Raw genomic sequence first — 72089 nt, forward strand, 5'->3', positions numbered from 1 at the left:
ATATTCCTGGGGCTAGTTACAAGGTCTTGTCAGTTATGGACACCATAAATGGGTTTAATATTTGGTAGAGTAGTTTTCTAACTAACATTATTAAAATGTCTTTACATATTCTCAAGGTTTCAAAAGAGAAAAAGGAAGATCTCTAGATTTGATCTTGAACATATATATCTTGATATTTATTTCTTTACTGGTATTTGTGCAACATACTGGATTTGTTAGCCCTCTTTTCTGTCCTGGTGTGACAGTGCTGAGAACCTAGTGCACTTATACATGGAATTTAATTTGTACCTTCATTTTTAAATAATTTATTTTTTGGCTGTGTTGGGTCTTTGTTGCTTCCCACTGGCTTTCTCTAGTTGCGGCAAGTGGGGACTGCTCTCCGTTCCAGTGTGCGGGTTTCTCACTGCGGTGGCTTCTCTTGTTGTGGAGCACAGGCTCTAGGCCCGCAGGCTTCAGTAGTTGTGGCTCATGGGCCCTAGAGCACAGGCTCAGTGGTTGTGGTGCACGGGCTTAGTTGCTCCGCAGGATGTGGGATCTTCCCAGACCAGGGCTCGAACCTGTGTCCCCTGCATTGGCAGGCAGATTCTTAACCACTGGGCCACCAGGGGAGCCCCTTAAATATTTTTTGAAACTTTACTGGTAGCATGTGTTCCTTATAGAAAAAATATATATAATAAAAATAAGCAAAATAGAATATACTTGTACTTATAATGTACAAAGTATTATAACCCACAATACATAAAGGACCTCTAAGAATCAATAAGAAAATGATAAACAACCAGTGGAAAGATTGGCAAAGTAAACAGGAATTTCATACATAAGAAAGCTCAAATGGCCTATAAACATATGAAAAGATGCTTAATCTAATTAGTAATCAGAAAAATGCAAATTAGAATAATAAAGTGACATGGTTTCACACCTACCAGATTGGGAAAAAACTTGTTTTTTAATTGGACAATATAAATTACCAAGGGTATAGAACCAGAAAAACTCTAATGGGGTTATAAATTGATATAACCAAATTGAAAAGCTGATTGTCATTAATCAGCAAGCCTGAACATGCACACACGTCTTACAATCCAGCATTTCCTATTTCCCAAAGAAATGCCTACACATGTACACCACAAAACTTGTATGAGGATATCTAAAAGAGCATTGTTTGTAGTACAAAGAAAAAATGAGCAAGCATTAGAACAGAGAAGGAAACTTAGGTAAATTTATATGATGGGATATTACTAGCAGTGAAGATAAACACGCTACTGCTATATACATCAAATTAGATGAGTCTCAAATATGTAATATTAAGTGAAAGGAATAAGTCACTGATGAATATATATAGTATGATTTATCCTATAAAAATGTTTTTAAAAACAGGCAAACAAACAATATACATACATTGGGGGTTAAAATTATAAGGAGGTGGAAGGGGCTGATGAACATAAAATTCAGGAAAATGGTTACTTCTGGGTGGAGGAAAGAGGAGATGAGAGTGGAGAGGGGTACACAGAGGATTTCTATTTTACCGATAATGTTTTTTTATGCCTTAACCTTGGTGGTAGAAACATGGATACCCATTTTATGATTTCTAAACTATAAAATGTTTATATGTTGCTTTGTGTGCATGCTGTTTTTCATTTATATGTATAACATATAGCATAATATTAGTGTATATGTACCAAAAATGAAGAACTGGAGTAATAAGAAACAGTAGACAGACTTAAAGAGTCATTATTGGTAATCTAGATAAACAACATAGATCTGATACATCGATAAGAATGGGAATGGAAAGAAAAAATGCAAAAGACAATAGAAAGTATAAAGCTGTCAGCCCTGATCAATGGAATAAGAGAAGGGAGGCAATCAAAGATGTCCCCATGCTGTGAAGCCCAGCTGATGCTGGAACACAGCAGCATCAGAAAGGAAATGACTTAAAGCAGGCTGAAGTAGAATGGACCTTATTTGGGAGCAAGGTCAGAGGCAGAAAATAAGATTTAACAGTCATCTAGTTGTTATGAAAATTGACTATACAGTAGTGGATACATTGTCCCAGGAAAAGAATGTGAAATAACAGCATAGGTTATTAGGAATTTCCTTAACAGGGGAAAAGAAGAAAGTTAAGTAAAGGAAGTCTTGCCCTCCTCCAATTTATTCTTCACATTGATGCCAGAATAATATTTCTAAAGCACGAATTGATCATGTCACCTCCACTGGCCAAAACTCTTTATAGCTTCAGGATGATTTCCAAACTTGATAGCTTGCCAGAAAATGTTACTTACATTGTGATCATATATCCAGCCAGCTCCATCTCCTGTGACTGTCACCAAGACAGCTTATATTCCAACCTCACTGAAGGACTGGGTCCTTCTCCCACACCTGCACAACCTTGATGTGACTTTCTCTTCTCACTGGGTAAATTGGATCATCATAGCAGACCCGGTGTCTCCTCTTGCAAGCCTTCCCTTACTCCTCTCAGCTGATCAGGCTCCCCACTTTCCCACTTTGTAGAAACCTTTCCCTGGCTCTATGATGCATATGTCATACTCATTTTTAACCGTTTCACTTTTTGTCTCCTGCTTACAGACTGGACTTTCATTTCTGTATCTGCATTTCTTAGCTATAACTGCACTAAGTGGGCCTTTAATAAAGGCCCACTTGGTGCAGTTATGTGTGCTAAAGAATATAAATGTGTGCTAAATAAATGAATGGATGATCGGATAGGTCAATAATAAGTGAATCAGCCAAAGAAGGTGTCAGGAAAATGTATCAGGAGAGATTTTGGAAGGGGCATGAATGGGCAATAATATCATGTTACACCCAGGCTATGGGGAATGTGAATGGCAAAACACTTTATCTAACACTGCAGCAGTCAGTGGAGAGCTCTGAGAGTTATGGTTCAGCAAGTGGTTTGATGAGAAGCCAAGAGAAGGCTGGGGGTGGGGGCCGTGGTCAGGGCACTGAGGGTTAAGTGAAGCATGGAGTCTTTGTGTGTGATTAATTCTAGTTGTGAAGTCCAGTGACTAAAAAGGGAACAACAGCGAGGTCAAGGTCAAGCAAAGACTTTTAGTAGAGTATGTACACACACATGCCGGGGAGAAGCAGTGACGGAGACTGCACTAAGAAGGAGCCACTAAAGAGCAAAAGGGTCCTGGGGGCTGGAAGGTGGGTTTGCATCAGTGGCACCAGTAGGCATGGCTTCTGAAGAAAGGATGGGATTATGATTGCAGAAAGAAATTGAAGGTTAAGGGGAGAGGAAGAAGATGAAAGCCTTTTAAAAGTCAGAAGTCTGCTCAATATTATGTAACAACCTAAGTGGGAAAAGAATTTGAAAAGAATAGGTACATGTATATGTAAAAAGAAAAAAAAATTCAGAGGTGGGATTATCCCCAGAATGCTGAGGGTCTGGTTGGAAACATCTGCATTAGGAAAATTGCTTGAGTATAATTGGGGTAAGAGAAAGAGATTTAACTGAAAGGTGAAGGTCTGGCAAATGCAGTGTGCTTACAGTTGTCTGGGGTGTTTCACCACATTAGAGCAGCACTAGGGTCTGGAATGTATGTAAAAAGCTACTTCTCACAGCTAATGAAGATAAAACATCCAACCTTCCATTTACTGCCATTTCCAAAGCATCCAAAGCACCTCTGTAGTTCCTGTCTCCCAAACCTGCTGTGTAGAAAGTACTCAGCACTTAATCCAGACACCTTCCTTTGTCTAAATGTTTAAAATCCTCTTGGTTCACATCCCTTGACACAAACAATAGCACATTTGCCCCGTCCCTGCCCCCAATACACGCCAAACGTCATACACTGACTATTCTATTACTGTGGTAGTGATGGCTCAATATTTGAAATTACTCTTTATACGTATATTCATGTTTCTGAGTTTCTGTGTCTGTATGTTAAAATAGGTGGATGTCGAGCTCTAACCAGTGATTTTGATGGCAGCCATAAAATATTATTTATGAATATATTAAAACACTCTCTCCTCGATTTTCCACCTCCTGCCTTCATGGTTGAGATCTTGATAACTTACTTTTTGAAACTGCAATGGGTTGTCGTATTTAACATTGTTCAAAACAAACTCCTCTCCCAGATGTCTATAAAATCTTATTGTAGTTAATCCCCGGCATCAGACTGGCTATGTCTAAACACCGGTCCATCACTTTCCAGCTGTGTGAGTTTAAGCATGCCACTCTCTCTCTAAGCCTCAGTTTCCTTACCTGTAAGGTGAGGATTAGAGTAGACCTAGCTCATGAAGTTACTGAATAGAGTAAGTGAACCTGGTGCTGGCAGTAAGGGTATTCAACAAACATTTTATTCCTGGTAGAACAATTATAATGCTATTATGATTTAAAAGGCAAGCTTGCTCTTTATCCTGCATCACTTTTGCTATAGTTTTTTTTTTTTTTTTTTTTTTTTTTTTTTGCTGTACGCGGGCCTCTCTCTGTTGTGGCCTCTCCCATTGCGGAGCACAGGCTCCGGACGTGCAAGCTCAGCTGCCATGGCTCACGGGCCCAGCCGCTCCGCGGCACGTGGGATCTTCCCGGATCAGGGCACGAACCCATGTCCCCTGCATGGGAAGGCGGACTTTCAACCACTGCACCACCAGGGAAGCCCTGCAATAGGTTTTTAATAATAAATAACATATATCTCTCTCCCTCATCCCTTAATCTGGTGGAATAATTGGTCATGTTATTGTGAGGCCAAGACAATCAGTTTCTGATACGTTAAAAAAATCTGAAAAATGATGTTGGATATTTAAGAGTTTCATAGCTAGTGAAACTCACGTGAACCATCACATCCAAGGTATTCAGGAGTTAGCATTACAAAACTGAGGCTGCAGGAGTCTTTCTTTCAAATATGGTTAATAAGAACACATTGAAGGTATGAGCTGTACGGCCGCCTGGTTTGATGTCATTATTTTAGCGGTTGCCAAAGAAATGAAAGCTCTGTAATTTAGGGTGAGTGAGCTGGGAAAGAATAAGCAAACTAAAAATTGTTAGTTGATTTCAGGGAATGAAGTTGGTCCTCTGGAACCATTTCTCTTTAATATTAAGTGACTCTCAGTTGCTGCTCCAAAAATCGTGACAATGTCTTTGAATTTCGTTTCTGTAAAAAGACTGGGACTTATTAAACCCACCACAGCCCCAGCTTTCAGGACCATATTAGGCATTTGCGAGAGGCTTGCCCCACAGAACGTGATCTAAAGGCTGCCAAAATGAATGGCAAAGAGGCTGCGTCTCAGGATATCATTAGTGGATTACTTCTATCTATAGATTATGTTAAAAGGTTATTTAGCACAACTGTAATTTTAAGCCTATTTCATGTGCCTGGCATTGAGAAAGCAATAAAAATTTGAGTTGCCAACAAACTTTCTAGAGAGAGCACAACATTTACAAAAGTATCAACAGAAAGTCACCATTAAAATTCAAGTGCGCACAGAGATCAGAGAGCTACAGATCCTAAAATTTAGAGAACTGAGTATTTGTACGTTTTATAATAAAATTAGTTATCATACAAAACCATGACCGTGACATGTGAATGTTATCAAAACAACTGACCAGATGATTTTAAAAAGTAAGAAAAAAGTACATTGTCCGGTGTCATGGAAAACTATTTTCTGATTGAAATTCTGCTTACCTACCCAGTATTTTTAAACTAGCTAAGCTCATCATTACAAAATAGTTTAGAGATCTCAGAGCACTCTCCTCTATGCTCTGAAGAGATGGAGACAGTTTTTGTTTTTTATGCACTGAATAGGCTTTTGATTTAGTGCTACTATTATTGCACTGAAAAATAATACAGCTGTTTTTACTGTTGGAGCACTCTGAGGAAGAATTTTACCAAATGTATCAACGAACTGCCTTATCATTCAAGTATACCTTGGAAGACCCTCTTTTAGGCAACTATTGATTAATCATCAAATATTTATGGACTCCCACTCCGTGGCAAGCCCAGTGCTTGGCATTGACAGTTACAGACATGAATAACACAGGCATGGTTTCTGCTTCCTAGGGTTTGCACTCTGTTGTGGAAGATGGGCAACATGTAAATCATTACAAGACAGCTGAGAATCTTGCCAAGACTGAGTACAAAGCACTGTGGGAACACTTAGCAAGAGAATTAACTGATTTCCAGCAAATAAAAATAGACATTACATTTAGATGAGAAGTACCTCAAAACCCTTTTTATTGGAAGTTCTCTTCAGTACATTCATTGCACAGAAATACTTCAAAGCTGTACAATTTTTGTACCCTGCCACCTCCCCAAAATGATTCGAGGCAGCTAATTTTTCAGTTAGCAAATTAGCCTTCTATATCTGTAAAACAAACACCAGTACTTTCCTTTCTCTTACCAATAAACTTTAAACAAGATAAGTGACCCCAATCTTTGTTGCTAAAAGTAAACGTCAGAGTACTTTGAGCTAATACAAAAGAGCAATGAGTTCCTTCTAGAAGGCGCGGATCTCTGCACCTCCTTACATGTACCGCACTTTTGGTTAAAGGTCTGTCTTGACGTCTGCTGCAGCAATAAATATTTTTCCTTTACCACATGACAAGCATTTAATCGACAATCTGATAAATGCTACCAACAAAAAAGCTATCAGTTCTTTCCCTCAGCGTTCTATCATCAATTATCTTACCATTCAGAATAGCCACAAAATATTCAGATCACCATGTAATAAGAAGCTGTGGCTGTGTGCCACTGTGAGGTAGCATATGCTCAGCGGCAAATGCTCAGTGACCTAGGAAGTGTGCCTTCCTTTCCTAACACATGCCTTGGACAATCTTAACAGAAGTTCTGAAGTGGCAACCAAAACATACTTCCTTCCCGACAGATGATGCATCCTGTCATAATTTTTTTAGAAAAGTGATTTAATCGTTTCAATGAAATGTTTTTTGGAAACAAAGTCGAATTTTAGCAGTTTACATACTTTCTACCTGATTCTATGCTTCTTTCACTTACTTGCCCTGTGAATGACAGGATACAAGGGAGAGTATATGAAACGCTAAGCTCTAGTTCTATAAGAATATACATCTAAACGTAAATATAAAATCATTCATCCTCTGCGTATTTTTCCTTTCTCAAAAGGTTCAGGAAGGAGTCAGGGCCTTGATGATCTGATCTCCTAGTTTCCTTCAGGACTATTTTTATGTGAAATAAAAGTAAACAATTTGAGAAAAAAATGTACTTAACAGTCTTATAGAAAGAAGATTGGACTTTGTCACATTGGTTTGAAAAGTTAAAGCTAAGGGGAACTATAGGAATCATTTAGCCAAATCCTCTTGATTTATACAGGAAAAACTGGAACCAAAAGCTGTTAAAGAGATTGCCCCGGGATTCCCTGGTGGCGCAGTGGTTGGGAGTCCGCCTGCCGATGCAGGGGACACGGGTTCGTGCCCCGGTCCAGGAGGATCCCACATGCCGTGGAGCAGCTGGGCGCGTGAGCCATGGCTGCTGAGCCTGCGCGTCCAGAGCCTGTGCTCCGCAAAGGGAGAGGCCACAACGGCGAGAGGCCCGAGTACCGCAAAGAAGGAAAAAAAAAAAAAAAAAAAGAGATTGCCCCAAGCTACACGGCTGGTTGGGGACAGAACTGAGAGTAGGTTCCTGCCTTCTTGGCTCCTGGCTTAAATTTTACCAACAATGTTGGTACTTACGAACCTGTTTCCTATTTGTAAAGAAGATTAGTTGAAATTAACAAATGATAATGATGACTAAAATTAAAGAGGTAATGTGACAAACTAGAACAAACACTAATAGAAGGAGAGTCTGAAACCCTGAACTCGTATTTGGGTGCCATGGCCATCTCTGGCCTAAGATAACTCCTGCCCCTTTAATTGCCATGTCAGAAAAGTGAGACCCTCTCTCAAGTCTTTATCTAATTATACAGAAAAGAAAATGAAACCTTTAGGGAAAAAAAAGAACAAGTAAATTCAAGATACAATATAAGTAACAAAACCAAAGAGCAAGACTCAAAACTTACTAGTGTAGTTTAGGACTGAAGAATTCAGGCATTGGCATCACACATCTGAGTTCACATTTCACCTCTGCCACTTCACACTGTTTATTTAGTTCACCTCTCTGCCCCTCACTTTCCTCATCTGTCAAATAGATTTAATAATATTTACCTCATAAGGTTGCTGTTAGGACTGACCAAAGATTGTGTATATAGGACTGATTTATAACACTGGTATATAAACATGAATCAATTTAACTCTTTTCCATAATTATCTCACTCTAAATTGTGGCAGTTCCTTTGATGACATCATAGTCACATTCCTTAATTTTAAAGTCACTTTTGGTTACAGAATAAGATGTATTTGTATATCAGAATAGTATATATATCAGCATATAATAAACTGGGCTTGGAGTGGACCGTGTGAAAACAGGAGCAGAGATGTGCCTTTACACTCTTTCTTTCTTCCTTTCTTTCTCTCTTTCTCCCTTCCTTCCTTCCTTCCTCTTTCCTTCCTTCCTTTCCTCCTTTCCTCCTTCCTTCCTTCCTTTCTTTCTTTCCTTCTTTCTTTCTTCTACTTTTCATTCTCAAACCCATTCAGCCTCTAGAAACCAGTCATTTCCATAGTGTCTCTCTTCCCGCAAGAATGCGGTGCTGCTCAGGTGATTTGCCGTCTGTAGGTGTAAGGAGGCCGCGGCTCTGGCATCTCAGGGTTTCTCTGCCTGCTGCTGGAACACAGCAACAGGTCCTCTTTCACCTCTGCTGCTGCTTGTAAAGCCTGGGGGCCTGGTGCTCCAGGACTCCCTGAGAGCTGTGCAGAACGGGGAGGGAGACCCTCTGCATTTTGGTCTCTCCAAGCACCTTTGCTTCTGGCAACCCATACGGGCTTCTCGCCTTCAGAAATCTCTAAAATGGGAGTAGACACCTCCAGTCCTCAGGGGGTGTTAACCATTTCCAGCTTCTGTGAGCTTGATGTTTTAACAACTGCCCCACATGCACATGCCAGACATGTCTTGTTCTGGACAATCTGATAAAATGCTTGAGTCACTTTGCCTTGGCCTCCTGCCCCTCCCCCCCATCACTTCCCCTACTCCCCAAATCATGCTGTTCAAATACAAACCACGGGAAAGAGTCCATACCCCTCAAGCCCTTCTATTATCAGGCTCCTACACTTTGGGTGACTATACACCTGCCTTTACCACCCCAGGGACAGGTACTAGACAACTACGGACAGTCCTTATGCAACAGAGCCTGTAAAATTATTTAAACTAGCCAATCTAAGCCTGATTGCCTTGCCTCACCTGTTCTTTCCTGCATTAAACACAATAAAGCCTCTTTCCCACAGTTCCCCCTTCTCCCTTTGCCCCATGACTGACTCTGGTGCTTCCCCACGTGTCTCTCCTGGTGTAGCATCCCCCCTCCTTTTGGGAACCGTGAGTAACAAACTCCCTTTCTCATAGCAATCATCTGCTGAGCTGATGGCCTTAGTATACCTCAAATTTTCTATTAGTACACTATATTTTAAAACACAGGGAATGTCTGTCAAATATCCCTTTCATTTTCCCCATGTTGAAGGAGCTGGGTCTACGCGTCTTTCCTATTCTCACCACATTCACCTCTGGAGTGAACCTGGGAGGTCTGAAACTCAGAAAGCATTTAACCAGGAAATAAGGTACCAGGCTTTCCTTCTTAAGGGCACCTCCAGTCTTTAATAGTGATGACTCTTCACTTAGCTTTGGGTAGGAGAAACATGTCCCACTCCTTCCCATGGAAAGGCAATATCATAACCTCAATATAAATAGTAAAGCCTACACAAGATCACAAGGCTTTCAGATTCCACTGGGAAAAAAGTGGGTGGTTTTATAGATAATGTTCTAACCAGGTATTCTGACCAGCAATTCTGAATTCCACTCAAGCACATGTTGCCAGTTACCCCCACTCCAGGAGCAGGGAACATACCTTAATAATGGCCCAATTTTTTGACCTAGGCATAGTTCCATAATCCAGCATCATTTATCTATTGCTTTATAACAAACCTCCGAAAACTTATTGACTTAAGCCAACAATAATTCATTATTTTTCATAATTCTGTCCTTTGATAATCTGGGCAGTTCTTCGGCTGGTCTTGCTTATGCTCACTCATGCAGCTGAAGTCATCTGAGAGTGAGACTGGGCTGAAATGTTCAAGCTGGCCTCACTCACATACCTGGCAGTTGGTGCTGGCTGTTGGTTGAGGCACCGCAGATCGCTTCCATGAGACCTCTCATCCTTAGGTAGGTTTTATTGGATTTTTTTTACAGCATGACTTTCTAGGGTCTCAAGAGGATTAGAGCAGAGGTAAGAGGTCTCTTAAGGCCTATGCTGTAGCACTCATATCCTACTTCTGCCACGTGCTCTTGGTAAAAGCAAATCACAAGGCCAGCTCAGACTCAAGGGAGTGAAGAAATACACTCTCACCTTTTTATTGGAAGAGTGACAATGCCACTCTCAAAGGAGCATGGAAAAAGCACATCATGACTAATTGGGGACCATTATTATAATGACCTTAGACCTCTTCCCTGTTTCCCCTTCTTCTTGCATTGCAGACCCAATGCTAGAAGAAGAGAGAGCATCTTACAAACATGAGGATGAACACAGTATATACTAAGGATGACCTGGGCTCTTCATGACATCCTGGAGTAGCTTCACCAGTCTTGACTTACTACCACTGGACTTCTTGTTTTGTTTAAAAATAGTTCCATATCTGGTTAAGTCACTATGATGAGGTGTTCATATGCATAGCTTCAGTTAGGAAGGATTTTGCAGCAAACAAGGTTCCTGCCCTCAAGATGTGTACACGGATGTGAATATACTTAACCCTATTTATTCTAAATCACAGTTCTGGTACAAAAGCAAAAATCTCACTTATATTCTATTACATATATAAAGAAATTCTCCTTGTGCCTAGCTCAAAATAAATACTGAATAAATTACAGCTGTTGCTATCACAACTTTTACACAGTATTAGTTATTGTTGACCTAAAACAAATAGACTACCAGTTATTTCCCCACCACCACCAACAAAATTATTCAGGATCAGCAGAGAAATGCAATTCGAGTTCTGCAACCATGGTGAGCCATGCACAAGTCCCTGCATGGCAAAGGAAAGAGAACACTTTTATAGAGGGGAAAAGGAAGTGGGGAGGGCCATAGTAAACAAAGACTCCATGGCTTTTCATTAGCTGAGTCCTTCAGGAAAGCAGAGGAGTCTTTCTTCTTCCTGTTGGGCTCTGCTATACTCACAGGGCATGAAAGCTTCCCCCTCTAGTCTCCCAACTCTATTTGAGGGATCAAGATTTTTCTCTGAAAGCATCACTGATCAAGAGTCAGTTTTCCGGGCCTCCCTGGTGGCGCAAGTGGTTGAGAGTCCGCCTGCCGATGCAGGGGATACGGGTTCGTGCCCCGGTCTGGGAGGATCCCATATGCCGCGGAGCGGCTGGGCCCGTGAGCCATGGCCGCTGAGCCTGCGCGTCCGGAGCCTGTGCTCCGCAACGGGGGAGGCCACAACAGTGAGAGGCCCGCATACCGCAAAAAAAAAAAAAAAAAAGAGTCAGTTTTCCTGGTTTAAGTGGCTTGTGTCCTTCAATGCCAGGAAGGACCTTTCCTGGATGTAGTGTCTCAACTGGAGGGAAAGTGCACAGATCGGAAACCCGTTGAGGTCACATGTGAGTAACAAAGAGGGGTAGGAGGGAGAATTCACAGTCACTTTTTATCTAAATTCCATATGTTATCAAGATCATAGACACTGGAGAGTATCTGAAATGCCATGTCATCATCAAAGTTGTGGTGACAAATTTCCAGTAGGCCTGGTCTGGATGTCTTGGGAAAACTGTCTCATCAAATGATGTCTGCTTCAATTCCAGAAAATCTTTACAGTCAGATCACCCACAAGATGATGTGTGGCTCTACTCAGGGTTCAGTGCTTTCTTTAGGTGTGTCATGTGACTCTAACTGTTTATCTTCTGAGTTGGGAGGTGCAAGGGTTGGTTAGCAGTACCTGGTAAGGACATTTCCAGAAAGGTTGAATAGACTCTTTCTGGAGGTGTCTTTTCCAATAGATGAAATCCCCAGTGTGAAAGGTGTGATGCATAAAGTCTTCACCTCCCAAAAGTGCAGTGTGAAAATATTGCTCTGTCAAAACATGGTTATTTTTGATAGAAGCAATTAGGCCTTTGCAATATTGGAGTATCTCTCCTTTTATAAGCTGTGGATCGAAAGGGGCAGAAATCAAGTGCATTGGGTGTCCAATGACTATCTCAAAGGGTAAGAGTTTATGAGTTTCAAAAGAGATGGATCTGAGATTTAGAAGGACCAATTGCAATGCTTTTGGCCAAGGTATCTGGAAGGCCTCTACAAATTTTGCCAATTGAGTTTTAATAATGCTGTTACCATGTTGGACTAAACCAAAGGATTGAGGGTTGTAAGCACAATGAAAGTGCTGTAAAACCAGCCAAACAGGACAGGCTTGTCAAAGTACCTGACTAATAAAATGGGTTCCTTGATCACTATGTAGTTCAATAGGAGTTCCTAAGATGGGGATAATCTTTTCCAAAAGAACTTTAGCCCCAGTCAAGGCAGTAGGCTGTCTTGAAGGGATGGCTTCAGTCCAGTATGAAAACATATAGACCATGACTATAACCATTAAATGGAGGAAGTTGTATGAAATCCATTTGCCAGACCTCAAGTTGTCCATTAGACAATTTAAAATGCCCAGGGGTAGTATGGGCAGGAATCCCTAAGGTTGTACTTTGGACAAGTGGGACAAATGAGGTGGACAGTTTTTGCAGCCTTATTAATGCTTTCTCCACCAATGGGGAATGCTATCATTTTGTCACTAGACCAATGGTTTAATGCATATACAGTGGTGAGGAGTGGGACTTTTACAGTCTTCAGTAGGACTGGATTGTTATTTGGTCTGAACCAGAGCTTTCTATTTTTATCAAACCAACAATTGTTGAATTTACAGTCTTGTTTTTCCTTTTCTGAGGCCAGCTGTTGGGATTTTCTAGCCAGTTTTTCTACGTTATCATTTGGGAAAATATCCCTTTATATCATGACAGAGGTTTGGCTGCTGCTGGTAGCTTTAAGGGCAGCATTCCTTGTGGAAATGTCAGCAAGGTGATTTTCCCTAGCTTCCAGAATCAAGTTTAGAATGCCCAGGAATCTTAATAATAACTAAAGCAGCAGGTAAAAAGTATTGCATCCAATAATTCCTGAACATGAGTCATTTTTAATTTTATTTCCACTGTAAGTAAGGAAGCCATGTTGCTTCCACAACATTCTAAAATCATGAGCTACTCCAAAATTATGTCTGCTATCAGTATAAATATTGACAATTTTGTCCTTGGCTAAAGTACAAACCTGTGTAAGAGCATATCATTCAGCCTGTTGGGCCAAAGTAGCTATAGGTAAATTGTGGCCTCAACAACATCAAAGGAGTTACAGTAGCATAGCCAGCACAGTACTTGACATTGTCACCTTTTAAATAAGAACCATTATGGGAAGTCAGTGCTACCCAATGGAATTTCCCATGGCCCGTCATGGGGAGTCAAAAGGTGATCCATCAGTATTAAGTAGTTGTGAGGGACTTCATCAATAACAGAGCAGAGAAGAGGAGCAGGGTTAAGATTATCACAAAGTAAAAGAGTTATGTAAGGAGCAGTTAACAAAAGGACTTCATAGGAGGTGAGGCAGGCGACTGAGAAATGTCATGGGATGACAAGTCAGGAGGGTTTCTACTTCATGAGGTACAAAAATGGCTAAAGGAGATCTCACAACAATTTCTCTATGACCTTAACCAAAAAAGGAGTGGCCGTAATTCCTCTAAGGCAAGAAGGTAGCCCCATGCCACAGGGTCCAGTTTCTGGCTATAATACTCAATGGACTGATGAAGGTCCCTGAGTTATTTGGGTGAGTACCCCCAAGACATTCCCTTCCTTTTTACATACAAAAAGGGAAAAGGGAATCTGATAACTGGGATGCCCAAGGGCAGGTGTGTTTATCAATCTCTCCTTTAAAGCCCTAAAAGCTATGTTGTCCTGTTCTTCCCATAAAATTGGGTCAGGGTTGTTGTTCTTTAGTAAAACATTCAGAGGTTGGGCCGTAAGAGAGAAATTTGGAATCCAATTCTGGCAATAACCAAGTAACCTGAGAAAATCTTGCAGTTGGCACTTAGTTTTGGAGTTTGGGAAACGTAGGACACCATGAAGTCTATCTGGATCTAAGTGTAGCCCTTGTTCAGATGCCCTAAATATCAAACCTGGTTTTGGGCAAACTGCAATTTTTCTTTCGTGACTTTATGTCCCTTTAAGGCTAAAAGCTTTTGCAAGTCGATGCTGTTTTCCTGTGAAGAGGCTTGAGAAGGAAGCAAAGAAGCAAATCACCCACGTATTGCAACAAAGTAGAACCTCTAGGGAAATTATATCATCCAGATTAGTCTTCAGGATTTGTGAGAAATAAGAAGGACTCTCAGTAAAACCCTGAGGCATTTCTGTTGAGCTGAATTGTTTTTATTCCCAAGTGAAGACAAAAAGGTATTGGCTATCTTCATCAACTGGAATTCTAAAGAATGTACTGCATAGATCAATTACAGTAAAGAAGTTGCTTCCAGTGGAAATGGATGTTAGTGGTGTATGAGGCTTAGGAATAGCAGGGTGTCAAGGGATAACAATGTTGTTTATTGCTTGGAGGTCCTGAACAAACCTTTACCCTCAGCCCTTAGGTTTTCCCACTGGTAAAATGGGAGCATTACAAGGACTAGTACAAGGGATGATGAAGCCTTGAGCCTTGTAATCTTCTATTATGGACTTTATACCTTGAACGGCTTCTTTACTTAGAGGGTATTGATTAATTCTTGGAAGAGGTTTTGAGGGGTCGATCCAAATCTTGATGGGAGGTGTGCTGTGAATTTTGCCAATGTCAGTTTGGAAGTTTTGCCCATAAGGAGAATGGTAGCTGATTCAATAGGGACAAATGATCATTGTTTCCAGAATCAGCTCTAGCACTGTCAAAGATGAAGATGGAACAAATAAAAGAGGTCAAAAGGTCATTTAATTCACATGGTTGGCTGCTTTGATGACCACTGTCAAGTTCTAGAATTACTTTCCCCTTTTGGGAGAAAAAAATTCTGGCATGTTATTTGTCTAAGAAGTCTTGGCCTAGTAAATGGATGGAGTGGAGGAACTAAGAAGAAAAGGCTGTGTATCTCTCAAGAGGCCTAAACAAAAAGGAATAGGTTCAGAGAGAGGAATCTCTTGAGGTTCATTAGACCTCCCCACTATCTGAATTGTTCTAGTACCCCAAGGCAAGGGCTGTTTTATAGTAGTGGGGTTGAGCACCGAGTGTCGCTCTGGTGTCAATTACAACTGGAAGAGATTCATTCTCAACCTGGAGAAATGTTTCTCCAAGCCAATTAAGAGGGAGGGTTAGGGGCTTCCCTGGTGGCGCAGTGGTTGAGAATCCACCTGCCAAAGCAAGGGACACAGGTTCGTGCCCCGGTCCGGGAAGATCCCACATGCTGCGGAGTGGCTGGGCCCGTGAGCCATGGCCGCTGAGCCTGCGCATCCGGAGCCTGTGCTCCACAACGGGAGAGGCCACAACAGTGAGAGGCCCACGTACCACCCCCCCCCAAAAAAAGAGGGAGGGTTAGGAAGAGCCCCTGTAGTTCATTGGAGCCCCATCAGTGAGAATTGGGAGGATGCTGGAAATGCTGGTTAGAGAGCTGAAGGTGCCTGAAGTGCTTAAATTTGTAACAATCTCTTTTTCAATGCCCTGGCTCTCTGCAATAATAGCAGACACTAGGCGAGTTTTGGCTTTGTTTAGGGGCCTTCAGTTGCTGGAGTTGAAGATTAAGAATTTTGGTGATCTTCCTTATAGGTGAGTCATCTAGAGTACGAGAGCGCTGGATTGCCAGATTCACTAAATCCGGAGTGGACAGTTTCCCATTCCATTCTGATCCTTTTTACTAGAATTTAGAGGTCCCAGTGCAGCCCATTAATAGAATTAAAAGCTACCTTGGTGGAATCAACATCTAAAGGAAGACTAGAATTTTCTTTAAAAACAATCTGAAGTCAATTGTAATAGTTATGAACAAGTTCATCAGATTTTTGTGTGCAAGCCTGAATTTTGTTCCAACCAGTAGGTTTTGGAAAAGCCCTGGGGACTGCCTGATAAATTTTCCTAGCACCTGCCCAAGCCTGATAATATAATAAGTTAGCAGGCCAGTCTCCTGGTTGTAATTCTAGAGATCTTTTAACACTTTCCCAATTAGCAGTTTTCATCCAATTTTGGCCCTGGCCTCCACTGACAAGTGATACAAGTTGATAGCTGATACAAGTTGGAGAAACCAGGTTGATAAGCTTGAATAAGTATATTAAATGCATCAGCAAAGCTGTGAGGATCTTCAGTTACTTTGGGAAGATCATTGACTATGGCTTGCAGTTCAGCTTTAGTCCAGGGAATATGAGAAATTCAAGGTTTATCTCTAGATTATCAGAAGGCTTAATATCTCTTGCTGCCTTAAAATTCTTTCTTTATCTTTAATTTTTTGCCATTTTAATTATGATATGTCTCAGTGTGGATCTGTTTGGGTTCATCTTGTTTGAGACCCTCTGTACTTCCTGTACCTGGATATCTGTTTCCTTTTTTTTTTTTTTTTTTTTTGCGGTACGCGGGCCTCTCACTGTTGTGGCCCCTCCCATTGCGGAGCACAGGCTCCGGACGCGCAGGCTCAGCGGCCATGGCTCACGGGCCCAGCCGCTCCGCGGCATGTGGGATCGTCCCAGACCGGGGCACGAACCCGTATCCCCTGCATCGGCAGGCGGACTCTCAACCACTGCGCCACCAGGGAGGCCCTGTTTCCTTCTTTATGAGGTTTTTTTTTTTTTTTTTTTGCAGTACGTGGGCCTCTCACTGTTGTGGCCTCTCCTGTTGCGGAGCACAGGCTCTGGACGCACAGGCCCAGTGGCCATGGCTCACATGCCCAGCTGCTCCGTGGCATGTGGGATCTTCCCGGACCGGGGCACAAACCCGTGTCCCCTGAATTGGTAGGCGGACTCTCAACAACTGTGCCACCAGGGAAGCCCTCTTTATGAGTTTTTAACCAAAATTTTATCAAATACATTTCCTACCCCTTTCTCTCTCTCTCTCTTCCAATTCTGGGACCCCTACAGTTGGTATGCTTCATGCTATCCTAGCGATCTCTTAAATTGTTCTCACTTTTTATTTGTTTTTTTCTTTTTGTTGCTCTGATTGGGTGATTTCCATTATTCTATCTTCCAGATCACTTATGAATTCTTTAGTATCACCTAGTCTGCTATTAATTCCTTCTAGTGTTTTGGGTTTTTTTAAATCAGTTATTGTATTCTTCAGTTATCACTGGTTCTTTTTTATATTTTCTAGTTCCCTGTTAAAATTCTCACTATGTTTATCTATTCTTTTCCTTAATTCAGCTAACGTTCTTATCACTAATGCTTTGAATTCTTTATCTGGAAAATTGTGGGGGTTTTGGTTTTATTATTTGTTTTTGCAGGGGTTTTCCTCTTGCTCTTTCAATTGAGACCAATACCTCTGTCTTCTCATTTTGTTTAACTTTCTTTATGAAATTAAGTGAAACTGTTACCTATTGTGGTCTTGAAGGGCTGTCCTTACCTGGGAGTGTCCCTATACAGTCTGTGTGTACCCAGTGGCTTTGGTGTGAGAGCTGGATTTGACATGCACACAGGTCATGTCGTCTCTCAGCATATACTGTCAGCTATCACTTTGTAGGAGATGGGGCTGGAGAAGGAGGGGCTAAAGCCAGAACCAAGTATGGGCCAGGCTTCCCCTCTGCTCAGTGGTCACCATGACCCTATTGGGGGCAGGGGTGGGTCCCAAGTTGCTGGAGCAGAAGCCTTGAGGTTTGGGTCCAAGCTCTGTTGCCTTTGTGTGGGCTCTCACCCTTCCCTACCCTTGCCCCAGAGGGGAGCAGTGCTGGAGCAAGAGAGATTCGTGGGGGTTCTCAGTATGTGATGGTAGCAGGCTGCAGTAGTCCAGCTACAGAGAGATGTCTGGGCTGTTTCTGATGCACTGTCTGTGTTAAGTGCCAGTCATGGCTGCCCTCACCCTGCTCACACACCACTTCCGGTCTGCCCACCTCTGACTCATGGTTGAGTTCTTTCCTCTGTCATGGCAGCCCTCACTCCAGTGTGCAGCTGCAACAGGAAGTAAGTGGGCTGGAGCGCTCACTAGACTTGGGCTGGAGCACGCACCAGGGGGTCATGGGAAATCAGTCAGCCACCCGTGTAGTTTCAGTCCACCCTCTCTGCCCTGCAGAGGATGTAAGTAAGTGAAGGCAGCCTCCTCCCAAGTGGAGTCTGGGCTTCCCACAGCCCACTTGTTAGTGTCAAAGGCCTTCCAACCAGCCAAGGAGACTCATCTTCCCTGTGTTGGACTCCAGGATTGGGGCACCCAATATGTGGCTTGAACTGCTCACTCCCCAGGGAGGATCTCTGCCTGAGCAATCTCCCTTTTCCTCTGAGTCCCCTGCCTGGGGCATAGGTCCCAACCTGATCTCTTCTCTTCCCTTCCTACCTGATTCAGTGTGTGGATCTTTCTTTCATGCTTGGTTGTACAGGAGTTTTTCTGTCAGTCTCCACTTCTTAGTTTTCCATGAGAATTATTCCACACACATGTATTTTTGATGTGTTCATGGTGGGGAGGTGAGTTTTACGTCCTCCTACTCTTCTGTCTTAATCTCCTCTTCCCATTGTATCTTAAACATTTTTTTTTTTTGCTTCAGTTAATCTTAAAATCTGTTTTGCAGAGGAGACAATTTTAGGCTCCTGATAATGTTTGGAAACCTCAAAATACCAATTGAGATAGGGATTCCATTCAATTCTGGAAATTTTGGAGATATTATAGTCTAATTCAGTTTTCAGAAAATTCCAAAAGTATGGGGTTTGAGGAGCTTCTGGGTCATTGAACAGGTGGAGGTGCTTGGAGGGTGGTGTACCCAGAGAGGGCATGGGAGCTCCACGTCCCTTCTCACATACCTTCCCCCATATCTCTTCCACCTGGATGTTCATCTATAGCCTTTTTCATATCCTTCTATAATAAATGGGTAAAATGTAAGCAAACTGTTTTCCCAAGTCCTATAATCCACTCTTGCAAATTATTTTAACTCTAGGAGGGTGTCATGGAAACTTCCAATTTATAGCCAGTTGGTTAGATGCACAGGTAACAACCTAGACTTACGATTGGCATCTCAGGGCAGTCTTATGGGACTGAGCCCTTAATCTGTGGGATCTGATACTCTCTCCCAGTAGATAGTTTTAGAATTGAGTTAAATTGTAGGACATCCAGCTGTTGTCCTAGAATTGCTTGGTGTGGGAAATACCCATGCACATTTGGTGACCAGAAGTGTCAGAAGTGAGTGTTCTGTGTGAGTAGTTAAGGAAGGACACACAGCAGAGGTGAGATTTTCTTTACAATGGATTGAATTCTATCAAACTACTAATAGATTTTAAAGCTGTATAATGTAAAAAAAAATACTAAACAGAAATCTTAATTAAATAGAATCAGGATATCAGAAGGAAGAGCTCTCATATTTAACAAGGATAGCATATCCCAACAGGAAGAAGAAAGACTCTTCTTCTTTCCTGACAAGGACTCAGCCAATGAAAAGCAGCCCAATTCTCAGAGAAGGTAGAGACACTGAAAATGTATTGCAGACTGGAAAGCCGTGTACTCAAATGCTCTTTGTTTATTATAAAAAGATGTGAAAAAGGCTACAGATGAATATCTAGGTGGAAGAGATATGGGGGAAGGTATGTGGGAAGGGACATGGATCTCCCATGCCTTCTCTAGGTACACCACCCTCCAAGCACCTCCACCTGTTCAGAAGCTCCTCAAGCCCCGTACTTTTGCAATTTTTATGGAAGTTTCATCACACAGGCATGATAGATCATTAACTCCATTTCCAATCCCTCTCCCCTCTCCAGAGAATGGGGGGTGAGGCTGAAAATACCAACCTTCTAATCATGGCTTGGTCTTTCTGGTGACCAGTCCCCATCCAGGAACCCACAAAGAATTACTTCATTAGAACAAAAGACATTCCTATCACCCAGGAATTCCAAGGGATTTCGAAGCCCTGTCCTCAGGAACTGAGGTCAAAAACCGAATATTTGAACAAAAGATGTTCCTTGTACTCTTACACTTAGGAAGTTACAAGGGTTTTAGGAGCTCTGTGCCAGGGACAGTGGGCAGAGGCCAATATATATTTTTTCTATTATCTCATATCCATTATTTTCCTCACTATAGAAAAAAGCCTGGTATATTATTAAGTAAAAAATAACTTAAAACACTGTAAACTCTTAATGTCAGGATGCCAGAAAAATATACAGTGTTAGTATATTGCTTTTCTTTCTTACCTCTTTTGAGGGCATACTTTGTTAGTATAACTTTATCTGAAAACAAATTATGTGCCATTAAAAGTTTCTAACACTAAGCTAGTCTGTGAGAATACCATTAAAATTTTTCTGTCTTTTCACATTATTTTTAGAGAGAAAAGAATCACCTGTAATTCAAAGTGGTGGGTATTATTTTACAAAAGTCAATACCAGGATGAAAAAGCACAGAGAAAGTTTCCTATAGGGCTTTATTTAAACTGATATTTTTCTTTTCAAACTTTCCCTAATTCCATAATTTCCATAATTCCTAATTCCATAATTTCCTAACTTCCATAATTCCTGTATGCCTCTCCCAATCTCTCCAAGAACACATAATTTTCCTTATGTTTAAATTTTTTAGAGGATGACATTAGGTCTTGAAGATTTTTTTAATCTTTTGGAAACCTCTGGATTGAAAATAACAGAAACCTATTTCAATTTAGTTAAAGCAAATTAAGCTGGCCTCAGGAACCAGATCCAGAAATTCAATTCTTTCTTTCCCTCTTTCTCTTTCTCACCCCCTCCCCCCAGCTTTCCCTCCCTCTCTCCTTCCCGCTTTGTCTCTCTGTTTCTCTCTACACCTGCCTCTAGTGTTGGCTACATCCTTTCCTGTTGCAGAGGGGATTTCCCATCACCAGAGAAAACGGCCGCTGATAGCACTAGGTTTATATCCTTCCAGATCAATAACCTGAGAGGAAAATGTTTTGTTCTTGTTTTTTGTTTTGGGGGTTTTTGTTCTGATTTTTGTTTTTGCTTTTTCCTTTTTTCCCCCCTCTATCTCAGGTTCAATTTGGAAATCCAGGGAGCTATTCTAGACTAGTTCATGTCAGGTCTAGCCCCTGGGTGGGGTGATCAGGGTGACCAACCATCTAGGAGAAGATACTGTGATAGATTTTCTACAAACATGGCTGCCAACAATTCCTTCCATCTCTTTGCACGCATAACACTCCCTTCACCAGAAGAGGTATCTCTTTATTCTACCCTGTAATCCACACTGATACTGTGTCTTGCTATAACCAAAAAAAAAAAAGTGCAAGCAAATGTTACTGTGCCAGCTGTGTGTCTAGGCCTTCAGAAGCTTGGCAGTTTGTGCTTCTGTCCTTCTTGGAAGGCAGCTACCGGCTACCATGTAAAGAAGCTTGGGTAAGTAGGAAATGATGAGAGATCTGGTATTGGAGGAAAACCAAGGCACGCTGACCTTTCCAGGCATCCCAGCTGAGGCACCAAGTATGTGACTGAAGCCATTCAGACATTCCATCTCCCACTAAGCTCCCAGCTGAGTGCTGCTGCATGAGTGACTCAGTCACCTCCACCTCCACCACTTGGAGCAGAGACAAGCTGTCCTAGGACTACATTGCAGAAGTTGCAGTTGTCCTTCTAAGTCACTAAGTTATGGAGTAGTTTGTTATGCAGGAATAGGTAACTGGCACAGATACAGTGTGGCCAAGCCTGGGTCACATGCTTCATTGTCTCTGGGGCCAAGAAGCAGTATCTGTTACCAGCAGAGGGTGAGTGTTAGAAAAGATATGGCCGGGTCAGCTTTTCTCTCCCACCACCTGACAAAAGACAAGAGAAAGTTATGACCTGAGTAGAGAGGAAAGTGTCTTTTAGGGACAGGCATTCGAGTGTGTCAGGAGTATTAGAACTTCCTAAAAGGGAGGTAGAATGGTGTACACTTCTTATTTGTTCAGCGTTAGCCCTGAATATACTACTGTCTTGTTATTCATGTTGCCAGAGACACCACTTTGTGACAGGAAACTGTTACCTGGAAGGCAGAGACTGGAGAGGAAGAATATGTGACCTTCAGAAAAGTCCTCTGTGACACAAACAAGGGTTTTTAAAAATTGTATCTTAAAACCTCTTATTATTCTTTCACAAGGCTTTTAAATAATTATTCAAGAATTATCTTTATCTGTTTAAAAGAGTTTAAGTTTACTGCCTTCCATGAACGAGTAACTACCTAACTTTGACACTAAAGTCTTAATAGTATTCTATATCACAACATTTCCCTTTGTTCGTTTCCTTTATCAAAAATATGAGAGGACTTCATACCTCTGCTGGTTTTTGCAAATAAGTGTCTCTAAAGGAATTATTTAATCTTATACTAGAGCCACGTATGTAGCCTGCTAGACTTAAAATCAAAACAAAGTAAATAAAACAATACATTCCCACTTTTTGTTATTTGCTGAAATTCTCTCTCTATATATATATATGTATATATGTATATATATATATGTTTTTTTTCCTTTTGAATTACCCAGGAAATAAATATAATTGATATGGATACAGGCACCACCAAAAGCAGATAAAATTTGTTTACCATATATAATGGTTCAAAATTTTCTTCCATGGTTGGAGAAAATTAGTTGTGTGTGTGAGATGGGTATGGTGCCCATATAAAATAGGTGGTAGAGAGATGGTCTGTGTACCTCACAGAGAATAGAGTCTACTCTGCTACCACACATAGATCTTGTCCTCTACAAACCAATTTAGGGATAGCAAACCCTCTAAACACCCTGAATTGGATAGCGAAGAAATCACTATCCAAAATTTCATTCTCTATAATACACTAACCAGCATTCAGATTATTGGGCCAGGAACAGACTTGCTTTAGACTCATGAATCTCTTATTTTGCAAAACACAGGACAGTGTAAAATAAAAAGACAATACATCAAAATAGCAGTAAGAAAACATACCAAGGGGAAAAAATCTTTTATAAAAAACAGGAAAAGAGTTTACCATTGGCTATATTTATCACATTATCTCCAAGGAAGACTTCTGGCAAAGCAACTTAGATTTGGCTGTTTTGATGTCATCATTTTAAAGAATCTATGTCAAAAAGATGGCTTAAAAATGAAATGACACCATGTGTTGATTATCAACTATTCCAGAAGAGCAAGCATCTCTGGTCTGTGCTCCATCTCTACCCCCAGCCTGGACTCACCATTAGAGGAGACATTATTTTTGGCTTTGTTCTCTTTTGTTTATGTGATGTGCCCATATTTATAAATATGCATTTCTTTTATAACCAGATAAAGCAATAATGATATTATACACACACACACACACACACACAGTATGGTAGAACTGAAGTTGCTTTTAAGGGTTAGTTACTTGTTCCCCAAATTATCATAATTAAAAGAGGTTTAGTAATATTATATTCAGTAATATAATGTATGTTTATTTGTTAGCCAACAGAACTTCCAAGTGAAATTGAAGCTTTCCTATATGGTTCAGATTAATGGAAAAGAGATGATATTATTGCTCAAGGACCTCTGCCTCCTTCACCTAATGCCCCCAACACACATAGACACATATACACACAGAGAGTATTATTTAATATATACCCAATTAAATAAGGATAACTTATTCAAGAATCCTGCAAAATCCTCTAGAATGGGAATCTAATCTCCTATTCAAGCCAATACTAAGACAAATCTGTCAGTTGAAAGAAAATGAGTATGACTGTTGTAACTTTAAGAGAAATAATCACATGATATGAGGTAGAGACCATTTAATATGCAAGTACGTTCTCAGAGAATCTAGAAACTCTTTTCTTTCTTTGGGTTGCTGGATGACACTTTTTGAGTAATTGATAGTAATAAACATGAAACTCCTAGTTAGACATAATTTATCTGCAAAACCTTTTCTAACCCCCGCCTTAAAGCAAAATGTGTAGATGAAGTTAGTTTTAACAGTAGAAAGGATATATTTATCTTTTCGAGGTCCACACACACTCCTTTAAGACATCTCAGTGACTTTGCATTCCTCTTAAGATAAAACCAGTTTCCTTCAAAGGGCCAACCTGGCTTGGTCTGCCCTGGCCCACCTCCCTCTCACCTCCTTTTCACCCATCCTCTGTGGCTGCTCTCCAGCTGCAGACCCCTTAAGTACACTGTCTCTTCTGTCCTGGCCACGCCCCTTACCCCCAATGCTCCTTCTGCCTTGACCATGCCCGTTACACAAAATGCTTCTTCTGCCTTGGCCATGCCTGTGGATTCATTCTCAACCCCTTACTTTAAAGGCTGTCCTTCAGATTTTAGCCCTGTCTTCTCTTCGGAGTTTACTCCCCTCCCTAAACAGTTTCTCCACCATGCATTCTCATAGCTCACTATTGCAGTCCTTCAAAGCATTTTATACTGTTGTAATTTTACATTCATGTGACCATTGACTAAATCTGCCTCTCTCACAAAACTCTAATTTCCATGAAGGCAGTGGCCATGCTTTTTTGCTCATTATTGCATCCCAAGGGCCTAACATAGAGCCTGGACATGGTAGCCGTTAAAACCTACATTAACTAAATGAATGAATCAATTTAAATAATAATTGCTGTTATTCTAGATTTTAGGACTCAGCCTACACTAAAATTAATGGTGTATTTGCACATTTCCACCCACCAAAATTCTGTCTTACTTCTCTTTTTTCCTGACATCTGAGAATGTTTCATGAGATCAGTATACTAGGATTATTTTTCCTTTCCCCATTTATTTTTTAATGGAGTCACAAAATTTAACTCACTCTACAATTTGGATATTTAGAAAAGGGAGAGTACTTTTAATTTTGTCTAAATTTAATCTAGTTGTCTTCTGCCAATTACCACCACCTTCATCTGAAACTCCCACACATTGGTTAGCAGGATAAAAATATGGCTTAAAGTCTAGTCAAATCTAGTAATTTCAATAGTCCATTCAGAGATCAGCCTCTCATATATGCATGTGCAATCTCTCAGATAGCCCCTCTCTCCTGTTTCCCTCCTAAAGTCTGAGTCTATGTTTGTATGTCTATGATTTCATGACAACAGATATGGAATGGAGACTCCAGTCATGATGCCCTGTGCTTTCAGCAGGGCAATGCCATTTGTCCATTAGTGTTTCCCTTGCTGCCATTTGTGCCTGGAGTGTGATGCCCAGTGTAACTCATAGCTTAGTCCGTCTGACTGTGTCGAAGTTCTTTGACTGGTAAACAAAGCACCTTGCTCCTATGTGTATCTAAAGGTACCCAGTGTATCTAAAGGCTACTGTTCACTGATTTTCTGCCAAGATAGACATCAATTAAGTTGACACCTTACTGATTGTCTTGTGTCAGCTCTAAAACATTCTTCTTTGATAATGGGTTAATATCTGCTAATAGGTTAATGTCCAAAATATACAAAGAACTCATACAACTCCATAGCAAAAACAGCAGCAACAACAACAAAAACCAATCTAATTTTAAAAATAGGTGGAGAAACTGAGTAGACATTTTTCCAGAGAAGACATAAAAATGGCCAACAGGTACATGAAAAAGTATGCAGCATCACAGATCATCAGGGAAATGCAAATCAAAGCCATTATGAAATTTCACCTCATACCTGTTAGGATCATCAAAAAGACAAGAGATAATAAGTGTTGGCAAGGATGTGGAGAAAAGGTAAACCTTTTTCATTGTTGGTGGGAATTTAAATTGGTGCAGCTGGTATCTATGGAAAACAGTATGGAGTTTCCTCAAAAAAAACAAAACAAAAAAACCCAATAGTACTACTATATCATCCAGGAATCTCACTTCTCGGTATACATCCAAACGAAATGAAAACAAGATATCAAAGAGATATCTGTACTTCCATGTTCATCATAGCATTATTCACAATAACCAAGATACAGAAATAATTTAAATGTTCTCAACAGATGAATGGATAAAGAAGAGGTGATATATATGAATACTATTCTGCCATAAGAGAGAAGGACATCCTGCCATTTGTGACAAGGTGGATGGACCTTGAGGGCATTATGCTAAGTGAAATAAGACAGACAGAGAAAGGCAAATATTGCATGGTATCACTTATATGTGGAACCTAAAAAAAGCTGAAGTAATAGATATGAGACTGGAATGGTGGTTACCAGGGGATGGAAGATGAGGGGAAAAGAGTAATTGTTGGTCAGAGTACAAACGTCCAGCTATAAGATGAATCAGTTCTAGGGATCTCATGTACAACATAGTTATTACAATTAATAATATTGTATTATATTCTTGAAAGTTGCTAAGACATTAGATCTTAAATGTTCTCACCACAAAAAAAGAAATGGTAGTAATATAACGTGATGTAAACATTAACTAATGCTACGGTGGTAGTCATTTTGCAATATATATGTGTATCAAATCAACACATAGTACATCTTAAGCTCACAATATTGTACATCAATTATATTTCAATAAAGCTGGAAAATAAGCCAAAGCATGATATAATTTTTAAACTTAATATTGTGGGGAGGTTGATACCTTACCTTGGCTCCTCTCACCTGGTTCATATTCTCAACAGCTATTTACACAGCCCAAGTAGAACTTCACAGCTTGTATGCTTATGCACATATAGATGCATAAGTGGGGAAAGACTTTCAGCTCTTCCCTGGCTTGGGGACATGTAAGTTGTCAGGTTTAGGATTTTATTCAGAATGGAACCAAACCAGGTTGATTTGAGAGAGGCATACTTCATAAAAGCCACCCAATATGAGAAAAGGTGAGATAGCATAGAACTTTGACAGCTCACTAAAGGAACTTTAGAAGCCACGTTGCCCAGATCTTTAATTTTACAGCCGATGAAACTACATCTTCGAGTGGTTAAGCGATTCACCCAAGACCACACAGCGAGTAGATATCAGAGCCTAGATACAAACCCTAGTCTTCCCATTACCAGCCCCTTGGGTCTTTCCTCTATACCACACTGCCTTTTGGACTCATCATAAGGTGGGATGAATTGAAAAAGTCACCCAGGGCTCAGGCCTCGGTCTTCACTTCAGAGACTTGCTATTCTTGCCAGAGAAGGTTAGAAAGAGTCAAGATACCCACACCTGACTCCCTTCACTCATCTCCAAGAAGTAAGAAAAAGAGAAATGGGAACCTTAACACTAAGGATCAATCCCTAGTGAGTCAAGAGATGAGTAAAGAACAAAGAAATAGAAAGACAGAGAAAAGAGCAAAAAATGAAGGATGTAAGGGAGGGCGGGAAGAAGGAAGGAAAGCAGGGAGGGAGGGAGAGCAGGAAGAAGGGAAGAAGGAAGGAAGGAAGGAAGGGAGGGAGGGAGGGAGGAAGGAAAAAGAGTATGTGCAGGTGAAGTAGAATATTACTGGAACCCACAGGATCATCACTGGCCACCACACCATTCAGTGGCAAATGCTTCTCTCTGTCCGAGTCAGGGAAAGGAATAGGAGGTTGTAGAAAACTGTGCTACTCTAGACAAGACCTGTTCTGGTGGGAACAGAACAGGATTAGAAATGTTGGAATTAGAAATGGAGATACCAGGGGCAACTTCTGCATCACTCAAACTGCAGAAGATCTACAACTATCCAGAGAGTCGTAAGGGAGCACACGGCTGTACGTTTAATTTTGTTAATCAGTTTGCATAGCATTTCAAGATTAATGGATGGAATGTAGTTTATAAATGTCAGTTATAGCTATAATATTCACCCTGTACCATAATTTAATTCAGTGGAGCTAAAGGCTAGTAAATTTAGAACCAATAAAAGGAAATACTTCCTCCCATTGTACACTTCACCCCTCTGAGACCATTGCCAGGAGGTCATTGACGTGGTGCCAGCTTTGAGAAAGAATTTGACAGGCCTCAATTAGATATATATCTGGGTAGTCAAAGGGAAGGTGATTTAAGAGTTACAAAATCTTGTGCTTTAGTGTATTATTGAAAGCCTGTGCAAGGGTCGGGGTGGTACTCCACCCTCTTTGCTCAGCTTAAGGTGGATTAATCACAGCTTTTTACAGTGAAGGAAAACATGGTGCACATCGGTTCAGAGAGGGAATCAGAGGGGGAGGCACCCCTTTATACCACGTGGATGCCAAATGTCCCACTGAATCCAGATACTCTGCTTCCAGCCGGGAAAGAACTTGGAAAAGGACCAAGGGACCCCCTGGAAATAGCCTTCTCCAGCCTTCTGAGTACTGTCTCCAAGTTTCCCTGAAGATAAGGTGTGGGGCATCTTTGAGTCAAAGGACTCCTCTCTCTCTAATCCCTCTAACCCCTCTAACCTCCATTGTGCCTTCTCCCACTGAAGAAATCCATCTTGGAAACAATTCCCAGTGGTTTCCACCTCAATTCTTCCTCTGTATCAATAACTTCCTTGGAAATAAGGAGACGGCAGAAAGCCCTAAATACTCTTCCTTCTCATTTTAGCTCAGAGCAGGGTCTAATGAGAAAGTCTTTACAAATGTGTCTAGATCCATCTAACCTATGAATTTAGAGGGGCTTGCCCCTAGGGGCAGTTTGGAAATGTAGATGAGTACGTCTGTCTTCTAGAGTTGGCATCCCTCGATATTTACATATTGAAATAGAGTGGTTAGTTATATACGTTATTTCTTCCTTTTATTACAACAGGGCATTATCCTGTTTTTTTTAAAGTTCTCATATTATCTCTGAATTCTATTTTATTTTATTTTTTGAATTTTATTTATTTATTTATTTTTCATTTTTGGCTGCGTTAGGTCTTCCTTGCTGCACACAGGCTTTCTCTAGTTGCAGCGAGAGGGGGCTACTCTTTGTTGCGCTGCACAGGCTTCTCATTATTGTGGCTTCTCTGGTTGTGGAGCACGTGCTCTAGGCACACAGGCTTCAGTAGTTATGGCACATGGGCTCAGTAGTTGTGGCTCGTGGGCTCTAGAACACAGATTCAGTAGTTGTAGCACACGGGCTTTGTTGCTCTGCGTCATGTGGGATCTTCCCAGACCAAGGATTGAACCAGTGTTCCCTGCATTGGCAGGCGGATTCTTAACCACTGCACCACCAAGGAAGTCCTGAATTCTATTTTATAGTGGTAAAGGGGATTTTACAAAATATTTGTTGTAAAAGAGGAGCATGACATCAGAGGGTTTAACAACCACAGATACAGTGCACGAGTAGCAACATTCACATATACTTGAGTGAAATTTTCCCACTGAGTATTCAGTTTCCTGCTGTGTATCTCAAAGTTGATTTCCTCAACATCATTGGTTGCTTACTAAGGCTTCTACTTCTGTTTAATACTGACTTTATTGTGTTTGGTTACTTGCTATTGTTACCTTCATTTTTCCAAGTTCTGGATTTCTCATTAGTTTAAAGGTCTTATTCCCTTGTCCCGAAGTCAAAGCCCTTCCATGTGACTCCTAGTAGGTCCTTCAGTATCTTAGAGCAAACTGTAGCCATAGGGGTTTTCTCAGGCAATAATAGAAATCATTGATATAGGGGTTAAGAAATCAGAGTTGGAGAAATATTTGTTCAACTCTAAAGAAATTATTAAACATCTCTAAAATTTAGTTTTCTCATCTAAAAATGTAGACATTAATATCAACTTCACTTGGTTGTTTTAAGGGTTAAAAGAGATACCACATGTGAAGGACTTAGCATGGTGTAAACTGTAGACATGTGGAACTCTTTATTCTCTGCTTTTAAGTTACTTGTGTGATTCTTTTGAATATCAATTATATATTAGGCTTTTAATAATATCCATTTCTTGCAGAATTTTGTCATTAAGACCTATGAAACCCACCCAAAATTGAATCTAAAATGCACTTACCAGTTATTGGAGATACACTAGTGTAATTGTTTATTATTTCAATTTGATCTTAATTAACAGGGTAAGAGATGCTTTTGATACAGCATGAAAGTATTTACTTAATTCTCCTATTCAGTACTCTCAAGGGTGAAAGCTTCTGCTTTAGTGCTTGGTCAAGCCTTAAACTTTATGTATTTTGGCACGGCTCAGTAACAGAAGTGTTCATGGCTGAGACTGCCAAGTACACAGAATAAATATAAATTTTTATCAGTACAGTAAGCGTTCATAATACTGTCAGTGGAAGGCTATGCAGTGCTTTTATGATTCCAAGTATTAGAAAAGCAGCAAGGCTTGGGTGTGGCTGTGGATCCTTCTAATCTAAGCTGCCTATGCCCACAAATCACTATGTACACATAATAATGTCCATATATTTAGTATGGAACAAGCGAGGAACCAAGAGGCCAGGGACCAGGATCTAATCCAAGCTTCACCATGACTCTCTATGAGCTAGATAAAGTCTCCAACAGTCTTATCTGTAATGAGTCTTATTACTAGTAGAGATCCACCTTCCAGGGCTGCTAGGAGAAAAAAAAAAAGAAGTATCACATGTGAAAATGACATCAAAGTTATAAAGCATGACTATACAGTTGCGATGGCCTTCAAGTTGCTGCATTATTGATAAAGAATCCAGAGATTTTTCAAGTAAGCCAGTTGCATTAACACAGGCTATGGGATGATGCAGAATAACCTGTTTTACATTCAGAACCAGTGACTTCAGAGGGATCTTCAGAACTCATGTTGCCTATATCATTCTACTTCCAAGAATTTCAATTTTAACATATGAAGATAGCAAACAATCCTTCATACACTCTCCTTAGAGTTGATGACCTACATTTTTACTGTCTATCAACTAGCAAATCCTGGTTAAGCAAGATCTGTGCTGAGCTATGAAACATCTCTCAAGAAATGAAGGTACCACCACGCGTATCCTAGGAGAGATTCTAATGTAGTGAGGAGAAATCAAATAAGATCACAGACAAGAAGAAACAGCCTCTATAAAGCAATGCCTCCTGCAGCAATTTCAATCTGTTCTTCTTTTCTTGATCCATCCTATTCAAAACTGGGCCTATGCTATCAATAGCCTTGGAGCAGTCTGAGACACTCAGGCACTTTTCTATAAATATTAAATCCACTTACTCTTTGAAAAAATGAATCATGCTCCTCCTTCATTGAACGTTATTAATTTAATTCTCAAATGCCGATATTTTTGGAGCCCAGAAAGATAGCTTCTTGACCAGAAGAAAGGACTTGAGTGAAATCAGAACCTTTTCTGCCCTACAAGGCCATTGAATTAAAATGTTATGCCTGATCTATGGTTCCTGAAGCCCTGGTGAATCAAATTTGATGATCTATTATATCTTGGATTGCTTTCTAATTGTTTTATGATCCTTCGTTTTATATCCTCAACTGTAAAAGGGCAGAGACAGCATCTTTTTCTTCTGCCGTATCCCCTATAATACCCAACACAGGGTTGGCATACAGTGCAATTTTTATACATATTTTTAAGTGCTCCTAGGTAACATGAATAATTCAATAAGTCTTCTGTTAGAGTGATCCATTCATTCATTCAAAAGCACATGCTGTTTATCCTTTTATTTAGAAAAAGAAATATTCCAAATCTTTAAGGAATAGAAGGTTGTGGTTCATTCCGTGCTGAGTGGGTCTCTCTTACTCTCACCATGTTCCAGTTGGTTATCCAATTTTATCAATTCCATCCATAAAATACCTTTCTAATCCACTTCTTCCTCTCTACCTTTAGTCTTACTGCCCAAGTTAAGACCCTCATATCTTTAACCTAGATTCTTTCAAGAGCCTTCAAATTGATTTTTGCTTCATCTACTTTTAAAAATTCAATTAAAATGTATTTATTGAGTAACAACTATGTACCCAGTGCTTCCTGGATATTGAGAATATGGACCAGATCTCTGCTCTCCAGGGATTTTCATTCCGATGCTCAGAGAAAGACAAGAAAACAAACTGGATAATTTCAGGTGGTTTAAGTACTACAAAGGAAATAAAATAGTGATGTGATACTGACTAACGGGTATAAAGTGACAATATGTTTTTTAAGAAATGCATTTTGAGTTTGTAACATTTAGTTGAGTTTTGAAGGATAAGAAGGACCCAGCCATTTGAGGAACTGGGTAGAGGGTCTTCCAAACGTAAGTAGGGACATGAAACTGGAAAGGAGAACGACCCAGTATGGACAGAGAATAGCACAGGTGAAAGTGTTACATGAGCTGAGAGGGAGAGGTGGGCCAACAGCAGATCATGTAGCTCTACAGACAGTTGAAAGGAGTCTGGAATTTATTCTAGGAGCAATAGGTAGATACTGGAGAGTTTTAAGCAGAGAAGTGGTATCATATGATTTAAATTTAATAAGCTCACCCTTCTTGTCCCGAGGAGATTGGATTCACACAGGCAAAGCCTGAATCAAAACGGTGAGTTAGGAGACTATTAAAATAATCCAGGTAAGAGAAGATAGTGGCTTACACTATGGTGGTGGAAAACGAAATGAAGAAAACAGTTAGATTGGTTGTATTTTGGATATTGGGAGTGAGACAAAATGAAAAATAAAGAATCACACTTAGGTTTGGGGCTTGAACATCTAGATGACTGATTTTACAATTTATTGAGATGGGCAAGAAGGGAGAAAGAATACATTTCACAAATAGAACAATTTTTCTAAAACTTGAGTCTGGTTATGTTTTTTTGCTTAGTTAATATATTTGAATAATTTCCTATCCCTTTCAGTATAAAATCCAATCTTTATATTATATCGATACATATGACATCACCTATACTCATCCTTCCAGTCCAGCCCCCTTTCCCATCACTCCCCCACAAGGCACCTGCAGCTGCAGCCATAATGAGCTACCCACTTCTTTTTTTACAGGCTGTACTTTCTCGCTTCTCCATACCTCAAAACTCAGTGTTTCTTCGCCTGAAGTAGTTTATTTGTTTGCCACACCACGCGGCTTGGGGGGTCCTTGTTCCCTGACCAGGGATTGAACCTGGGCCCCCAGCAATGGAAGCGTGAAATGCTAATGACTGGACCACCAGGGAATTCCCCCCTGCCTAAAGTTATTTTGACCCTTATCCTCTATGTTCTAATGTCTAACCTTTATTTCAAATGTACCCTAGGTTACCTCCTCACCAAGGTAAGATGGGTGCTTCCCTGTGTTACTCTCCTGAGCCAGCCTCAGATAATGGGCCAATCACATTGTACTGATGGATATGCCTTGGCTGTGAGCTTTTCATCAGTAGGGAGTGTCATTCACCTTTGTACCCCCAGAATCCAGGAAACACATGATCATTGCTGAATAACGGTTTTTAAGGAAATGAAAGCTTGTGACACATTTAACACACTATCTTCTAAAACGATCAGTTTATTTATGCAATTCTTCCACCTATGTAGATAGACTGATAGCTGGACAGAGGACATTTAGAAGTCCACAACTGCAACTTGTCATCCATCCCAATACCCCCAGGACCTAGGCTGAGATGAACCTCACCTCCAAGTCATCTTTGGAGGGTAATAAACTCTTGGGTAACTGCTCTGATGTTATTATTGGTTTGATTTATTTTCAGCTTATTTTGGTCCCTTAGGGGCATGAACCCAGAACTGGAAAGGAAGTTCCAACCTGTATATATACCTGGATTGTAGCACAATCCATGTTGATATCTAGAATGCCACCATGACACAGCAGAACAGTCTTTAGGAGTTGCCAGTGAAATCACTACTTAATAAAGCACATCATAGCATGCTGAATGGGCCAAGATAGATGTACCTCATCCCAGTGACAACAGTCATTTTCCTCCTTCTGGGTAACAGGGTGAGAGTCTTTATTAACTGTCCATATGTTTTTTACATACATTACATACAGCCCACCACATGCCATTCTTACACAGTTGTGTTGGTAAAGCTCTCTCTCTCTCTCTCTCTCTCTCTCTCTCTCTCTCTCTCTAGCTTAGCTTCATCGATGTTTAGAAATATGAAAAATATTTTTGCACAGAAGAAAGAACGCCATTGGGTAATTAGTTTATGGGGTCTGAGACCCTTAGACTAGCCACTACACTTTGAGACAAGATGTTTTCTTAATCAGGAAGTCATTTTCTCTGTGTCAGTCATAAAACTTAACGCTGACCCCTCCCTATATTTTATATTGAGTCTGTGTTGTGCTTACCTAAATATGCTGCCAGTAGATTTATACTCTAATAACTTGATTTTTAATTAGTGAAAAACCAAGGCAGTACTAGTTAAATGTCTCACAAAGCACTGCAGATGACTCTAAATGCCTTATGATATAAATACCTTTAGTAAAATGAAAACACAAGTAGCTTTGCATATATTTATATGTTTTGCCCTTTAAGTTTTGAGTTTAAAGGCTGAAAGCAGAGGCAGTGGTAAAAGAAAGGAAGCTTCTTCTGAAGATTCATGCATTAAATTAGTTTGATTCAACTCAACACACATTCACCAGGCACCTGCTAGGTGCCAAGGTGTGTGCAGGTCATGGTGGGAATAGCAGAGACAGGTGACATAAAGGACCTACTGCCAAGTTGCTCTTCAAAATAATGTATTTCCCAAGGAAAACCTTTGCTGTTCCTCTGAGTGGTCTCAAAAGACAGCTGAGGCCAGTAACAATGTATCAATTCTGGGGTACTAAGCATTTTGTTGGACTTGCTAAAGCAAACCTTAAGTGGAAGTGATGCAGCTCTATTCATTATAATTCATTTCTGAAAAGTAAAGATTCATTTTCCCTAAGAAGTTATGGTGTGTCTTTAAAGTAAAATATTAAAAATTCTAAAGTAAAATAAGTTAAAACAAAACAGTTTAAAGGCTAAATAATCTGAATGAATAAAATAATTTATTCTGTGACATTTAGGCTCTGGACAAGAATAAAATTTCTCGTTCATTTTAGCTCAAGACAAATAAAATTCCTAACCAAGCATGATCAAAAGTCTCTCTTTTGGGCTTCCCTGGTGGCGCAGTGGTTGAGAGTCCGCCTGCCGATGCAGGGAACACGGGTTCGTGCCCCGCTCCGGGAAGATCCCACATGCCACGGAGCGGCTAGGCCCGTGAGCCATGGCCACGGAGCCTGTGCTCCACAACGGGAGAGGCCACAACAGTGAGAGGCCCGTGTACCGAAAAAAAAAAAAAAAAGTCTCTCTTTCATGAAGGAACTAAGATTATGCAAATTTTCTACTCAGAACTTTGTAACAGAATCGGTGTTCAAGACTGGGAAAGAGTAGAGTAATTCTTAAATTGATGTCAGCACTTCATTCATTCTTCCAGCCAGAGAGCAGCCCATGAATGCCCTGAACACAGATTTGTTGGACAACCTCTCTGTTTCAGGCTCTGTAGCCCATGCTTTAGTTTCCTATTGTCTTAGTATTTCAAATACAATTCTCGCATTGGACAGTGCCATTTTGTTCTCCCTTCATTTATGGAACAGCATGGTTTGTTTATTTTGTCTGTTTGTTTGCTTGTTTGTTTTACCAGTACTAGCATACCATCTGAATTCTGGGGCACCTCTTTTCTTTCTTTAAAGAAGTATGAACATCCTCCAGACTGTTTTACTATCCTCTTGTCCCAGCCCAGCCTGGTTATTGGTCAACAGTATTGCAGGAAGCTGGAGGTCCTGAGTTGAATGGTCAGCATTTCCAAGAGGCAGTGAATAGAAGACAGACTGATGTCTCGATGAACACTGTGGAAGACTCCAGGCCAACACTGTATATTTCTTATTGTCACCACTCCTCTGTGTGTTGGACAGGTTCTGTTTGTCTTCTATTTTGTCTTTGGTAGCTATATTAGTTTGTTAGATCAGCCATAACAAAGTACCACAAACTGGGTGACTTAAAACAATGACAGAAATTTATTCTCTTGCAGTTCTGGAGGCTAGAAGTCTAAAATCAAGGTGTTGACAGAGCCATACTCCCTCTGAGACTCTGGGTAGAATTCTTCTTTGCTTCTTCTAGCTTCTGATGGTTGCCAGCATTCCTTGGCTTGTAGATGAATCACTCCAATCTCTGCCTCTGTCTTTACCTTGCTCTATCCCTTATGTGTCTGTGTCTAAACTTACTCTCTTCTTAGAAAAACAGTAGTTATTGGGATAGGGCTCATCCTAATCCAGTATGACTTGATCTTAACTTGATTACGTCTTCAAAGACACTATTCCCAAATAAAGTCAGTTTTACAGGTTCAAGGTGGAAATGAACTTTGAGGGAATACTATTCAACCCAGTACATTATCCAATTCCCTTTCCTTACCCCTTCAAATTCAGGGGCTTCTTACTATCCAAGAGTTCTATACTCTTCTTTGTTCATTTCCTTGGACTTGTTCATGCAATTGTAACTTGTTCACATCGTGTGTAAACCCTTTCTTAAAGTCTCCTCAAATTACCCAGTGTGAATATGTCATTTGTATTCTACAGGGACCCTGACTGATACACATGTCCTCCTATAAACCTCTTTCATTGCCTTTAATGTTTTAGTTTGCTTTCACTATCACTTGCTGCAGAAATGTTAAGGATAGAAAATATTGAGCCAGGAATGGTTTGCTTTGGGGCCCCACAGCCTCTGTAGAGAAGGACCATCCTTCTTGAATAGGCTTCTGCTCTTAATCCTAGCTGGACAGAAAATTTTTAAGATGTGTGACACTAACAAAAAGAGTTCCAGGATAAAGAAAGCCAAAAGTGTGAGAAAGAAGGTGGCATTAGAATGCTTTCGGGAAAAAGACATCAATACTTCCATGCAGCCAAACGTTTTTAATATTTAATATTTTAATAACTATGGAAAAGTGGGAAGGGGACAAAACCATTAACAAATTGGATATTCCTTTTCTAATCTGGCCACAGGAGTGCTTTATTTTTTTCTCCTTTTACTGTGATTTATATTGACACATCCTTGAAATCCTAGAATAAATCCTTTTAGTATTCTTATATTGCACATTAATTTAGGAATTTTATATTTATTATAAATGGAGTTAGTTCATAGTTTTCATTTTTAGGCTAACATTTTCAGGTTTGGGATCAGATTTATGTTAAATTTGAAAAATTATCTGGGAAGCCTTTTATTCTTTATTTACATTCTGAAACAGCTAAGCTAGAACAGGGTTTAATTGTTTTGTTAGTGTTTCCTTCTTGAAGATTTCAAAGCATTTTCTTTTTTCTTTGAAATCTATTTATTTTATTTATTCATTTTTGACTGCGTTGAGTCTTCGTTGCTGCGAGCAGGCTTTCTCTAGTTGCGGCGATCGGGAGCTACTCTTCGTTGCGGTGCACATGCTTCTCACTGCCGTGGCTTCTCTTGCTGTGGAGCACAGGCTCTAGGCGCGCGGGCTCAGTAGTTGTGGTGCATGGGCTTAGCTGCTCCAGAGCATGTGGGATCTTCCCAGACCAGGGATTGAACCCGTGTCCCCTTCATTGGCAGGTAGATTCTTAACCACTGTGCCACCAGGGAAGTACCTCAAAGAATTTTCTGATGAAACCATGTTGGCTTAACAAATATTTTGATAATCATTGATCAATTTAAAATTTGCTTCTATAGGAACTAATATATTTAAGTTTTATATTACTTTGGCAGTTTTGATTTTATTACAAAGATCCAATTCATTAAGATTTTTAAATTATTAGTTTAGAGCTACACATGGAAGGTAGTTATAATTTTTAAATTTTCCTTTCTCTGATTATACCCTCCTCTTCTTTCTCCATAATAGTAAAAATATTAGTAATATGATAGTAATAATACTATTTGCCAGGCTAAACACTGTATACATCTTACAATCTTTAATCTTCACAACAGTCCTAGGAGGTAGGTCCTGTCATTTGCCCATTTCAGATGAGAAAACTGAGATATATTTTTCTCTTCTGATGTACTAATATATGAAAGATAGTAGTAGGTCTTGCAACTTTGAGACAACATTTCTCAGAGTCGTGTAGATAACTGTGGCAGCAGGCAATTCAATCCAGGCTGTCTAACTTCAGAAACCATCCTCCTAACCTCCACCCTATGTGTATTTGTATTTGTATTTCCTTTCTTTTTGCCTCTATTAGTCTTACCAGAGGTTTGTTTTACAGAGAATCGATTCTTGGCTTATTAACAAACCATCCCTTTTTTCTTTTTTTTTTTTTTAATCATTAATTGGTGGGTTTTATCCTTATACTTAGGTTTATTTTAGCTATCTTTAGTTTCTTGAATTTAATCTTAGGCATTTTATTTAATTCTTTCTTGTTTAATAATAAAAGTATTCAAAACTCTGAAATTTTCTCTGATTATAACTAGTAAGAAATCATACACCTTGCAATATTAGATTGAACCTATGAAATTGACATCAATAATTGACAGTTTTTGACATCACAAAAATGATCATTTCATATGGTTCAACCTAATGCATAATATTATTTTCTCAATATCCTATAATTATAATTTGATATGCTTTCTTGTTTCAAGGATTATTTTGTACCAGAGGGAAAATTTTTAAATTATTTTCTAAAATATAGCCCCAATGATCTTTCTTTACTCCTTTACTCAAAATAATTTCCTTTTTTTGGCCACACCACGCAGCACGTGGGATCTTAGTTCCCCGACCAGAGATCTAACCTGTGCCCCCTGCAGTGGAAGTGCAGAGTTTTAACCACTGGACCACCAGGGAAGTCCCCCTAACTTTTCTAGGGTGACATTCATTGCCCACCACACCACTTCTCAATGTTTTGCCAGGCTGCCTCTATGTACCCCTCACAACCAGCCAGACTGAACCTACCTTTCCCCTGCCCACATCTGTCTTTGCTCATACATTTCTTTCCCTATGAAGTACCCTCTCTGCTCAGCTCCACTTGCTGAAAATCCTTTCTAATCTTTGAGAAACAAAGACACATCTTCCAAGAAGGTTTCTCTTATTCCCTCAATTCTAACTTGTACTACCTATTTGAACTTGGTTCAATTATTGAATTTAATGGCTGAATTCCAGTTTATTCATTTGTAAAATGGGGAAAATAATACTCACTTTATATATTTCTGTGGGGATTAAGTTATATAAAATGTCTACATCAATAGAAGAGTTCCTGGCATGTATAAGGTCAATTAATTTTTTTTTCTGTGCTATTCCCAGTTGACCCCCCTCCCATAACTGTCCTCCCTCTCCTGCCAAACCTCATCTCAGAGTGCTGTACATGCATAGACCTCATTTCTTCAACCCCTCCTTGTCCTCTACTCTAATTTGGCTTCAAGCCCCTTTCTTTCCTCTACAGATGAACTACTTTCCAAACTTGTGCATTGTCCTCATCGCATTTACTCCCATGGTCCACATCTGCCTCTCCTCCTTGCCTGTGACTCCTCCATCACCACTCTCTGCCTCTTCTCTTATCTCTCTGGCCATTCTTTCTCTCGTTCTACTGGTAACTGTTCTTTTACCCACCTACTCCCAAGTGCAAACTGAAATTTATATTTTGCTCTTATATCTGTGCTTCTATTTTTAGTGAAGAAAAATATCATATAACCAGAAATCAAAGAATCATCTTTAATTTATTCTTCAGACCCAGAGGTCCACTTCCTGTCTGTCCTATTCTTTCATGTTTTTCATGTGTACCAGATCCCCACTCTCTCTCCCTTAGATGGCTCTAACAGGTTTCTAAAACTACTAGCTTCCTCCTTCTTTCTTATTCAGTACATTCTCATTGCTGACTGAATTATAATTCTAAAACATAAATGAAGTGTGTTTTAAAAGTTTTTAGAGCCCACCTTTGCTTAAAGTTTATCATGAACACAAATCCCTCAAAACATACTTTTCTTAAACACTCCAGTTATTCATTCTTTAGTAACGGTTTTATCAGTTGGCCCATGATTGCAATAGAACTTTCATGTCTTCGAGTTGTTTGAAATTAAAAGCTGTAATTTCTCCTTTATAGTTTCCAATGAACCTGTTACAATACCTGACAGGTAATTACTCACCAACACTGTTGTCAACCTGAATCCTGAAGATAAATGCTACCATTATTGAGTGCTTACTCCATGCCTACTGCTCTGTTATGTGCTTTGCATATGTTCTCATTTAATTCCTATGTTATAAGTATTGATACTATCAAAGTGAAGCAAGGATCCACAGCTAATAATCAGAAGAGCTAGGATTTGAATCCAGGCAACTACAGAACTTGCCTCTATAAATATTGCATTATTTACATAGTGCACATGTTTGTCGAGAAAATGCACAAAGGACTAAAATGAAAACAAACATATTTTTAGAATTCTACTATTTAGCAATATTTATTAAATAAGAATCTGTTACATAGTTATCACATGCAAAACAATTCTGCAAGAGGACACAACAATGAATTCCTGGTGCCCTTCATCCTGAGATCAACTTATTTTGACTTTTGTCATTCTAAAAAAGATGGGAAAATACATAAATAAATAAAAGCACAAGGGGTATTTGGGGCAACCATTCATATTGTTAAGATGATTTTTTTTTTTCTCTCAATGTGTTCCTAAGTAATGGAACAGTTCATTGTACTCAACATGTATAAAATGTTTCAGAATTTGAGTAAAAACTGTATTCATCTACAGTAATATAATTTAGCCCTGTTAAGAGAACTCTCTTACAGAATTTGAATGTAGCAGGGTATCAATTAAAATTATGGGTTAAAATTGTTATAGACCTATTCCAGATAAGACACACTCCCTGATTCCCACATTTTGGATATGTGTTTTACCCAATGAAAATTTAATCAATAAATACAAATGTAAGCACTCTAGTACCAGTAAAGGAGAGATTTTAAGTTGCAATTCTTGTCCTCTCTCCAAGTAAACAGAAAATAAAGAAATAAACAATCTAAAAAATAAATTAAAATGATGGAAAACTTAACCATAAGACACATTTTTTCCTGTGGTACTTTCTCAAAGGTAAATCAGTCAACTAGTTCCATATTTTCTTAGCACTTACAATGTCTATTTTAATGCCGGAAGCCCAAAAAGGAGAAATTTTGAGATTAGCAGTTCCCATATCCCGTTTCAAAACCTTCAGTGTCTCTTTTACCCCATCTTTTAACATGAGTGTGTTCTGTTTCAAGTAGGAAAATCAATAAAGAAGTTACCAGAGTTAAATTTAAAGATGCATAGAAGAGTGGGAGGGAAATGCAAGAGGGAGATTTGGGGATATATGTATATATATAGCTGATGCACTTTGTTATAAAGCAGAAACTAGCACACCATTGTAAAGCAATTATACTCCAATAAAGATGTTAAAAAAAAGATTCATAGAGATGTCTTGTAAATAAAATAGGAAAGCAATGACTATGGTGCTGATTTAGGCTCTCTTTCCTTCTGGGCAGGGTATTATGAGAGATCTAATCAGTTCCTAAGTAATCTCTAAAAGACTTGTAAGAGTCATTGGCAAGATTAAACTCAATGGCAAAATCCCTGGATGCTGGCCCAAAGTAACTAGCTTTATCTCAGTTGGCTAAGTTTAAACATGCATTTACCAGCAAGTCATACCTTCCATCCCTTCTTTGTGACTCAGTTCTTCTTATTAATCATATACATGTCTTATTAATCTCAAAATTGAAACCTTTGGAATGAACATCTTACTTTTCAATTTCTAAGACGATATATTTTCATCTATATTATCAGTGACCTTTTATTGATGGCAGTGCTATAGAACAAAAAATAACTTTAACAGCTTGCTTAACTTAGAAGACTGCATAATTAAGGATAAAGGGACCTGGTGTAAAATAAGAACTTTATCAAGTAGGATTTGTTTTATGGACATCACTCTACCTTGTGCAGAGTACAAACATCAGTTATGATGCGTGTCTGACTTGCATGGGAAAGTTGTTGCTTCAATCGTTGTTGACCAATTACCATTTTATTATATTTTCTTTTTATTTATTTGTTTGTTTGTTTATTTATTTATTTTTAACATCTTTACTGAAGTATAATTGCTTTACAATGGTGTGTTAGCTTCTGCTGTATAGCAAAGTGAATCACCTATATGTATACATATACACCATACCCTCCCTCTTGCAATTTTTATGGTAGAGAATGCAGTTTTCCCCACAATCAGTCCTTGAGCACAAATACAATAACAATTTGGGGAGGGAGAGAAAAAAAGGAATCTTAGTTTTATCTGCACAAAGGGACCAACTGGAGTTCAGTTGTGCATATAGTTGTATTCAATAGAGCATTCTAAAAATGTCGTCCTATTGTAAATCATTCTTTTAAAGAATAATTAAGAGGAAACTTGTTTTCTTTGATTGTGTGGTTTGGAAATATTTTAATCCCTAGAGATTTTATATTTGCTTATGCAGAATAGACTTGCAGAGGTGTAAGTGTGATAAAATAGAACATGACACTGATTATATTCCAGAAAAAAGTTATTATTGTGGTCATTAGGATCATAGCCAGGGCTGTCATTTAAAGGGAAAAAATGAAAAAAGCTGATTTTCATGAAAAGCAACTTTCTTCAAAAAGTTATTAGGGGGTTAATTTTTAAAATCTAAGGGCTTATTCACCACTTGAACAAATAAATGCATATGTTTTAATGAGATATGCACAAGCTCTGTGATTGTTTTAACATAACACCTGTATTCAACTCCTCCCTGCCCCATGCCTTGTTTTAACACTATCCTAGGGAAGGAATGCCCTTTCTGTCTTCATAACTCACCTTATTTTATAGGGAAAAGTAGAAAAAGAAGTAGCCCAACAGTGATTCCACATTTCCTTTGCCTGTCCCCTCTGCACAGGTGGTGTGATACAGTGGGGATGTGGGTAACAGTCCAGTAGAGTTACTATTTAGCTCCACTAAGAAGCTAAATAAAGAAATAAATACCAAATTAGGTGCTTTCTCCTTCCCATCCTTCCTTCTGATACTTTTTCAGGGGTGTCAACAGCAGCCCCAAAAAAATAGAAGATTGTGATAGAATGGCTTAATAATGCCTCTGATGAAAGAAAGAAAGAGAAAGAAAGGAAGGGAGGAAGGAAGAGAGGGAGGGAGAAAGAGTGAGTGTGGAGGAAGAAAGAAGGGAGGAAGAAAAGAAAGAAATTTAATATTTACCTCTTCTTGGTAAATATTAAGACATAACTAAATAAGTGGACTTTATTATTTAGAGACTCTAATTTCACTTGTATATTGTGTGTTTCCTTTATACCAATGCTTATAGTTGTGTGTAAAAAATGAAGTCACGGGGGCTTCCCTGGTGGCGCAGTGGTTGAGAGTCCGCCTGCCGATGCAGGGAACACGGGTTCGTGCCCTGGTCCGGGAAGATCCCACATGCCGCGGGCCCTTGAGCCATGGCCGCTGGGCCTGCACTCTGCACCGGGAGAGGCCGCAACAGTGAGAGGCCCGCGTACCACAAAAAAAAAAAAAAAAAAAAAAAGAGGTCACGTAATTTTTTCTGTGTAATTCAGAGAACATTCTAATGTGGTATGTTGTCTACTCTCCCACAAAAATTGGCCTCACATCACTACTTTATGGAAATGTAATTTTATCGTGATAGAAAATTATTCCATAAATAGGATACATGTGGATTAAAGCATAACATATAATTATTTTCTAATAATAACTATAAATATAGAATAATTTAGGCTACAAGTAAGGATTAAAATAGGGAGGGTAGGTAATGGAGCATTTACTATTTTTAAAGTAACACTCTAAATATAATATGGAGTTTCAAAATTTCAATTTAACAGATTGCCATCTGTTAAAAGATACTGTCATTTTTTCTCTTCCTTCCTCCCTTTCTTCCTTCCTTCCTTTCTTTCTTTCTCTCCTTCTTTCAAGTATGTAAGATTCCTATTTGGTATTATCTATAAAGCCTGAAGCAGACTTTGAAAGGTTACACATGTATTGTAGAATGTTCCCAGTTCTTTCTAAGATAGATCTCCAATGAGATAGTAGGATTTGGCTTTTATAACATAACAATAGGAAGGCAATATTCAAATGCTAAAAAATCCAAAGAACTAAAACATGTTTTCATCTGGTATATTTGTTTTCTTCTTATATTTGCGGACATATCTATTAACTGACAAACTCTAACGATTTGAAACAAGATTATGTCTATATCCTCCTCTTTTCAAAAGCATTTTAGACAATTATTAAAAGAATGCTACAAAGTTCTCTTTGGCTCAGAAAATAACTTGGAATAGTTTTTAACTGAAGAAAGTGTATAATATTTAATTATTATTTCTTCCACATCAATAAATGGGAATTTTTTAAAGGAACTCTGCATAGTGAATTAAGTTGTGAAACTTAAAGCAAAGAATAGAAATTGGGGCAGGCAGTAGCTTCATCCTTTTGCATTTTATTTCTAGAGAAGAGTCTAAAATGTCCAGCATTAGAAAAGGCTATAACTCATTGGGGATAAAGATTATTATTGAATAATTAATGTCAAGCAGTTAAGTAGAGAATGGTTTATTTGTTAATTTGTTCATCACTGGTTGAGCTGAATTCCTCACAGCTCACAAAGAGGTTAAGTAATGAACATTGACCACATAGATATTTGGATTTCTGTGCATAGAAAATACATGCTGCTGCTTCCCAAGGAATCATTACTAGCCTCCTGTCATTGCTGAGACCTAAGAAACGTTAAAGGTGAGGGAGCTCTGTTCTGAGTTCTGTTTCATTTCATAAACCTTCGGTTCTGACTTTAATTTTCTTCCGCTTGCCTTTGAGAGGCTGGAAACTGCAAGATCTTATTCGTGAGCGCATTCAGAATCTTTCTTTTAAACCCGCCCCAGCTTTATTTTTTTAAGTGACTTAATCAAAGGTAATTCGAGTTCACATTTTTGTATCAATGGTTGTATTTAAAGAGGTCTTATCTGATTTCCATCACCAATTACAGGCTTGCATTTCTTGTTTATATCCATCTTAAAGCTGACAAGGGCCCGCTTTGGTTTTGATAGGAAGTCAAGCCTTCATCTCATGTCAAAAGTCCCTAAAGCACATTTGTTCTGGTAAAATTATATCTCGGGAATGATGGGCTCTAATATGAAATGAGGATGTGGTGGCATGGGGTGGTCCCTGCCACTTTGTTTGAAAAAATAAATAGTGAAACCTCAGTAGTAAATATTTGCCTGAGAGAACACAGTGGGAGGGAAATTACAGTGCTGGGGAATATTGCCATTAAGAGGACTGAAGTCAGAGGTTAAGGTAACAGGAGTTGGTCTAGTCAAAAAGGTCAAAGCGGGTTGGCTCACTCAGCAGAGAGCTCCTAGATGACTTTTAACTATTTCTGGCAAGATAAACATCATATGTCGCTGCCTTTGGGAGCAGAGAACAAAGGTCGAAGACCCAGGGGGATTAACTGCTTAAAAAGAGATACAATATTTAACTTGGCTGCCCTCACATGCCTCGGGTTTTCTGGCCTGCTTTCCTCAGCAGTGGAATTCCAGGTTTTGTTTAAAACAAATAGAGTATCTTTCAGAAGTCAAGACTTTAACGCTGCAAACCTAATACTACAAGAAACCATAGATTGTAAGTTAAATTTTAGACTCATAGTTGTTTAGCTCAGTGGTCCTATTTATTCTAGGGTGTGGGACACTGCCCCACCTTGAAGCGCACCTCCGCTTGGTCCTCACAACACCTTGGACATCAAGAGCACCTGCTTTTCTCGCTGTGCTCTGTACCTATCAACCACACGTCTGTCTCTTCCAACTGGACTCTGAGTTTCCTGAGCTCCTTAGTCTAACTTATTTGTCATTGACATGGTTTGCTTCAGCCAGACTGCTTTCGTTTGCTTCCTTCTACCTGGATAAAATGAGACAAGTTCTTTAACTTCACTGTGTCTCAGTTTCCTTGAACCAGAAGTGACAATAATAATACCAACCTCATAGGTTAAACGGGGACATAATATCTTATTCTCAATTCTGAAATCCAAAATGTTCAGGAAACTGATCATTCTTTCTTAAATGTGTAGCAAACCCATGTGGTGGCTTTAACTAATGTGAAACTATTTAAAGACGTTATTCCTTTAAGTGTAACTATTCACCTATTTCAGTGTAGAAAAGTTAATGTGTTTGATTACAAGATGTTGTCCTAGAACCCCTGGGGATATTATATTATACACTCTATAAGCGTTGTATTGCTGTTTTAGCATCTTAAACAATTTTTACTTCTGAATCATATCTGACTCCAAAACTTTTAGATAAGGAATTTTGCTTACTGACACATAGAAATCAATTACAATCTGTTAGCAATAATCCTTATTATTTGGATCCTAACACCTGGAACAGTATCTGGCACAAAAAAGGTGTTCAGTAAATCCTAGTGTTATTCCTTTTAGAAATAATGCTCATTGGTCCCTTCTAGAGTATGGTGAGTTCTTCACCCAAGGCTTGGTGAGGCCAAGGTCACGCACTTAGGAGGTGGCAGGGTAAGAATTCAAAAACAGGCAGGTTAACTCCAAAGTGTATGCATTGAACTAGTTCACACACTGCTAGTATTAAAACACTGACCATCCACATCTCCTATAGAAGAGTTGTGGTGCAGCTGTGAATGGGATCTGAATGACACATGACCAATGACATTCTTAGGTTTTGTGCTTTCTGTTGAATTTTATGCTGACACTAATGGAATCAAGAACAGACAACTAAATTGTGAGCATCCTAAAGAAAAATCTGTGACATACACTGTGTGCATGTGTGTGTGTGTGTATTTCAATCTACTCTAGCATCGATTAGTGCTAGATATTAAGAAACTACTCAAGTAATATGTATTGAAGTAAACTGATGAAAGCCTGTGGGCACAGGTTCTCTATTGTGTTACCTTCTGTGAGTCCCTTCTATAAACTAGATCGGCAAATATTTGAATGCTAAAGTTGTTAAGTCTTTATCCTTTTATTTTATTATTGTCTTAAATATCTATAGCACAAAAAATAGCCTCAGCATCATCCATTTCTTTTACATTGGATCCAAGCCTGTTGGAAAAGATGGGGTCATTTATTGATTGATGGTATCCTTTATTATATAAGCATCTCACCAATTCTTTATGGGAAAAAACAGTGCATACATAAATAAAATTGTTTTCTCCTTCTTAGTTCCAATTAAAATAACTTCTCTGAGGCTTATGTATTCTTTTAAAATATATTAGCTTATATATCTAATGGAATCCTGATATACATAATTATGATCCATCAACTTAAACTTTGTTTACTGTTTTTTATCTAAAAAAGATAACTTTATTTAACTTATATAGTAAAGGACATTAGTAATAATTATTTGTTGTGATAGTAAGAGCTTAACAGGGGGATGCCAACTGCTAAAATACTCTGTGGTTTTGCACATGTTATTCAGTGGAATTGATTATATGAATGGTCCCACTTTTCCATAATTCCCAGTATCCACACTGCTTGTGCCCAGCCACACAGACTCTGGGCTTGATTTTCGAACTTAATTTGGTCAGTAAACATTAGAGAAGTTGATGAAAATAAAGGCCTAAAAAGAGTGCATTTCCATTGTGTCTCATGAGCCCCTCAACCTCCCGTCACCATGAGAATACGTCCAGGATACCTTGCTGAAGGAATAGGGGAGGCATTTGAATGGGGAGCTAAGTCATTAAGCTGAGGCCATCCCTGACCAGCCCGCTTCTAGCCAAGTCATCAGCTCATTGCAAATGCTTGAGCAAGCCTAGTCGACATCAACAGAGCCCAGTCAGAGAGCAGACCTGCTAAGTCAACTCATGGACTCATAAGAAATAATAAGCAGTTGCTATTTTAAGCCACTATGTTTTGGAGTAGTTTGTATCATTAGCAGTAACTATCAGAATTTGCCCTGCTGTGTCTCATTTCCCCTGTCCATGGAATAGATGAGATTGAATTTCAGTCCAGTTTTGAAATTCTATGCTAATTGTTTGTATTAATTTTATGTGTTCAAAGAATTATGGAGCTTACATTTCAATATTATTATCATCAGCAGCAGTAATATCATCATGACCCACAAACATTTATTCAACACACACATGCTTGGCAATCCCTTTAAATGGGATTAAGCAAGATTCATTAAAGTTAAGGTATTCCCTACCATCTAGAACTGAATTTGGCAAACTTTTTCTGTAAAAGGTCAGATAGTAAATAGTTTAGGTTTTGTGCGTCATATGGTCTCCGTCACACTTATACAACTCTGTCCTTGTAGCACAAAAGTGACCAAGGAAAATACATAAACAATTGAGCATGGATACATTCCAATAAAAAATTATTTACAAAAATAGATGCCAAGCTGGATTTGGCCCATGGGCAGTAGTTAGCCAATCACTTATAAGGAAACCATTGAAACCAGACAACTCTGCTACTGTTATAAAGGAATGAATATATAGCAGCAAATCAGCATAAACATCTGATTATTTTTCTTTTTTTATTGTGGTAAAAAAAATCACATGAGATCTACCCTTTTAATAAATTAAGTATATAGTATAGTATTAACTATATACACCTTATTCTACTACAGATCTCTAGAACATTTTTATCTTGCATGAGTGAATCTCTATACCCATTGAACAGTAACTCCTCATTTCCCTCTCCCCCAGCCCGTGGAAACAACCATTCTTCTCTCTGCTTCTATGAATTCGAATATTTTAGATACCTCATATAAGTGGTGTCATGCAATATTTGCCCTGTGACTAGCTTATTACACTTAGTATAATGTCCTCAAGTTTTTTGTAGCATGTGACAGGATTTTCTTCTTTTTTAAGGCTGAATTTTATTACATTGTATTATATATTACATTTTCTTTATCTATTCATCTGCTGATGGACATTTAGATTGCTTCTACTTCTTGGACATAGTGAATAAGACTGTAATGAACACAGGAGTGCAAATATCACTTCAAGAACCTGATTTCACTTCTTTTGGATAAATACCCAGAAGTGGGATTGCTGGATCATATGGTAGCTTTACTTTTTACTTTTTTGAGGAAACTCCATACTGTCTTTCATAGTGGCTGCACCATACTATATTCCCACCAACAGTGTGCAAGTGTTCCAATTTCTCCACATTCTCACCAACAGTTGTTATCTTTTGTTTTCTTGATAATGGCCATCCTAGCAGGTGTAAGTGATATCTCACTGTGGTCTTGATTTGTATTTCCCTGATGATTAGTGATACTGACCACCTTTTTCACATATCTATAGGCCATTTGTATGTCTTCTTTGGAGAAATGTCTATTCAAGTTCTTTGTCCATTTTTTAAATTGAGTTATTTATGTTTTTGGTATTAAATCAAATGAGTTCTTATATATTTTAGATATTAACTCCTTAATAGATATATGCTTGGCAAATATTTCTCCTAATCCATAGATTGCTTCTTCATTTTGTTGATTGTTTCCTTTACTGCACATATGATTTTTAGTTTGATGTAATCCTTCTTGTTTATTTTTGCTTTTGCTCCCTGAGCCTTCACTATCATATCCAAAAAAATTCATTGCCAAGGTCAATGTCAAGGAGCTTTTCTCCTGTTTTCTTCTAAGACTTTTATATTTTCAGGTCTTACATTTAAATCTTTAATTCATTTTGAGTTGATTTTTGTGTATGCTAAAAGGGTTCAGTTTCATTGTTTTGCATGAGGATATTCAGTTTTCCCAATGTCCTTTAATGAAGAAACTAGTCTTTCCCTATTGTATATTCTTGGCCACTTTGTCATAAATTAATTCTCCATATATGCATTAGTTCATTTCTGGGCTCTCTATTCTGTTCCATTGGTGTATGTTTTTATGCCAGTACCATACTGTTACATACGAGTACAATAACTTTGTTTTATAATTTGAAACCAGGAAGTGTGATTCCTTCAACCCTTTTCTTCTTTCTCAAGATTACTTTAGGATCAAGGTTTTTGTGTGTGTGCGGTTCCATTTGAATTTTAGGAATTTTTTTTTTCTATTTCTATGGAAAATATCATTGGGATTCTGACAGGGATTGTATTTAATGTGTATATCCTTTTAGAAAGTATGGATATTTCAACAATATTAATTCTTCCAATCCATGAACATAGAATAGCTTTCCTTTTATTTGGGTCTTCTTCAATATTTTTCATGAATGTTTTATAGTTTTCAGTGTATAGAGCTGTGAATGTGGTGTATCGCATTGATTAATTTTCTTGTGTTGAACTATACCTGCATCTCAGTGACAAGTCCCCTTGGTGATAGTGTATGATCCTTTCAATGTGATGTTGAATTTTGTTAGTATTTTGTGAAGGACTTTTGCATCCATGTGTATCAGGGCTACTGGTCTGTAATTTTCTTTTCTTGTAGTGTCTTTGCTTGACTTTGGTATAGGTTATTAATGGCCTCATAAAATGAGTTTGCAAGTGTTTCCTCTTCTTCAATCTTTTGGAAGGGTTTTGGTGTTAATTCTTCCTTAAATGTTTGGTAGAATTCTCTAGTGAAGCCTGGGAGTTTTGTTGTTGTTGGGAGGTGTTTGCCAAATTAATCTCCTTACTAGTTTTATGTTTGTTCATATTTTTTTATTTCTTCATAACTCAGTCTTGGTAGGTTGTATGTTTCTAAGAATTTATTCATTTCTTCTAGGTTATCCAATTTGTTGGTGTGTAATTGTTACAAGTGGAATCTTATAATTCTTTTTTTTGGGAAAATTTGTCATGTTTATTTATTTTTTAAAAACATCTTTATTGGAGTATAATTGCTTTACAATGGTGTGTTAGTGTCTGTTTTGTAACAAAGTGAATCAGTTATACATATACATATGTCCCCATATCTCTTCCCTCTTGTGTCTCCCTCCCTTCCACCCTCCCTATCCCACCCCTCTAGGTGGTCACAAAACACTGAGCTGATCTCCCTGTGCTATGCGGCTGCTTCCCACTAACTATCTATTTTACATTTGGTAGTGTATATATGTCCATGGCACTCTCTCACTTTGTCCCAGTTTACCCTTCCCCCTCCCCGTATCCTCAAGTCCATTCTCTAGTAGGTCTGTGTCTTTATTCCCGTCTTGCCCCTATGTTCTTCATGACCTTTTTTTTTTTTGATTCATTCCATATATATGTGTTAGCATACGGCATTTGTTTTTCTCTTTCTGACTTACTTCACTCTGTATGACAGACTCTAAGTGCATCCACCTCACTAAAAGGAATCTTATAATTCTTAAGTTTTATGTAATATGAGGAAGGGAAAATAAATAACATGTTTCTGAATGAAACAATTCAAATAAATCTGAGATTTTAAAAGTTAAACTAAATTAATCTATAAATTTATTGCAACTCTAATTAAAATTCCAGTCTAGTTTTACAGAACTTGTCCAGTTGATTATTAAGTTATTTGGAAGCGACTATGCATGGACATACCTGAAAACTTTTTGAAAAAAATAGTAATAATGGTAATGCCCCAACAGATATTAAAACATATTTTAAAGCTATTTGAAATAGAAACATGTTGTTTGGTACAAGAATAAACAAATATTAATGGAACAGAATAGAGAACAAAGAATTATATTCACTGTATATGGGAATTTAGTATGTGATATGATGCTATTTTATTTTTATTTTTTATTTTTTTGCTGTACGCGGGCCTCTCACTGCTGTGGCCTCTCCCGTTGCGGAGCACAGGCTCCGGACACACAGGCTCCGCGGCCATGGCTCGCGGGCCCAGCCGCTCAGCGGCATGTGGGATCCTCCGGGATCGGGGCACGAACCCGTGTCCCCTGCATCGGCAGGCGGACTCTCAACCACTGCGCCACCAGGGAGGCCCTATGATGCTATTTTAAATAATTAGGGAAAAGATAGGCTATTTAATAACTGCTATTGGACATGGCTTTTTTTTTTTTTTTTTTTTTTTTGCGGTACGTGGGCCTCTCACTGTTGTGGCCTCTCCCGTTGCGGAGCACAGGCTCCGGACGCACAGGACCAGTTGCCATGGCTGACGGGCACAGCCACTCCACGGCATGTGTGATCCTCCCGGACCGGGGCACGAACCCGTGTCCCCTGCATCAGCAGGCGGACTCTGAACCACTGCGCCACCAGGGAAGCCCGGACATGGCTATTTATATGGTGAAAGTAAGACGAATAAACCTCACACTTTCTTTTACAGAAACATAAATTTCATATGAATTCAAGAGCCATACATTTAAAAATTACCAAAATAAGAAAAATAATAATATATATTAAACAGAATACAAAATGAAGAAGCCATTACAAATAATATTATCTTTTTTACTACATTGAAGAGTAAAGATTTTATAATAATAAAAAAAGACATTCTCCAATTTTTTTAATGTTTATTTATTCATTTATTTATTTTTTTGGCCATGTCACACAGCATGTGGGATCTTAGTTCCCTGACCAGGGATTGAACCCACACCCCTGCATTGGGAGCACAGAGTCTTAACCACTGGACCACCAGGGAAGTCCCAACATTCACAAAATTTTAAAAAGCAGGTAAAAGGATAGGATACATTATTTGACATATATGATTCAAATGATTAATATCTCTAATATGTTTGATCATAAAAATCATTAGTTTAAAGAAATAGCCAATATGTAAAGAAATACACATGATCCATGAAAAGATGCTCAACCTCACCTTTAATCAGAGAAGTGCAAAATTTTTTTAAAACCTCTTTTTTTTTGCCTATCAGTTTACAAATTTAAAAGTCATACCATTTTATTTAGTGGTGAATGCCCAACTGCACCATTGAGAGAAATGCACATTTGCAGGGGGGTTAAGAAATATTAATTGTGATACCATTTGCTCCAACAATTCTATTTCTAAAAATTTATTTATAGGTACAGTCACATAAATTCAGATACACACACATACAGGGATGCTCATTACAACATTATACTAATTGCAAAAAAAAAAAAAAAGGAAGCAAACTTAAGGTCCATCCAAAAGACAATAGTTAAATAAATTACTTCCAGAGTCCAGAACACTATGCACTGTTTAAAATGAATCTAATAGATCTTTATGGAGTGATCTGGAAAGATCATAAGATGTATTAGCAAGTGAAAAGAGGGTGTTGAAGTATAAAATAATAATATTAACACTACCACTATGACTAATTTAATGTTTACTATATGCTAGGAATAATTCTTGCTTCATGTATGTGTGTGTGTGTGTGTGTGTGTGTGTATAATTGATATGTGAAGTATCCAGAACAACGGAATACACACACATGTTCACAACCACAGCATTCTCCACAAAAATTCTTTAAGGTGAATACTATTATTATGCATACTTTAAATATGAGGAAACTGAAACACACAGATGTCAAGCGACTGTGGAAGGTTAAAGATTCTGAATCCAGGCAGTCTAATTCCTGAGTCTTGTGTGCATATGAGATGCTGCCTGCTTAAAAACCAAGTTAAAGGAAATAAAAATTTATAAAGTCCAAAAGTCTACAGGGACAAGCAGACAGATGATAAATAGATAGACACTATGACTGCATGGTAAAAGGCTTCAAAGGATTTATATTAATGTATTGATAGTATTTGGTTTTAGGATAAATGTGGAAAGGGAGAGAACGTATTTTTACTCAATATGTTTCTCTATTCTTTGAAGTTTTACAACAAGCATGTATTTATTTAATACTTGTGTAGTGAAAAATAATTGTTTACTTTAAAAACAATCTTCTAACCATTATATATACATACATTTGTTCAGCTTACTCTCTGTAAGATATTGGTGGTATTTGTGAAAAATTACACATTGATTATGACAAAAATAGCTAGAATTTAAGAATTGATGAGATCATATATTTCAAATAGTTTATCAATGAATTAAACCATATTCAGATTTCAATCTGTCAAGCCACTATTGGACAGTCACACAATAGAAAACATATTGGAGCATAATGATACATACATCTTGTGTTATTAAGTAGTTTATCTTCCTTTCCATCACTTGTACTTTCCTTTCACTTTTCTGTAAATAGGTGACCTTTTTTTTTTTTTGTGAATGGATGATCTTTAAATCAATGACTAGACCCTGTGATAAGAAAGCAGTTCATAACAGTGAAAAATGTTGGCAAACCAAGTCCCCTGGTTTTTAAAATAATTCTTTTACTCAAATTGATTTCTAATACAAACTTCCAGAACAATCCCAGGTGTCTTAAGGCCTGGGACCTGGAGCAGACCCACCTTCTAACCTGAGTGCCACTTTATTGTGCCCAAAGCAATTCAGAAATACAACCTTAGAAAATAATTGTTTACCAAGCACATATTTGGAGACCTTGAGAAGCATCTTATGGCAAAGGGGGCCCCTGCTGGAATAGAAGGGGATGGTCTGATCTGAGTTTTCCTGGATAATTACATTGGTCTGAATTTAGTGCAGGAAAGATTTTTGATAGAAACACTAGACAACAACTAAAATTCTTTATGATACAACATGATATGAAATTCTTTTATGCAGATGAAAATTTAAGGCTAGCAAAATTCTAAAGCTTGATTGCTCATGGGATAATATTTCAAGCCTCCAATCATTCCATTTTAAAATACCTCAAGTTTACAATGATGAATCTAAAAAGCATTAACAAATCCTACTCATTCAACTCTAATTCTTGAAATGGCATCTGCCTTTAAGCTGTAAAAATAACAGATGAATTTTTGATAGCTTATCAGTTAACAGACTGCTGAGTTAGGGTAGCACATTTTTATGCTAATGTCAGCAGAGAAGGAGAGGGAAAGAGGAAAGTAGAAACACAGAGCACCATGGTGAGACAGAGATTTAAGGACTCATTTTGATTAAAAAATAAAATAGAGATTTTCTTTTCTGGGCTTCTTTCTCCATAAGGTAAGGTGAGACTTTTGTGACCTGAAATTGTTCAAACTTAAAATAAGTCTCAGGGCTAGTTTGGGGAAGTAATGAAATGTGATTTAATGTTTAAGTGCTATAAAATATGCCTTATACTGAGTACAAAATAAATGAAGAAACTTCATGAATAAAGAATTCTGTTGAAGTGCCAGTGATCTAAAAGATGTATTTTTTGAAATGTCAATGTGACATTGTAGTCTTACAGCTAGGATTGCAATATTAATTCCAGGAATTCTAGCCTAACCAATTGAGAAATATCTTTGATGTCTTAATATAGTGTTGTCATATAAACTGAAGGAGAAAAGAAATAGGATTAATCTTAGATTTTCTGAACACTTAGTTTAAGGTAAATCATAGACTCATAGGATCTTAGATTGGAAGGAACTCAGAGTTCTGTTGGTACAACCTGTTATCCAGAGGCTGCATCCCACCTTCAACAGCATAATAATAAAATAACATGTATATATAATAATATATTTAAAGTTTAACACTTATTAAGTATTTGCTATGTTCCAGACACTCTACTAGCTACTAACCAACTGGGGGATTAAAGAGTTTTAATGAGAATGATGAATTTTACTTGAATAATGAAGGAAGGGTAAAGTTCACAGATAAAGAGGTGAATGGTAATTAGGAAAAGGCAATAGCAAAGATAACAGCTAAGATAAAGAAACAAAAAAGTGTTGTGCATTCAAAGAACTTCAAGTAACACAACAGGAGAAGACATTGTATTGGGGGATTGGAAAAGATAACCTGGGCTAGAAGATAGAAAACTTGTGTGCCATGCTAATTGATGGGCCAAGATGGAGCCAAATGAACAAAAAGATTTTATTTATGTCCAGAAGAGATCATTTGGACAGCGTTGAAGGATAGACTGAAGATGATGGTGGTAGGTAGATGAGATTTCATTCAGGAAGAATAGAAAATATAGGGCTACTTCCCTCTGATAATAGTCCAAATAAAAAGTAATAAAAGGCTAAACCTAGCCAGTGGGATGGAAAAGAAGGCAACTGATTTGAGACGTATTTAGTAGGTAATCACTCCAAGTTTTAGAGAGGAGAGATCTCAGTTTCCTCCTGAACTTCCGGAGCAAGGGATTGAACAGTTGTGTACCACTGCATTTGAAAGTGAAGAGAAAGGTTTGAAGGCAAAATGACAGTGTCCCTGCTCAGTCCAGCTGATGGCTGGTAAGATGTTGCAAACATGGCTCTTGGGCATCCTGGACCAGGTTTTGGAGAAATGTCTTTCTCAACCTGAGTTCCAAGAGGGAAATAAGTCTTACAGAAAATGATATGAGTGACCACTTTCTTAATTCTCCTAAGGACAGTACATAGCTGGTACCATTCCAAATGCCTAGGACAAAAGTTAAGCTATTACATGGAATGGAGAATTAGGTTATTAGGGTTTCATTATCTCTAAGTACTCTAGTTTGAATGCGATGAGTTTACTCAAGGAGAAAAGAAGAGTTAAGTGTTGTGTCCTCCCATATTTCAAGGTTGAGGGAAAGAAAATCCCACAAAAGAACCTAAAAACAACCAAAAAATGATTGGGTCAGATGTTTTAAATCTGGACTTCTCAAACGGATTTGTGGCAACCAAAGAAAAAGTTTCAAGGAAAAAAAAATCAATTATATCAATGTCTTAGGCTTAAAGAGATAGGGTCATGATTATAACATTTATTAAGTACCCACTGAAAACCAGCAGTAACATGTATAAGGAATGAAGGTTTGCTTATTAGATTCAGGAATTAGCACCTCATTAACGGTGGCACAAAGAACTATCAACGGGTTAATTTAGAAAATAGATGTGAACAACTTGAAGTAAAGAAATAGAAAATAGAGAAGAACAGATTTTGGTTTAAATATAAAGAAAATTTCTTCAATAGCAAATTTTTTGGTGAGGCTTGAATCAGGTCTTAAATCTCTCACCACTGAACTACAGTGCCCCTGAGTAATTGGATGCTTGAGATAGTCCATTCCATTTCTGGGTGAGCTCTGACATTAAAGGTGATCTTGTTTATAGAGAGTCAAATTCTGTTGTCACGTAGCTTCTGTTCACCTTGTTACAACCTACCCTTGAGCATCATGGGAATATGTTCTGAGACGTCCATGAAACTTCCTAGGTGATAACATCATGTTCCCTCTGAGCTACTGAAAACCCGACAAACAGTCATTTGTTCTATAACATGGTTTCCCTTCACTCAGTGTTCTCCTTACACTTCCCTGACCAAGCTCTATTTTCCTTTAGAAAGTCTTTTTGGGGTTTGTACACAGTAAAAACAAAAGCAATCTATAGAAGAGAAGGACATACTACCACTTACTACAAGTGAGGGATAATATTTACTTCTTTACCTTTTTTGAGCTTATGAGGAAAATAAAATGATGAGATAACCACAACTCAAGAAAACAAAACTTTAATTCTTAAGAGTTGTCATTAAGTGATCCTTTATGGATAATAATTGCAGTATTTACTATGCGTGAGGTGCTGTGCTAACTCCTTATCCGTGTTACCTCAATTAATTAATGAAATATCCCCATGATGTACATATTTTTCAAAAAATGGGGAGACTGAAGCAATCAGAAGATATGCAGCTTGCCCAAGGTTACACGGTGGTAAGTGACAGGCCTGGAAATTGAATCCAAGTCCATCTTACTACAGCCAATACCTTCTTCATAATACACATGAGGAAACTGAGGCCCCAAAGATGACTTATTGAGAGTCACCACCTAGCCAACAGTAGAATTAAGGCTGGAACCCAGGCTCTCTGACTAGTGGTCCAGTACCGTGTTAAACCTACTGCTTCTGAGAGAGGTTCTCATGAGGTTACAAGGCATGTATTAAATAAGAAATTATGGTTCTGTAAGTTTGTTCATCTTATGTTTAGAAGCAGACAGGTTTAACAGTATTCATGAGACTAAGGGAAATTAAAATACACCTGGATATCTGATAGAGTATTTACAGATCTCTGATGCTTTATTAATGCTGATAAAATTCAGTGAAGCAGATTTGGCCAGTGTTGTATAAATTCCACAAATGAAATCTCTTCACAAAACTCCTCTCACAGAATGCTTAACATCTCTTTTGTGTTGAACTTTATTATCTTCAAATAGGTTTTTCAATAGAAGAAATTACAAATATTTGTTGCTGCAACGAGGACATTTCCTAGATGTTTTCTAGATGTCCAAATCCTTTTTTTTTTTTTTTTTTTTTTTTTTTTTTTTTTGGTGATGGTATGGAGGTCAGGGAGAAAAACAAGAGCTGCCAATAATCATATCTTGGTAAATTATAATATGTCTTTCTAAACTTTTCCTCTTTATGCCCTCCCTCCCTTTTTCTTTAATCTTTATTGTTAATATATAAAACATTACCAGAACCGTGTAGTCTCGGTACCTAACAGAATGTCAACAACTACACTTGATTCATGGCCCCTTAACGTTTAATGGTAGAAATAATCTTCAACATTTTATCAATGCTATTGTAGTACTTGAAAAATGAAATTCAAAAACTCTCAAAAGAGCATTTTATTTTATTGTCTAAAATATCACTTTCTATACTTATATACACACACATACATCATACTGTGATAAGTGCAGGCATTTATTCATTCAACATCCAGCAAATATTCAATTGCCATCTCATTTTTATGATTTGTACTAAACTAAAGAGTCAAAGACAAATAGGACACCATTCCAATATCCTACAAACTCATAAGCAAATAGGGGAAAGCAAGTAAGTAGCAACAGAAAAACTGACCTCAAAACTTTGTTTCAAAAAGAAATAATTGTTGCTTCAAGCGGGCTAAATAGTTTACTCTTATAAGTATGTATCTTGTTTGTCATATTTGAATAGATAAATAGGAAAGACTTGAGGTGGAATTTCAAATTACTGTAGTAGAACACTGTCCAATTCTTCTCCATTGGTCTTTTCATTTTTTTCCAATCAAGAAAAGCATTTCATAAAGTCATACCTCTCTGAACTCTGTTATCTCTCAGATATTAAGTTCATGTATAATCACTGCAACCCAAGTCTTTGAACTTAAATATAGAACTCAATTTTTAAGAGATATCAATAAATGGGGTGGGGGAAATTGGGGTTCCCTGGTACAGTCCCCTGTCTAATAATCTGAGGAAAAGGCTGTGCTTAAGGTTGTGAGCTCTGAGTTGCAGTGGTGTTTCCCATCTTCCCTGTATCAAAACTGTCTGTATGCATGAAAACTGATGAAAATGGAAGTTATGTCCCCCTCCTCCCATTACTTATTTTCCATCTCTCTGCACACTTAGTAGCTTCAGTTATTTAAGTATATGTATTCCTATAGTAGATTGTCACAGGTTCCTGTACAAACTAGTGGAAGTAATGGGCTCTGTCCCTAGGTAAAATAAATTATGTATGTTAACCACCTTGAAGAGAGTGCCTGTGCCCAAGACAATGCACGTTAGGTAGGGAATAATGAGGAAAGGGGCTGAATCTAAGCTAAAAGTAGAGAAGGAAGAGGATTGTTAAGACTGACTAGACTGTTTCAACCCTACCAGAAGGCTGATCTTTTTTACTGCAGATTTTTATATGGGCACTAAAAGTATTCATGTCAAATAGGTTTAATGCTGCTACCTCATTGAAAAAATAAAAGATGTGATTTTACCTCAATATTTTGCTTTAAATTAACATATGATAAATAACCAATGACATAGCGATAAAAATACAATTTTGCTTCATGATTTTGACCAAATCAAACCTCGTCCATGAAATTATAGAATTTAATTTTTTCTAACTGCAGGGGTAAATCAGAAACTTCTGTAATGCATAAGGTTTTGAAGATGGGCCATTTGGGCTTATAAATCAGTTTTTTAAGTGTTTATAACAAAATTTATTAATGGATCTGTTGTAAACCAGTTGAGAAATTCAAGTACACTGAGCCTCATACATTTTCTAATCTAATGAATCACACACAATCACATATATTCAACATATTCCAGGACAATTCTTCATGTGCTTGCTTCCTATTGAAAACAAGTCTATTTAGGTGAATTATTTAACTGACAGAGGAAGAATATTCTAATCACTATGGCTAGCATTATGTCCACCCAGATTTCTGAATTTTATTTTGAAATATGTCTGTACATTGAAGGTAAACATACATAAAGAAAACACTTCAGCATAAAAAGGTAGACAAATATGCCTACATAGCTAAGGCCTTTGAATACAATCATGCCACTTATGTATTGATGATGTAATAATACATTTTTACTTTGCAGAAATATATAGTTTAAGCTTTGTATCTGAAAATCAGGGGATAAAGGGGGGACTTTATCATAATATTATCTACCATAATAAATCTGTGGCTCCCTTCATTTGAAAAGTTCATCAAGCATACACAAATTTGGATGTGTGGCAAAAATATTTCATGTATAGCTGATGTGTACCTTTAAATATTGGGGGCTCTCTTCCATGTTCTTATCAGTAACAGCCACTCTTTGAAAAAAAGTAACCAGATATACAGTGGAGTGAATGTGGATTTTAAATGGAGTGTGTTACTCCTTCCCACTCTACTGAATGAACTGTTAAAAGACCAAGAAGGCTGTCATAGAGATATCACAGGAAATAAAGAACTCCAAGCCAAGGGTGTGTCCAACGGGGTTGGCATGGAATGACAGACCGCCCTCCCCACATGGAAAATCTCGTCACCCATCTGAGATATCACATAACGGTGGCAGCGCTCCAGAGACAGAATGAGCTCCACCTGTTTGCAATGTGTTTAGCTATTAATATTTATGTAGTAATTCAAGGGAGTAAAAAATGACAAAATGAACCAAGTTGTATCACTGTTGGTGCTTTCAACCAAGATTTCTCAAAAAAAAAAAAAAAGTAACAGCGTGAATCTGTCCTTTGCTGTAGGAAGAAACCGTGTGACATCCTTAGGATGCCAGAGACTATTGAAGAGAAGGCAGTAGCCATGTCGTTGGCATACCCAGAACGCTTACTCTACCATGACTTAATAAGAAAATTTGCTATATGTAGCTGTGCTTCTGACTCATGTAAAAGCCATATAAATCAGAAAAATATGTTCTCAGAGCTCTGCTAATATTAGTAAGTCATATCATTAAACTTAGAAGAAACAAAAATAGTTCAAATTTTTCATCTCTCATCTGAAACAAGAGAAGGATAGTTGCCATCTCATCAGAAAGATAGTTGTCTTTATCAATGTCCCCAAGGATATTTGGAATAAGGTGATGGCCGTCCTTCATGACAGCAGCCTCAAAAGTGAGCAAGACTCCATGAAGATCATTTCCTTGATATTTATGACCCTGTGACCCACTAGTTTAGCTACACTTTACTCAAAATTATTTTTTTGAACTATACTCTGTCTTAAGGCAATGGACTCCTTAAATGTAGTGGTAAAATGACATGTTTTCCTATTTATCTTGAAATGGCCTCCTTTGAGCATTGATTGTCACTCATGGCATAATGGCAAAACCCCAAACTGGATCCAAGGACGTTTAACCTCCAGTCCTGCTTCTGAGCAGTAAGATTGGTGTGATGAAATAATCATCAGAGTGGGTGTCAGGCTGATTTGAATTCTAATCACAGATCCACTCCAAATTAGCTGTATGACTTCATAAATATATTGTACTTCTTGAGCCATGATTTGTTATTTGTTAAATGGGGATAATATTATTTCACTGAGTTGTGAGAACTGAGCATTACAGCACATGTAAAGTGCCCAATGCATTTCTGAATTTCCCTTCTACTATGTTCTGGGCTAGGACTGACCCCAAGGATACTGATGTAATTTGGATGATATAATGCTATACCAGAGAATACCTATAACTTATTTTAGTTTATTTATTTCTAGAGTGGAACTTCTTCTAAGAAATCTAGTAATTGTGAACTGGAACCTAAGAAATCATCTGGCATATAGACAGAATTTATCTTGGATATTTTTTTGTTTTTAATAACAATAATAACAAAACTCCCAGCATTGGGTGTATAGTTCAAATTAAATGAAGATCCTACTTTGGAAGTTTTAACTCATCTCAGTAGAACTGTGAAAGGACCTGCCAGTGATCACAGAGAAGACTCTTTCAGACTTAATCCATATGGAAACCACAAAATGACATTGGCCTTGCCCTCATATTTCTTATAATCCACTTAACCACTACAAGTAAGCCCTAAATTACTCAAAGCATCTTTGTGATCACTTGTTCTTAGAGATCTTTCTCATGCCCACATGGCCCTTACAGCACAGAAGGGCCAGAGTTCTACAGTCATATCCAGACCAAGGGTGCATTGTTCGTTCCACACTGGCATTTGACTTAAATCCTAGAATAGATGAATGTAGGACTATCCACCCTTTTCCTCAACACTGAAGTCCTAAATATGAGAAATGTGAATAAGTACTGGGGTAGACTTAAACATACCCCCTCTTTAAAGATATCAGGTCCCAATCCCTGGAACCTTCCAATGTTAGCATATATGGCAGTCTTTGCAGATGTGATAGTTAAGAACCTTGAGATGGAAGGTTATCCTGGATAATCAGGGTGGACCCTAAATGCTATCACAATTGTTCTTATATTAAAAAAAAAATAGTACAGATGAACCTATTTGCAGGGCAGGAATAGAGACGCGGACGTAGAGAACAGACATGTGGACACAAGGTGGGAAGGAGAGGGTGGGACGAATTGGGAGATTAGGAATAACATATATACACCACCATGTGTAAAATAGATAGCTAGTGGGAACATACTATAAAGCACAGGAAGCTCAGCTCAGTGCTCTGTGATGACCTAGATGGGTGGGATGGAGTGGGGGAGGTCCTAGAGGGGGCAATATATGTATACATATAGCTGACTCACTTCACTATACAGCAGAAACTAACAAAACATCGTAAAGCAATTATACTCCAATAAAATTTTTTTAATTAAAAATAAAGTTTAGATAATTAAAAAAGAGAGAGAGAGAGAGAAGCAGGGGGAGATTAGACAGATACACACAAAGGAGATGGTAATGTGAAGAGAGAGACAGAGAATAGAGTGAGGCAACCACAAACCAAGGAATGCCAGCAGACACCAGAAGCTGGAAGAAACAAGGACTGAATTCTCCCCTAGAAGCTCTGAATGAGTAGAGCCCTACCAACATCTTGAGTTGGACTGATTTCAGGCTTACAACCACCAGAATGGTGAGAGAATAAATTTCTGTTGTTTTGAGTCACTAAGTTTGTGGTAACTTGGTAAATCAGTCATAATACAAATACATCCTCTGGATTCTATTTTACAACAGTTTATTGAACAGCTACTATTTGCCAGTCACTAGGTTGGAACTGTGAAAGGGTTTATGAGTATATGAAGACAAATATGACTTTAACCAGTTATGTAGCAATGTATGAAGTGCTGAAACACTCTTTAGCTACAGAAAGTAAAGAAGTACCAACGAAACTTCTGTTGACATGCCAAGAATTATATGGTCTTTCCCAGATCTTTTCAGCCAATCCAGGTGATTAGTTTTCCATCCCTTCTGCTGTGATTGTCACATTTTAGTTCCTCCAATATACCACCATTTACACCAAGCTTTTAGCCTTACCACTCCCTCTTCTAGAACACTCTTTTCTTTCCTTTCATCCGTGACTTCTAGGTTAGATTACATCCCCATACTCTATGTCTCCATAAATACCCTATATATCCTCTACCACTATCTTTATTATCCTTTATTATAATTACTGGCCTAATATTTCTTCCCTGATGGGCTACAAGCTCTGGAAAGATAGAACGTGTGTCCATCTTATTTATTGCTGCATCCTTAATGCCTGTCATTGTGTGTACCTGGCTTGCAAAACAGGTGTTAATTATTTGTTGGTAAATAGGTGATTGAATGAGTGAATGGATGAACAGCCTTCCTGATAGACTGAAGTCCCAGCTAGCATGTTTATTTTCTTTTCAAAATATGATTCAATTATTTCAAGACACCATGATTTCATTTAAATCCTGGGCACATAGACCTGAGTCTGAAAAATATTTCATTGCTGCAATAAAGGTCCTGTTTCTCAGATATAAATTTGTCTCACTCCATCAGCTCTATTTATTGAACTGGGTGTGTGATCTATTGCAAATATATAGGTAGCCTCTGTCAACATGGCCCCACCCACCAGGGAAGGGAGTTGATTATGATTCCACATGAAGTGAGATCTATAAAAGTTGCAAACATTCAGGACTTACCTCCACTTGTTTTAGAGAACATCCCTGAGGTGGGGTTGTCATTGTTTTATCTCCATAAGCTTTTTAGGAAGCTACACAGAGTGGCTGAGGTTACTTACAGGACACTCCTGTGCTCTGCATTTCATAGGTTAGCCCATTATTGGAGTTTATGCCAATTTGATAGTGATCAAAACTTGCTCTCATCAAATGCCAAGTCTTTGGACCTTCTGGAATTAGTTAGTGACCATAACTCATTTCTAGTGGAAAACACTCTATGCAACAGCCAGCTGTCTTAGCAGGAAGGAAAATGATTTGCTTTTTCAAATTGGCTTTAAAAAGTGTATAGGCTGCCAGACGGCCTCTGGGCATGTGTATGAAACATCGAAAACAGACACAACAATACACAGGAAAAAGAAACGAATTCCCAAAGCAGGCTCCCCATGAGGTAGCCAAGGGGGTTCTACTGATGGAACTGAATGAGACTTAGAAACATCACTCTTCACTTCTATAAATGGCTTTTCTCCATGAAGCTTGAAATATATGGAGGAGGGGGGTGGCTATATACTGGTATCATTCTGTGAATTAAGATTTTAAAAAATCAATACCACACCTACAATGTTTTACTATTACTACCTAAATCGCTTTACTATTTTTAAGTGTTTTCTGTTTTAGAAAAGCATTACATCTCAGAAATACTATCATTTATTTTTAAGGATCCACAAAGAGTACAAGTGTGCAAACTCTGTTAAAATTTAGAGAGGCTTATTTAACATTTAACTGTGGTAACTCTTTTGAAAAAGCCTAACTTGCTGGTTTCTTTATCCAAATAATTTCTTATTTACTCTCTTGTTCATAAGGGAATCTAGAATTCACATTTAATGTCCTGATTAATGATCATAAACAATACCTTTAAGATTTTTTTTTTTACCTGTGTATAATCAAGCAATCTAGTTACCAGTAACTGCAAATGTCACAGATTTCAATGGTCTCTTTGGGACTTTTAATCTGTTCATTTTTATAAAGAAGGTGATTTTATTTTTACATTAAGGAAGCATTAACATCATTAAATGGGCTCCCACTTTATGATAACTGCAAATGTCACATTGATCCAGAAAGATAAGAAAATGTGCTCATCTTTGGAACAAATATCCAAGGCATGAGCAGGCAACCCACACTATTTGCATTAAAAAACAAATTGTATAAATGCAGAAGATTGATGTACCATCTGTTCATGTCCTTCACTTTTCTGGCTCTTCTGTGTTGAGATATTTTTATGGAATAGTTACGTTTATTATTTTGAAAATGAGCCACAGGTTAAAGAAGTTTATGATGGGTAATATAACTCAGCTACTGGTTTACTGTATTCCAGGTATTAAAGCTTACATTATGTTACATTTCATGCTATTAAATGCATCACTCTATACTTATATAGTCTGACGTTCAGACCAAGATAAAATGTATACAAAACTATAAAGGATGTTTAGGGCCAAATCCAAAATATCTCACTAAGATGCCTCTTGGCAAGGAGAAGAAAAAAGTCCTTTAAAAATTAATGGCTTCAAAACACCCTGGCAACATGCATCAACTTGCTCTGTCACTCCTAAGGAAAACAAAGGAGTAAAACAGAGTAAATGAATATCTCTTTGGGGGGAAGTACATTGGAGTTTCAATCATCTAATAAGGCACAACCTTCTTCTTTCAATTTGTCGTATAAAAATCTACTAGCAAATCTTCCATCAAGACATTTCACTTTCCTTCTTTATTCACTATCAACAACGTTTACTTCCTTTTTGAAATTGAAAATGAACTCTCAGAGTTATCCTGCATAAAGTTTAAGGTTCCATTGTGAGTATGTTACATTTTTGTTAACTGGACAACTAGGCCAAAAAAAAAAAAAAAGCAATTGCGTAGACTGAAGCCTTGCTACAATAATCGCCCTCTGGTGGCAACTGCCTTAGACACCCAAGGCCAGATTTTTTTCTATGGCAGCTTTCCAAATTGCCCAAGCCTCCTCTTTTTCCTGTGAAAATTCTACATCGTGTGATATATATGTTTAAATACCCTTGTATGTGTGCATATGAATGATTTACTAAGGTTGATGCCCCCTCAGAGTCTGACTTCATGCTTTTGTCATCTTTGGTTCCTGATTAGAAAAAGAATGACCAAAATTTAAAAATAGAAGAAAAGTTTCTGATTTCTGACTAATTGGGGGCACTAAAATCAAAAGCCTCAAAGAATTTTGCAACATGTACTTTCCCCGTGTGTTCCAAAGGATACCCGACTTCCTAACCCCACCCACAAGGAGGTTGCTGTATTGGGAAAAGATTCATTCTTTTCTCATTGAACCAGTGAAGGATCTGCACTGTAATGACTTACCACACCAACAATAAAAACCTCCTCTTATGAAATTTAATTTTTAGCCTGTGTAAATTTATTATTCTTTTCTAAAAGAAATCCCTATTTCTATTTTTTTTTTTTGCAGGTGATACAATGAAGTATGTGAAAAAACAAGAGTATTATCTGCTAAGAAATGCAGCCATATCACTTAGCATGTCTGGTCTTGAATGGACCATGCAGCCATGGAGGTCCTCTTTGATTTATCTAGAGTCTGAAGTATCAAAGAAAGCTTCTAAATGAGGGAAGAAGGATCAAAAACAGCAACTAGAAAGAATGAAGAAAATACACTGAGTGGAAAGAAAAAGTGCTGGTTAGGGATTTATTAGAAGCAAGGAAAAGAGTGTGAACCTAGAAAAAGACACTACAGAATATTTTAGAATACCCAAAATAGCAAAGGCATGAGCTTTTTTGATAATCAAATTGGAAAACAATTATGAAAAGTTCACATAGTCAAATATACATTAAAGAAAGGGAAAGAAAACCAAATACCTGATTTTTTTAATGTTAAAATTAAATTGTTCTTTTAATCCTCATTTTCCTCAGCTGCAGCTTTTTCTTAGAATTGTTTTCATTTAACCCTAGACAATAAATTGGTCCACCCAACGACTTCCAGACCACAAGGATAAAGCTGGAGATCAGTTTGGAAATGTGATATGGAAAACATTAGTAAAATAGAGCCCTCACTCATTATACAACATAAGTGACCTTCATATTGTATATAGAAGAATAAAACACTGTAATATAATCTGCTATAACATTTTAAAAAGGTCAGAGAAAATTCCTGTAAATCCATATTTACTCATGAAAGGAGTAGAATCCATTCCTAGAAGAAGCAGTGTTTCAAACAATTTTGTAATATCTAATATTGGAAACAGGCAGAAAAGAAATATATATATATATATATATATATATATATATATATATATATATATATATACTCTTATATACATATTTTTCTCATTTTAAAACTCTAAAGGAGTATTTTTATTTGAAACCATAAATTGATCAATGAAAAAGGCTGGAAGTGACTATTTTGGCTCATTCTTCCTTATCTACTTGCAAAATTTCAAAACAAAAATTCACATTGCTTCTTTTTCTTACTGAAATTTTGTTTATAAAAGAATTCCAAATGCATTCTCTCTTGGTGCATCCACAGTGTCTACTTCAGAATTCTTCATGTTCACATAAGAAGGCACACACAGGACTTCGGGGAACTATAACATAAAATGGATCTGGACACAGTTTTCTGAATATCCAGGAGCACATAATGATCTTGCCTAACTGTTCTCCAAATCACAGTTGTGCATTTTTATTTTATGTCAAACACACTAAAATCTCAGCTTATTGAACTTGCATTCTGTTCTCTCTTTATTTCTTTCAGAAAGTTGTATTTGGCTCTTTTCCTCATATTTTATTTAAAAATAATACTATACAGCTGCAAAATATAGCTGGTACCCAGTACACAATTGAATGTTATATCTTCTTTAATTCACTGCTCTGTTCTTGATGTTTAGTCTCTTAAATCATGTACATTTCTTAAAAAGCAAGGTTAAACATCTATCTGTTTTAAAAGACTTAGAAGAGGGTCCTGTTGGTTATTGTATTTTCTTAATAGTACATTTAACTGTATATTATGTTTTCCTCACTATTTTCAAAGATTGATTTACTGAGGATTTTTAGGAATTATTTTACTTGATTGGAAGGAACTAATCAAGAGTGTAGTCAGAGTTTGTGTTGTGAGTTCTAAGGATGCTTTGGTACACATAACAATTCAAAGCTGAAATAAAATACAGTTAAGCTATGGTAGAACTGTTGTCTTGAATCCCTTCTTAATGTAAGAGACAATGGCCTTGAGTTGATTAGAAAACGGTTCCTTTAAGACAGTGTTGTACAGCTCCTCTTTCAGGCAACTGTCCAGTAATGTTACTGGATTTTATCAGCATAAAAGTTCCAAAGGGGATGCTGCAGTGTGTCTTCAGAAAAAAGAATCAACAACTCTTCCTGTTTTCTGTATTTTTTCCTGGATGTTAGCTTAAGCTCTGCTGAGATAATGCCAGAATCTGGTTTTACTTTTTTAGAAAATTCTCTTAAGAGAAACTATGTATTTTAACCAAGATCTAGATCATGATACCTACTTTAAATATTAAAATCAGAAAAAAATTCAGTTTTTTAAGAGTGGAAATCTTAGATGTTAAAATTATTCCTAAGCTTCTTCTTTGTTATTTATGCCATGAAGAGTGTCAATATATTTGATTTTTCAAAAGAAGGAAGTCGGGGGGAAGCAAATGAATTGATATAACTGTAAGAAAGCACTAAAAATATGTAATAACAAGCTTGGTAAATCTGTTTAAATCGATGCATCAGACTGTGAGAAGTTTGTCATGTTTCTTACCAGAAACTTTTAATATATGTGAGCTACAGTCAGTAAGGTAAGTGATAAGTCTGAAAGCTATGTCTAGCCACATTCCATCTTGGAGTTACTCTCCATCTAAGACAGATCATTCTGATGTGAAATGCCTTAAAAAAGGTATATCTATGAACTCTCAAGACAGAACAGAGTACTATGGTTTGGGGAAAGAACGGTATCATACCACTTACCGCTAAGCAATTGGCTTCTCAGTAACAGCAGAAAACCCTCCCACAGCAAGAATCCGGGTACCAAGCCCTGTTCATACTGGTCAAATAACCATCTCCAACAACTAAGAGACATAATTCATTTTAATTGAAAACTAAAACAGAGACTTTAGAAATTCACACAGTGGCTACAAAATTAAGTGTGTGTGGAGATGGCAGGGCAAAAGCCAACTGCCTGTTTCAGTTAAAAGGCCATAAGTAATTCCTTTGGGTAAACATATTTTAGCCAAATTGACTGATTTAGCATCATGTACTATAGAAGAAGTAACAACAGGGCCAAAGCGTATTTCTTTCTTTCTTAGGCAATAAGCCATGATGCAAGAATATTTTAAAATACTATTTAAAATATTATCTTTTCTCATGATTTTTAACTACACTGGACAAATTTAAACAAAATTAAGCAAAATTAAAGCCTTAAGACATGTGTGTTTTTCCATACATGCATGGTAGAGGAAAGAAAATAGATAGGTGAAGAGAAAAACATGAATAGTAAAATAGAAATTTCTCAATTATATATACATACCACATTTACATAAATAAATAGGCATAATTTGTTTCTTTTCCACTCATATTATAAATGAGGTCATATTATTTTAAATACTAGAAACATAAAAGCCAATACTTTACAATATCTATGATTAATAGTATTTACAGAATTCAGGAAGTAAAATAATTTTTTTGAAAGAACAAGACAAATTCTTTGGGGGAAAACAGTGTTCAAGCAGGCATGAAATTGTTTCCTAAATGCATTACAATGAAAGCTAGTTAAAAATTGTTTTCAATTTATTACTGAACTTTTGTACTCTTTTAGAATAAGAACTTGCAATAACTTTTTTTGAGTTTGGGAAAAAATAGAAATTTTGCCTTTTAATGATTGAATAAACTTCAGACTACAATCTTCTCATGTTGTACATAAAATATATAGTTCTCTTATTTTGCATTTGGCTTTGCTCTTAGTTTGCACCATTCTTCCACACTGCTACTGCATACAGAACCCCAGGTTATGTCCCCATATCCTTTTCATACATTTCTCCTTTTGTAAGCACAGGGGGGTACCTCCTCCTCTTACTGATTAATCACCAAAGTTATGCTCAGAATTATATAGAATATAAAATTAGATATTGTCCCTTCCCAGTGGGCTCACAGTATCTCCAAATTTGCTGTAAAATATGTCTACATATTGTATAACAGATGCACTTCAAGTGCTAAATGTCTGGAGATAAATCTATTATTGACTTCATCCTCTCAACCTTTCCAATTTCCTTTATCATTTGTCAGCTCTCTTTATGTGCATGCCCAGGCAGACTGGTAATTACAGAGCATGTCCTTTATTTTTTAAGGAGTGCCACAGTTCAAATGGACCATGACAGATATGGGTCCTATGCACTGGGGCACTAAGAACATTCTTGACCCCAACCCATAGGCATGTGTCTCCCTACACTTACAGCAATAATAAATATTCAAGTACATTCTAAAATACCCTTTACATACTATCAACATTTCTTCTACCTTGTTGGAAAACTCAGGATTTCATCCATTTTCAAAGATTTTCTAGCTTGTCTTGAAAATATTTCTTTTTCTTCTGGGCTGGAGGGACAGTTATTGAATAGACAGTAAAAATACTGGAAAAGACACATGTGACTTTTAAACTATGTGTTTCCACATACATCTATAGCATATATATTATGTGTTTTATATATATATATATATATATATATACATGTAAACGCAACTTTACACTGGCATGTTTATATTCTGCATTTCAAATCAGACATATTTGATGCAAGTAATTTATACATTTAAGCATATAAAGGTATTGTTTTCTTGATACTTCAGTGTTATCATACTTTATTTGCATACTTTAATTACAGGGCTATTGCTTTTGCAGACATCTAAGTAGAAATCTGTAAGAAAGCAGTTTTATAATATTAAAATGTTAAAATCACATCACTGACTTTCCTGCTAACTTCATATCTGTGGGTCAATAGTGACAGCTAAAAATTTCTTCAGATTTTAGAACTAAAATGTAAGTGTTCAACTTATCTCAATACAATTTTGCCATTTTTTAATAAAAGAACAGTTTCACTTCTCCTCTTAAAATAAAGCAAGAAAAAAATGTAAAATTAAAACGTCCCCTTCCTCCCTCCCCTTTTTGTTTATTTCTGAGTCTTTTCTTCATTTCAAATGAGTTTTTAAACACATTTGGCAGTCAGTACCCCTAATCATTCAAAGAGTTGTGTGACAAGGAGGGAGCTGGCTAGATCCCATCAGTTCTTTTAAAATGCATTAGTCTTTAACCACCTGTCTTCTCCTTTAAAATTTAAAAAGAAAAAAATATATATTTTGATGAAGAAATCAGCTTAATGATTCTATAATGGAGCTTTGGGATGCGTATTTCAGCATATCTCATGACTTAAGACTTGTCAACATGATGGAAATGAGCTCATTTGTTCAAAGTTTGTCTTTTGGTAAAAATCATTCCTTTTCCCACAATGGACCCACATGGGGTAAATGAAATCGATCATCAAGAATGAATCTTTTCTATTGTTGCCTTTGTCTTTATGACCCAAGGTAAAGCTATATTTTGGTTTCCATGTTAGTGCTCTGTTTCTGTCCCAGGGGAAAAGAACAGAATCTAACTGTTGTTACACTGTTACCAATAATCTCTTCTATGTTTATTGACTTTCCACGTCATCAAATGTGCTTTGACCATCAAAATACTAGTACCTGGTTATCTATTTTATACATCCGCAGTCTGGTTACGCCCTGTCGCGTAAATACACACTGCATCTTCTGACTTAATGGTTTTAACTGAAAGGATGTCAGTAGAATTCTGGGACCAATTCATTAGAGCCCGAAGATCATCTATATTCTGAAAGTCATTTGCAGCTTGCATAGACCTTAGTAAATCTTGATCAGGGTGATCTGAAGCTACTTCATTTTAGAAGTACAGAGTTTCTCGAAAAGCAAAAACAATTTATGTAATGCTCTCCTGTCATGTCGTTAGAATTCCAAAATCTCAAAATTGTTTTGGGGAGGAAGACCTGTATTTTCTCTTCCAGAAATTTTGGCACCTTCGCTAGAGGTAGGAGAGAGGATTCTGACAGTGGAGTCCAGGTGGAAATAACGCCGTGCACCGTAATAGGGG

Source organism: Mesoplodon densirostris, chromosome 8 (genome assembly GCF_025265405.1).
Source record: "Mesoplodon densirostris isolate mMesDen1 chromosome 8, mMesDen1 primary haplotype, whole genome shotgun sequence".
NCBI lineage: Eukaryota > Metazoa > Chordata > Mammalia > Artiodactyla > Ziphiidae > Mesoplodon > Mesoplodon densirostris.